General features: G+C 52.4%; 3 protein-coding genes and 1 pseudogene across 3 annotated transcripts; 2 read left to right on the top strand and 2 right to left on the bottom strand.

Moving 5' to 3' along the window:
• Positions 1-2,062: 2,062 nt before the first annotated feature.
• On the bottom strand, positions 2,063-10,792 carry LOC136374757 (zinc finger protein 436-like). The gene is made up of 2 exons (XM_066340148.1): positions 10,274-10,792; positions 2,063-3,792 (listed from the first exon to the last, which is right to left on the bottom strand). Exon 2 carries the CDS (start codon positions 3,763-3,765, stop codon positions 2,761-2,763), a length of 1,005 nt encoding a protein of 334 aa, XP_066196245.1. The 5' UTR covers positions 3,766-3,792; positions 10,274-10,792; the 3' UTR covers positions 2,063-2,760.
• Positions 10,793-25,899: 15,107 nt separating this feature from the next.
• Positions 25,900-27,707, top strand: LOC136374755 (uncharacterized). Its single transcript, XM_066340146.1, has 2 exons — positions 25,900-26,130; positions 26,426-27,707. The coding sequence occupies exons 1-2, from the start codon at positions 25,972-25,974 to the stop codon at positions 27,434-27,436; spliced, it is 1,170 nt and encodes a 389-aa protein (XP_066196243.1). The 5' UTR covers positions 25,900-25,971; the 3' UTR covers positions 27,437-27,707.
• Positions 27,708-38,983: 11,276 nt separating this feature from the next.
• On the bottom strand, positions 38,984-46,131 carry LOC136374756 (zinc finger protein 544-like). The gene is given in 4 exon segments (XM_066340147.1): positions 38,984-39,961; positions 39,964-40,039; positions 40,041-40,985; positions 45,662-46,131. Coding segments are annotated over 3 exon segments (1,080 nt in total). The 5' UTR covers positions 40,959-40,985; positions 45,662-46,131; the 3' UTR covers positions 38,984-39,875.
• Positions 46,132-52,226: 6,095 nt separating this feature from the next.
• Positions 52,227-53,664, top strand: LOC136374754 (zinc finger protein 436-like; annotated as a pseudogene).
• The last annotated feature ends 8 nt before the right edge of the window (positions 53,665-53,672 follow it).

The following is a 53,672-nucleotide window of genomic DNA, read 5'->3' as shown; positions in this document are numbered from 1 at the left end:
GGTGTCTCTGGGCTCCCAGGGAGGTAACCTCTGGCTACTGTCAAAGGTGTAGCAGAAGTCATAGGAATGCAGAGCTGGGTGTTACTTTCTCACCCCTTCACTGACCAATGCTATGCTTGCTTTTAGTTTTATGCATGAGCTTATTAGATGTGGTATATATTCTGTAAACGCTTCTAATAAACTGAGTTTTGCCAGTAAACCGTATCGGTTCGTGGCAATTCTCCCGCGACCGCGACACCTCGGAACGGATCTTTCCTTGTATTTTATTCTATTCTCTATGTTCGATTCTATTCACACCTCACACCCGCCTTGGCGCTGCCCTTCTGGCCACACCCAGCAGCACCCGTCCCGCGGTGCAGCTCTTCAGTGACACCGGGTGCTGGGGACTCCCAGGTGTAGTTTTCTTATTCTATTTTACTCCATTCTCTGTATTTTGTTCTATTCACTCCCCACCCGGGCTTTGCTATAGCTGCTTCAGATGCAGGTGGGGGAGACACCCTTGGCTCTTTGATGGCATTTTAGTCTCTTCTCTATATTTTAGTCTCTTCTTTTGTTCCCACCTCACCCATCTCACTGAGCGACTCCTTCAGGACCTGGGGTGGCACAAGCCCCTCGGGGCAGCTCCAACAGGGCCCCCTGTGCCACCGCTCCCCGAGGCCTCCCCGCTGCTCCCTGGGGATGGGACACCACAGGCAGCCCCGGCTCCTTCCTCTTCCTCTTCTTCCTCCAGACGGGATTGAGAAAAGTTTAACTGGGGCAAGAAAACTCCAATTTTGGGGAGAAAATGTAAATGAAGGGGATTTGAATGGGAGGGGGTGATTTGAATTAGGGAGAGAAAATGCAATGGGGGAGGAGCCCCCAGCCCTCGGCTGTGCCCCAAAGGTGCTGCCAGAGGTTCCCTGCTCCAACCCCCCAGGCTGCGGATGTGGAGCTGCCGCTGCTCCCTGGGAATGTCTCAGGATAGAAACTCCATCCAAGCTTTTATGTTCCCAGTCACTCCCAATAAGGTCTGAGTTCCCCAACATGGTCCCAGTTCCTCCCAGTCATGCCCTGTATGGCTCCATTCACTCTTAATCACTCCCACTAGGAGTCCAGAATGGCTCCAGTAACTTCCAGTAGGAATCCAGTCACTCTCAGTGGCCTTGGGCCCAGCCAGGACCCCCCGCTCCATTCTTGCGATTTAGGGGGGGTCGTGTGTCCCCCCAGCCCCACTGTCACTGTGTCCCAGCCTGGCTGCTCCCAGTGATCCCAGTAAAGCTTCCCAGTTCGCCTCAGTCTCGTTCACTGGGGGCAGTGGGGAGGGACTTGGGGGGACCCTGTGGGAGGATCATTATTTGGGGAGGGAAGCAGAACAGGCTCCTGGATGGATCAACAGTGGGGACCCCAGTGAGCTCCCCCCGTGTCACCCCACTCTGGGGACTCGTTGGGTGGCACCTGACCCTCAACACAGCACCCAGCGAACCCCAAAGGTGCCGGGACCCCTCTAAGCCACCGGGTCTTATCAGGAGAATTTGAGGAGGGGTCTCATGGGGGGCACCCAGGCTAGGCCAAGAGCCCAGTGCCACCCTAGGCCAACCTGCCTTAGCTCCATTCCTGGGATTAGAAATAACGAGTGGGACTCCTACCAATAAAATTTGGGGGGGTCTCAGACCCCTCCACCACTCTTTCAGCAACCAAGATCCCTCTTTTTCCCCACTCTTCCATGACTACCCCACTGCCCCACAATCCACCGCCATCCTCCATGCTTGGTTTTGGGGGTTTCACGCCCCTCCTGCTCAGCCTGGGGGGCCAACACTCCCTTTCCCTGAATTCAGCCATGTCTATGTCCCACCATGTCAATGTCCCCCCATCATCCCAACCACGTCTTAGTTTAGTGTCTTTATTTTTACCCTCTGTTGGATTGTTACCTCAAGTTTGCTTGCTTTTATTGTTTGCATTTGTTCCTATGCAGGTTAAAGTAAACTACATATATTTATAGAATTTATCTAATATTTACATATTTCTCTCTTGGAGGAGAAAGATGATTGATGGTGATGTTCACCAATGACAACGAAGAGGTGGCTACCGGTGTAGCCAATTCTCAAAGGTATATAAGATGGAGTCAGAGAAAATAAAGTAGGGAGCTTTCCTGCTTGACCTGCTGCCGCCTCCTTTGTTCTTTCGTGTCCCTAACAGCGACATCAGATATTTTAAATGGAAGAAGAGAAATGAAAAGCATATCAAGGCCAATTGAAAAGGATTTCCCTGTCCATGCCGGCTGAGCATCCACGTGCTTGGGTGGGAGGCAAGAACGTTTCTTTTAGGGGTTTCCACCCCACTATCTCCAAAATCTTGGTCTTTGCCCCAGATCATCACATGTGGCTGCAGAAGACGCCCTCGGGCAACAGCAAATCAAAATGGTGCATTCACTGAGGTTGGAAAAGATCTCCAAGACCATCCAGTATTCCTCGATGCCTTGAAGATAGGATTGAACACAGAAGAATTTTTCAGGTTGGAATTCAACAAATCTGCTGTTCCCAAGGAATTCCCAATGCCAGTCTGTGTCCCAATGGATGTTCCTACCCCGGTGTTCATCCAGGTGCCCATGTCTTCCAGGAGACAGGAAAATGTGGATCCCCCACAGCCAGGTGTCTTCCCAACACGGATCACCAGGACCACAGATCACCAGGGCTCTGCCCAACGGGGGTCACTGGGGATCATCCAATGCTGATCCCCCTATGGGGGATGGAGCTGGAGCTGTGCGTGAAGCTCTTCCTGCAGTCAGAGCACCTTATGGTGCCTCTGATGGTGTCGGGTGAAGTGAGAGCTGCTGGAGAAGCTCTTCCCACACTCAGGACACTCATAGGGCCTCTCCCCAGTGTGGATGTGCCGGTGGACAGTGAGGTGTGAGTTGCGCTTGAAGCCCTTCCCACAGTCAGGACAGCGGAAGGGCCTCTCATCCGTGTGAATCTGCTGATGGATGAGGAGATCAGACCTGGCCTGAAACCTCTTCCCACACTCGGGACACTCACAGGGTCTCTCCCTCGTGTGGATGCGCCGGTGGACAGTGAGGGTGGAGTTTTGCTTAAAGCCCTTCCCACAGTCGGGGCAGCGGAAGGGCCTCTCATCCATGTGAATCCGCAGATGTACAAGGAGATCAGAGCTGGTCTGAAACCTCTTCCCACACTCAGAACACTCGTAGGGCCTCTCCCCAGTGTGGATGCGCTGGTGTTTTCTCAGATCAGAACTCCATCCAAAGCTCCTCCCACATTCCAAGCAGGTGTAGGGCCTTTCCCCAGTGTGGATCAGGTGATGCCGGAGGAGATCGGAGCTGGCTCTGAAGCTCTTCCCACATTCCCCACACTTGTAGGGTTTTTCCCCACTGTGGGTCCTCTGATGCCGGATCAGGTGGGAGCTCTGCTTGAAGCTCATCCCACATTCCCTGCACTCATAGGGCCGTTCTCCAGTGTGGATCCTCTTGTGTTGGATCAGAGTGGAGCTTTTCTTGAAGCTCTTCCCACACTCCCCACACTCATAGGGCCATTCCCCAGTGTGTGTCACCTGGTGCTGGATCAGGTGGGAGCTCCGGCTGAAACTCTTCCCACATTCCAGGCACTTCTGGGGCTTCTCCCCTCCATGGGGCTTCTCCTCCAGCTCTGAGCTCCGGCTGGATCTCCGGCCGCCCTCCTGGCACAGGGGGGGCCTTTCCTCCTCACAGCTCCCTGGGCTGGGTTTGCAGCCCCTCCTCCTGCGGGATCTGCGGGGCTTTTCCTCCTCCTCCTCCATCTGGGCACTCCTTGGGAATGAAAAATCCTGGTTTAGGGAGAAAACAACAGGAAAGCACCTTAGGCTGGGGGTTCCTCCTTGCCCAAGTTATTCCCTAGAATTCAATGGGCACCATGAGTCTGTCAGAACCCACAAAACACCAAAATTCAGCCCAAAAATCCTCAAAACAACCACACTCAGTCAAAACCCCTTCAGTGCTGGGGTGGATGTTCAAAGCAGAGCTTCCCTCTACCCACCATGCCACCAATGCCACATGGAGTAAGTGGACTGCTCTCATCACACAGAGCGCTCCTATTCAAAAACTGAATCACCCTGGGATATTGGGGATAATTACAAACTGGCCAGAAGGTGAAGACGTTAGTCTTACTGATGAAGAGGAACTAGAGCAAGTGACACGTGCTGAAGAAGCTCCACTGCACAACCAACTGCCAGTAGAGGAAACACACTACGCTCTTTTCACTGACGGCTCCTGTCACATCGTGGGGATGAACCACAAGTGGAAAGCAGCCGTGTGGAGCCCCACACGACAGGTCACACAAGCCACTGAAGGAGAAGGTGGATCGAGTCAACTTGCTGAACTCAAAGCTGTTCAATTAGCGCTGGACATGGCTGAAAGAGAGAAGTGGCCAAAGCTCTTCCTCTACACTGATTCATGGATGGTAGCCAATGCTCTGTGGGGATGCTTGAAAAAGTGGAAAAAGGCTAACTGGCAACCTAGAGGAAAATCAATTTGGGATGCTGAAGAGTGGGAAGACATTGCCACCAGGGTAATGTCCCTTCCTGTAAAAGTCCCCCATGTAGATGCCCATATCCCCAAGAGTAGAGCTAATGAGGACCACCAAAACAATGAGGAGGGAGACCAGGCTGCAAAGAGACAGGGTCAAAGATAGACTGTGAGTGGCAACACAAGGGAGAGTTGTTCCTAGCTCAATGGGCCCATGATGCCTCAGGTCATCAGGGCAGAGATGTCACCTGTAAGTGGGCACGAGACCGAGGGGTGGATCTAACCTTGGACAGTATTTCTCAGGTTACCCAGGACTGTGAGACATGTGCTGTGATCAAGCAGGCCAAGCGGGTGGAGCCCCTGTGGTGTGGTGGGCGGTGGTCCATATATAAATATGGGGAGGCCTGGCAGATTGACTCCATTACACTGCCCCAGACACACCAAGGCAAGCGCTGTGTGCTCACAATGGCAGAAGTCATCACAGGATGGCAGGAGACCACCCTGTGCCTCAAGCTACAGCCCCTAACACCATTCCCGGCCTTGAAAAGCAAGTTCTTTGGAGGCATGGTACCCCTGAGAGGACTGAGTCACACAATGGGACTCACTTCAAGAAGAGCCAAGAATAATCAGAATTAAACCTTCAAGACACTTCCCCTCCCCCACAAGTTTCCTTTCCCTTCTCACGGACAACATCTAGAGACAAAACTTGGAACCCCTGGTAAATTTAGCACCTATAAAATAGTCTTCCATCAGTTCTTTGAGAGAGAGAAATCCTTTTTGATATGCTATGTTATGGTAACTTCCCCACAGTTCTCTTCTGGCTTATTAATTCCCACAAAGAATGGCCCCTCGGGAATCTGCATTTGTGAAGTCCCTCCCATATCACACAACCTTCCCACAGCTGCATGATGGGCCATGGATGCCTCTTTTGTCCCCTCCAGGGACAACTCAATGTCCCTGAGCTGGCACAGCAGCTCCAAGGGGAGCACCCTGCCTCTGTCACACTCAACCACCAAGCGGCCCAGCAGCCCCAGGGCCACCTCCACCTGTTGTCCCCTCCTGGTGGCTGCTCCCGCCTGGCTGGTGGCCACCATGGCCTCTTCAGTGGCCTTGGAAGAGGTGACTGTCACCACCCAGGCCTCGTGTGCAGCACTGCCAAGGCCGGGGCCACCAGGTTGTCCCCAGCTGTCCCCTGGCCAGTGGTCCTATCCCACAGGACCCCAGCCAGGCTGGTGGCAGTGGCCTCGTGCTCCTAGGTATTGCAGAGCTCAGTGGCCTCATCAACCAGCCAGAACCAGCTCTCCGTGAGCACATCGAGTCATGCCAGGCGCTGGCCACGGCTCTCACACTGGCCCAGGTGGCCCCCGGTGTGGCCCTGAGGGCGGCCAGGGCCTGGCCCAGGGAGGTGACACCGCACTGACCCGGGGAGGTGACACCGTGCTGGCCCAGGGTGTCCCGGAGGCACCAGGTGAATCTCCTCAGGTCTGCGTGCAGGGACCCTGGGTACACAAACAGCCACATGCTCCTGCATGGCACAGTCACCGTGGCCACCGTGGCCACCAGCGCCTCCAGCAGCTGCAGAGGGGACAGGGGAGGTGGCAGGGACATCGTGGCACTTGTGCCCTCCAGGAGTCCCCTTTGTCCCCTCCCTGGAGGGCGCAGCTGTCCCTCTGTCACCTCCTTGTCCCCTCTGCCACCCCCCTGGGAATGTGTTCCTTCCATAATTACCAAAAGGATTTTGAAGGTTGTAAAGCAGTGGGGAAGGATGAGCTTTTTTACCCCTCATTTTTAAGCTGCCCCTGAAATAATTCCAAAAATAGGACACATGTTGTACGTGAATGCAACACTCCAGCAGTGGATGGCATTAGATTATTTATCAGCAGAAGGAGGAGCGTGTGGGAAATTAAATGACTCAAAGTGCTGTTTGCAAATAGATGACAATGGAAAAGTGGTGAAACAAATCCCAAAAGGAATAAAAAAGCTCATGTACCGGTCCAAACATGGAAAGGATGGGAATGGGACACGTGTTCGTGCTTACCTGGTGGACTGTGGGTTAAACAAAGGCCTTTTTTCTTATGTGCTGTAGCAACTCTAATCTTTTGACCATGCATGATCCCTTGCTCAGTACAACTTATTCAACATGTGATCCCAGGGATGCAGGTAGTAGCCATGGCTACTGATCCAGAGATGGCTACAAAAGGACAGAAACTGATGTCACTGCAAAGAACTGCAAAACCAAAAAAGACCCAGGATTAGAAAATCAAGTCAAAGATAAGCTAGTAAAGACAATTAATAACAACTAAAAGAGGAGAGATTGAGAGGGATGACAGACTTGTCCTTACAAACAAGCACTGGGTCTGCTGGTAGATAAAACTAGCACTGAGAGATAAAAGAAACAACAGGAAGGATTCCACTGATTGATGAACAGAAAAGAAGATATTTGCCTTTACAAACTGTAGGTTTGCTGATAAATTAAACTGGATATTGAAAGATGAAAGAAACAAGGGGGAAAACCCATAAATTCCATAAGAATCAAAAATTAAAAACAGGGTTATACATTAAAGGGAGATCAAAGGTATTGGGCACTCCAGGAAGTCTGTAACTCTCAAGTACCTCAGCCAGTGGGGAAAGAGAGAGGGAAATGCAGACAGGAAATCAGGATAAATAGGAGGCTGCATCCAGCAAATTTGAGAGACTCCGGAGGAAATGTCCCAAGGCCTCATCCTTGATTCCAGTAAAGTGACTCTTCTGTCTCCTTTTTGGACATAAACCTCTGGCACTTGTGGATTAATTTAAGAAACATTACCCAGGACTAAAAAGGAGCTGCGACAATTCTGAGGATTAATAGGGAATTGCAGGACCTGGATTGAGGATCCTCTGTTCCAGCCAGAACATTGTACGACTTTGTAACCCCATATATCCTCAATGTTGTGGTATGGACATGAGAAAGAGAACAAAACTGGAGAAAATGGATACCAAAATGACTGATGCCCCAGCCTTGGCTCTTCCAGACTCAGAAAAGGAACTGGAATTGTCTGTGAATGTTAAAGAGGCCACGACTGAGCAGCACTGAAGGCACCGGAGCAGCAGCCAGGGCTCCACAGCGGGGGAAGCCCCTGTGCCTGCCCACAGATCCTCTGCTGGAATCGTCTGCCTGGCCACCTCCTCGGCCATCTCCACACACTGGGGGCCAAGCCTTGCTGCCACTGCTTGAGCTTCAGGCCTTTCTGTGCCTGCACTGCCACAGGGGCTGGGGAAGGCACCGGGACAATTCCACTCTGGCTCTCAGTCACACTCACACACTGGGCTCGATGGGATCACATTGATGGGAAATAGACCAAGTGTAAATTTAAAAAAATCTTATTTCTCTAGTCAGGCTTGCTTTGCCTTTGCCCTGGGGAAAGGAATTTTAAAGGTTTATTGAAGTTTAATCACTGAGGGGGTTAAACCACCAAAAGAGATGAGTTTAACATCTCAGCAGACTGGGAATAGCCCAAAAGACACCCACAAAGACAACGACCAGCAGCAAACAGCAACCAACATCTTCCCCAGACACTGCCCCTAGAAGAGTTGGAGACACCTGCTCTGGAAAAGGCTGATAAGGAAATTCAGGAGTGTGAATCTAATTAATATCAGAGGCAAAAGAATTTGGCTCCAATAGGAAACCAAATACTAAGAACCTGGAAGCAATGAACATTAAACCAATGGATTTCTATAGGTTCAGACTGTTTAAAGTTTGGGAAAATCTAGTCAAAAATGTTTCTGTGTAGATTTTGTTTGGATCAAAGTGATGGAAAAATTTTGGCACGAGTTTTTTATTGTTGCATTTTGCAAAAGAAGAAGAGCTTTAAGGGAGACCCTTTAACGCTTAAGCAATTAATAGAATATAATAAAAAACAAAACAAAAAGGAAAAAAAAAGCAGATTGTGGGGGGACAACATGTGAGTCATTCAATGGCTGCTCTGGAAGAAAAGTTTCTTTCCAGGCAGATCAGAAAGGAACTTTAGAAATGCAAATGAACACTGCTGGGGAAAAGTGTGGACAATCACCAGGCTCTTCTTGCCTGGGGCAGGAATTGGGCTGATTCCCTCTGGCCCTCAGCCCAAGCTCTGCCTGCTTGCACAGATGGAATTGGCACAGCCAAAGGCAGAGCCCACAGTGAGGATTTCTGACTCTGCAGCACAAATTGCTTCAGCTGCAAAGGGAAACAGCAAATGGAGAATGTTGTGAAAACTTCACTACAATAAGTGAGGGGGGAATCATCCCTCTCCCCACTCCAACATGTGCTGTCACTGTCTGTGTCACACAGGGAGCATTAGACCAATGGAGGGTTTGTGCTAGCACAAGTTCAGAGAAATCAGTTGGGAATTTAAGTATGTGATGATTACATTAGAGAAAAGACACCAATTGATGCAGTTTTGGCTCGAGGGAGCACCCAAAAATAGGAAAAGATGAACGGCCACCAGAACAAATCCTACACCACCAGGGACCAGCCCCTGGGAGCCCGAATCAATTCAGATCAGGAGCCAGAGAACTCATTGATCATTTCAATGGCAGAATTAGATTACAAGATGTCCTCGAAATAAAAACCAACCAGACAGATCCAGCTCCTGAGTCTGGCCCACCAATCCACTCAAATGAAGAATGCAACATTTATTTCACCATGGGATGGGATCAGATTATTGATTACCAGAAGGAGGAGGACAGGGTGGAAAACCACATGACACAAGATGATTTTGGCAGATAGATGACAACAGAAAAGTGGTGAAACAGGTAACAAAGGAGATGAGAAAGCAGCTCATGTTCCAGTCCCAACGTGGAAAGGATGGCAAAGGGACACGGTTTCGTGGTTCCCTGGCACATCAGGGGTTAAATGAATGCTCTTTCTCCTCTGTTGTGCTGCAGCAACTCTCATCTTTGGGCCGTGCAGGACACCTTGCTGAGGGCAGCTCATTCAGCAGCTGAGCAAGGGGATGCAGGTGGCAGCCAGGCCTCCTGAGCCACACACGGCTACAGAAGGACAGGGAAGGAGCTCACTGACTATGAGCCCAAAGCCAAAGGGCACCCAGCAAGGAAAAACAGAGTCAGGGAGTGAATCTGCTTGGAGATAGGGCCAGGGACTTGGGGATGAGGAAGGAACAGGAGAAACCATCAGTTCCAGAAAATGTTACGCACTGACACGGACTGCTGCTCGGCCAAGGTCCCGCGAAATTCCTGACTGTGGAGAAGAAGAACAAAGACTGAACAGAGCCATGAACATCGGATGTTATACAAAAGCGGGGTGCATATTAACGAGGACATGCCGGAGGCGGATCGGGAAGTCGCAACTTTCCAAGTCCCTTCGCCACTGGGCAAAGGGACAGGGAGATGCAGAAGGGAAAATCAGGATAAAAAGGAGCCCGCGTCCTACAACAACTGGAGAGAGCCCACGGCAAATGCCGCACGGCCTCTCCCTTTGCTCATCCATAAAGTCACTTTTACAGGACTCCTCGGTCTCCTCTGGGGACACAAACCTCTGGCGACGGGAATGTTCCCGCACAGCCCCGGGGACAGGGCGGCCACCCCCGTCCTACCCACGGGAACCGGGACGGGCCAGCGCTGCTCCGGCACCGGCTCCTGCCGAGGCAGCGGCGGGAAGGAGACCGCGGGCAGCCGCTCCCGCAGCGCCCTCAGGCCACGGGCAACACGGCGCCCACACGGCACAAGGAAGCCGCCAGAGCCCCCTGCCGCCCCCTCCGGCCGCAGCCGGCCCCGAGCCCCGGCACAAGCGAGCGCGGCTCCCACCTGCGCTGGGGCCGCCTCCGAGCTCCGCCGCCGCCTCAGCGGGCTCCGGCCGCTGCCGCCGCTCCCGGGGTCGCACACGCGCTCCCACAATGGCGCCTCCAACCAGCCACGGGCGCCCGGGGGGCGGCCCCGGGGCCGGGCTTGGCCCCGCTCCGCCCAATCAGCGCGCAGCCACCACCGGCACTGACGGCAGAATCGGCCAATGGCGGCCAGCGAGGGGCGGGCTCTGCACACGGCCCGGCCCCGCCCCGCGCTCTCAGGCCCCGCCCCCGGGCTGTGTGAGGGGAAAGCCGGAGATGAGGAACAGCCCCGGGACGGGCCCGGGCCCGAGTCGGGATTGAGCTGAAAACACAAACAAAGTTCTCCGCAGCTCCCGGCCCGCCTGGCCCAGCCCTGCGTGTTCGCCGCCACCGGCTCCGAGGAAAGCCGTCGGTGCTCCTGGCCCGAATTAGGAGCATCAGCGCGTGGCTTTGATTTCCCCCGAAAGGGAAAACCCCCAACGCCCTCGGGCTGAGCGGAGGCGGGGGGAGATTTGTGGCAGAAAACTCCCAAAGTCGTTTTCCCGCAGAGTTGGGAAGAACGAAGCAAAGCCAAGTGAGGTGGGGCCCCCCACCCATCCCGGGGGTTCGGCCCCTCCCGTTTCACTCCCGGGAACAGCGCCGGGACTGGGGGGGCCCGAGCGGGACTGGGGGGCACAGGGGGGTCCCCGGCACCGGGGGGTCCCTCGGGGCTCGGTCCTGTTCCCCCCGTTATCAGCCGGTGATGGAAATAGAGGCCCAAGAAATCCTGTTTAGTAGTTGTTTTGGATGAATTAGAAAATGTTAAACCTGTTATTTAGAAAAGATGTAAGAATATTTGTATCCTAGTTCTACCCCAACGCCTTATATTCCCGGTTTGTAAATCCCATAGTTTTGTAATTTAAATGGCATACCCCTATCCCCTAAACCCTCCATGTTCTCTTGTTAAGCCAAGCCCCTGTTGTTCCTGCCTGTCTGTCAAGGCGCTTACTTCGCCTCGTCACTCCGGCCTGTTCGTTACATTGTTTCAACCTCGCCTTCGCAACTCCCCGCCTGCCTGTCCACTCACCAACACCGCCCTGTATGGAAATCACTCAGGCTCCCAGCATGCTTCACTAAAGAGGAAGTGGGATTCGGATCGAGAAAGTCCTAGAACAACGAGCCGAAGCAACATCTGGACACCGGACCAACGCCATCCGGTAGGGAAAGTATTTGGCTAACTGTGACTAATTCTCGCTATCTTGCCGTAGTTTGAAAGATACTGGACCAGAGTGACACCCCTGGACTTTTCGAGCCAAAGGTGGACCCTTGGGAGTTTCCCGTGAGGCTGGATCCCCGCCTCTGCAGCCCGAGCGGCAGCAGGAGCGACCTCCTCCTCAGTGGTGACTCATCGGCTAGGGAGCGGCGGCGGCGCAGGCGACCCACGAGCATCCCATTTAAAAGAGCTGAATTTTAATAAAGGCGTTTAAAGGGAGTTGGTCTCCTGGCCCAATTTTTATCAGCTGGGGACTCGTCCGGGATTAGCCATGCCCAGAAGAGGACACCAGGATGGGAAGGCGCCACCCGACCTCGGACCTCCGGGACCGCTGGCCAACCGGACCCAGAAGGCGGCGCACCCTAGCAGCGTGGGACACCTCAGAGGAGCACTGGTAAAATCCTCCGGTGGCGGGAAGCGGAGGCGAACGAGTGTGGTGTGAATGAGAGGGGGGCCGGCAGCTCGGACCCCCCAAGCGAGTGTGGGCCCCTGATTGTACCGCGTTTCCGGACTCCCGCGAGGGGGCCGGCCGGGAAAAGGGGGAAGCGAGTGGCCACTGTGTGACTGAGGCGCCTCCAGGGGCATTAGGGGGGCCCCCCCTCCGAACGGGCGGAGGGAAATGGATTAGGTGGGAGTGGCCCGTCGTGTGAGAGAGTAGGCCATCCCGAGTGTGCAGGGAGGCCGAGTGTGAGTGGAAGCACACACCACGCCGCGGATAGGGGGAGAGTAAACTCGGTCCAGTACCTAGGACTGGTAGCCTCCTTTCCGGGTTGTGGGAAAGTCTGGTGCAGAAGAGTAAATCCAGCCTGGTGCATTGCGCGGAGCAAGAGATTCTAGGTTGGTAGTCTGCACATGGGAATACAGAAGAGTAAGATCCAGTGAGTACAGGGACCCCTGCATTGCACGTGGCAGGGTAGTACAACAGGCTGGTAGTCTGTATTTCCTTGAGTGGAGAGTGCAGAAGAGTAAGATCCAGTCTGGTACAGAGACTCTGGCATAGCACGTGGCTAGATAGTATTTGGACTGGTAGTCTGCACTCTAGGGGGCCTCAATAGGCGAGGGGCCTGAACATAGGGCGAGTGATTGAGTCGCCGCTGTACGCAGCAGACCTTGGCTGGGGCGGTGACCGCAAAGTAAGACGGTAACTGGCACCCTGGGCCCAGGTTGACCGGCCGCCTACAGGAGGTTTGTTTGGTAGGAGAGTAAGATCCAGTCTGGTACAGGGACCCCTGCATTGCACGGAGCAGGATAGTATTCGGGCTGGTAGCCTACCGCGTGCAGTGAGTGAGTGGGTGCTGGCTGGGGTAGTGGCTGGAACCCTAGGGGCGGGTTGCCCAGGCTACCTACGGGGCACGTGAGTGTGGGTACAGGCCGGAGTAGTGGCTGGAACCCTAGGGGCGGGTTGCCCAGGCTACTTTCGGGGTACCAGTGTGAATGATGTTAGGACTTTGAGTTGCCTGTCTTTAAGTTCGAGTAGGGGCACCGTTGATTTGGTTTAAGGAAAAGGGTCGAGTGTTTTGAATTTGGGTTGCTCTGTTTTAAGATTTTCGTTCGGGTAAGAGCACCTTATAGTTTTAATTTTGACCCAGGGAGAGTGTGAGTGCAAGAGCCAACCAATTTTTGAGAAAGAAACTAATTCTTAAGAGTAAAATCAATTTTTGAGGAAGAATCCACCAATTTTTGACCCAAGTATGGGGTCATGCATGAGCAAACAGAGACCGCGTGAGGAAGGAGAGGGAAAGATAAAGAACATCCCGTTGAACAGCCTGTTAGGACGGATGCTAGGGTTGTGGGAGGTAGATGAGAAGACAAAAGATTTAGATCAAATAAAGATGATCCATTATTGTATGAAGGTTTGGCCAACTCTAGACCTTCCTGAAAGATGGCCGTGGTGCGGCACTAGCGACCCTTGGATATACTCGCAGTTAGATCAGTATCTGAGAACCCAAGGGGACGCGGAACAACTATTATATGCCGCATGTTGGCAGAAGTCGTTAACAAAAACAGGAACAACAAAAATTTGTAAACTCCAAGGGAAAGAGCAAAATGAAAGTAAAGAGAAAGTGACACCGGAAGAGACCCACCGTAGGTGGGACCCCCTAGACCATTTACCCCCTCCCCCAGTTTATCCTGAAGCCCCCAGGCCCATTTCAACTAACCCTATGACTTCTCCAATAAATCCTTCCCCGACCACTTCTTTAATGGAACCATCAAAAGAGACTACACCCCAGAGTGAGATGACCTTCTCTGGAACTAACCCCTTTTGTTCCTCAGTGGCTACTAATACTGGCCAGGTCTCCTCCCCTCCTTCGTCCGTAGTTCCAGCTCCACCATCTAATTGGGGCCAAAATCAACCATCAACAAATGTGGAGTCCCCGCAAGTAACCGACACCCCAGAGGGACCCTACTGTGGCACCAGGTCACGAACCAAGCTCTATCCATTGAGGGAAGTCCCTATGGGAGGGGCGGCCGGAGGAATCGGGTTCGTAAATGCTCCCCTAACTGCCTCTGAAGTTAGGAGTTTTAAGAAGGAGCTGGGGAACCTGGTGGAAAACCCAGTTAAGGTGGCTAATCAATTGGATCAATTCCTGGGACCTAACATTTACACCTGGGGAGAACTAAATTCCATATTACATATCTTGTTCAACCCGGAGGAAGTCCGGTTAATCAGGACGGCAGGGATGCGAATCTGGGAAAGGGAAAATCGGATGGGCCCTCCAGGTGACCAGAAAGTGCCTATAGCGGATCCAGGGTGGGATCCCAATAGGGCAGAAGGAAGGCGAAACATGGAGGACTATAGAAGTCTAGTAGTAAGGGGCATCAAAGAATCCGTGCCCAGAAGCACCAACACTAAATTGGCTTTTGATGGTGCCCAAGAAAAAGATGAAACTCCTGCAGCCTGGTTAAACCGGCTTAGAGAAAGTTTCCAGCAATACTCAAGTGTGGACCCAGACAGCCAGGAGGGCCAGGTATTGTTAAAATTACAATTTGTCACCAAAGCCTGGCCGGACATCAGGAGAAAGATCGAAAAAATGGAAGATTGGCAGGAGAGGGGGATGAATGAGTTATTGAGAGAGGCTGTGAGAGTGTATCTCAGGAGGGAGGAAGAAAAGACAAGGTCAAAGACCAGGATTATGGTGGCGGTAGCCAGGGAGAGTGTGAAGGACCTAGTAGGTAACTCTAACCCACCGAAAAGAGGGGATGCAGTCCCTATAAAGAAGAGGGATTTGCCACCTTGGAAGACGTTTCCCCAAGCAGGGGAAACAAGAAAATGTTTTTATTGCAGGGAAATGGGACACTTAAGAAGGGACTGTAGGAAGGAGTCCCTTGATGAGGCCATTGCAAGAGAGCAGGAGGCCTTAGAGAAAATACTGAAGGGAGAAGGCCAGGACGATTAGGGGTGTCATGGGCTCTTTGCGTTGGGGGACCCAGGGAAACATCAGGAAGGGCCCATAGTAAATTTTGAAGTAGGTCCCCATCATGAGGAGTTTGAATTTTTAGTGGACACCGGTGCAGACCGGTCTTGCATAAACAAGCTCCCCATGGGATTAAATATTGGAGAGCAATGCTGTGAGGTATTGGGGGCAGAGGGGAAGCCCTTTAAAGCCCCAATAATACGAGGGGTGGAAATAAAAGGAAATTCAAAAAGATGTATTGTAGATCTTATATATCTACCGAAGGTCGATAGTAATTTGTTAGGAAGACATCTACAAGTCCAGCTGGGAGTAAGAATCCTTCCTAGGGAAGGAAAAATGGTAGTGCAAATGATGAAGTTGACAGTCCAAGATCTAGATGAAATAAGGCCAGAGGTATGGGCAGAAGAAGGAAAATATGGATACCTGGATATCCCACATATAGAAATAAAAATGCAGGAAGGAACACCTCCTATAAAGATCAAACAATACCCTATTTCTATAGAGGGTAAACAAGGGCTCGCACCTGTCATCTCTCATCTATTAGCAGAAGGGATCTTGGAGCCTTGTATGTCACCTCACAATACCCCAGTACTGGCGATAAAAAAGGAGGAAGGCAAATTTAGATTGGTACAGGACCTTAGAGAAGTAAATAAAAGAACCATTGCTAGATATCCAGTAGTCCAAAATCCGTATACTTTGCTAAATAAAATCCCTAGAGAGCATGCATGGTTCACAGTAATAGATCTGAAAAACGCTTTTTGGGCCTGTCCCCTTGCTGAGAAGAGCCGAGATTGGTTTGCTTTTGAATGGGAACATCCTGAGAATAAGAGAAAGCAACAATTGAGATGGACACGCCTTCCCCAAGGTTTCACCGAGAGTCCAAATTTATTTGGACAAGCCCTGGAAGAATTGTTAAAGCAATTCATTCCAGAAAATAAGGTACAAATCCTGCAATATGTGGATGACTTGTTAATATCTGGGGAAGGGCAGGATGGAGTAAAAAGGACTAGCATCAATCTCCTGAATTTCCTAAAAAAAAAAATCTCAAAGTCTCAAAGGGTAAGCTGCAATTTGTAGAACCTCAAGTGATCTATCTTGGACATCTTATTGGAAGAGGGTATAAGAAACTTACCCCGGACAGAATCAGTGGGATCCTTGCCATCCAAGCTCCCACCACTAAGAGGGACATAAGAAAATTATTGGGACTATTTGGATATTGCAAATTATGGATTGAAGGATATTCCCAAAGCGTAAAATTTCTATATGAGAAATTGGTACAACCCGAGCCAATAACATGGGCGACCAAAGATGAGGAACAACTAGAGAATTTGAAGACAAAATTGTCTACAGCGCCAGTCTTGAGTCTCCCAGATCTAAAAAAGGAATTTGATCTATTCGTCAATTCAGAAGAAGGAATTGCGTATGGTGTGCTGACCCAGGAATGGGGGGGACACAGAAAGCCGGTCGCATATTTATCTAAGTTACTAGATCCAGTGGCCAGGGGATGGCCGGCTTGCCTCCAAGCTGTAGCAGCTACAGCTATGTTAATCGAAGAGGCACAAAAGCTAACTTTACAGGGCAAAATCATTGCTCATACTCCCCATGATCTCAGGGCGGTTTTGAGCCAGAAAGCCCAACAATGGCTAACCGACTCGAGAATCCTGAAATATGAGATCATTCTGACCAATAGTTCCAATTTGGAACTCACCACCACAAAAAGTTTAAATCCAGCGCAATTCCTTTCCGGAGAACCAGTACCAAATTTAGAGCATGATTGTTTGGAGATTATGAATTTACACACCAAAGTCAGGGAAGATTTGGACGACAGGCCCTTACCGTATGGAAGGGTGCTGTTTGTGGATGGGTCATCCCGAATAGTTGATGGGAAGAGGATGTCAGGATATGCCATAGTTGAGAAAACAAAAATAGACAACCTGGAAGTGGTAGAAAAAGAGAAGTTACCCCCAAATTGGTCAGCTCAGTGCTGCGAAGTATACGCTCTTAAAAGGGGATTAGACCGGTTGGAGTCAGGCCAAGGTACTATCTATACCGACTCCAAATATGCTTTCGGAATAGTTCATACCTTTGGAAAGATCTGGGAAGAGAGAGGATATTTAAACTCTAAGGGAAAAGATCTAGTACATAAAGAACTAATTAAGCAGGTCCTAGAGTCCCTTCTCAAGCCCCGGGAAATTGCAATAGTGCACATAAAAGGGCATCAGAAAGGAGATACTATCGAAAAGAGAGGCAACCATTTAGTAGACCAAGCGGCAAAGGCAGCTGCACAAGAGATAAAAGACCCGATAAAGGTTTTTGCTACGAATAAGGCACCAGCCCAAGAAGGAATGAAACCCATATATTCCAGAGAGGAACTAAATAAAATAGAAAAACTTGGATTACTTCAGGGGAAACAAGGGGAGTGGCTGACTCCAGATGGAAGGAAGTTCCTGAACAAAGCTCTTGCTCGCAAGATGCTAGAGGAAATCCACCATCTAACCCATTGGGGTACCCAGGGGCTAGCCGACCACTTTTTAAAAGAACATGTATGCCTAGGGATATACAATTTGGCCAAGGCAGTGACAGAAGGGTGCTTGCTCTGTCAAAAGGTGAACCAAAAGGTGATGAGGAAAGCCTCACCTGGAGGAAGGCCTCTAGCCCTACGACCTTTCCAAAACATCCAGGTCGATTTTACTGAAATGCCATCAGCACAAGGGTACAAACATGTCCTAGTAATTGTGGATCATCTTACTCATTGGGTGGAGGCTTTCCCCACTAAGACCGAAACGGCACAAACAGTAGCAAGAATATTGTTAGAACAAATTATCCCCAGGTATGGCTTAGTAAACAACATAGACTCAGATCGAGGACCTCACTTTGTGGCCCAAGTGCTGCAAGATGTGGTCAAAGCACTAGGTATCAAGTGGCGGCTACACACACCCTGGCATCCTCAGAGTTCAGGGAGAGTCGAGAGGATGAATAAAACCCTGAAAAATGTATTAACCAAATTAATAACAGAAACAGGACTTAATTGGCTAAAGTGTTTGCCCCTGGCTCTATTAAGAATTCGGACCAGACCACGATCGGATATAGAGGCATCATCATATGAAATGATGTTTGGACTCCCCTTCTTGTTAACCCCATATAGCACGGGTGATTATCTGGAAGGAGAGGCAGCAACCAAAGAATACATAAAAACAATTGGCAAGACACTGGCACATCTGAAACGAAAAGGGTATCTTCCTCAAACCTCTCCCTTGGACACAGATATTCATCAGATAAAGCCAGGGGACTGGGTACTAGTAAAATCCTGGAACGCCACTCCACTGACCCCTAAGTTTGAGGGTCCTTTTCAGGTCCTGCTGACAACACACACGGCAGTGAGGACCCAAGAAAAAGGCTGGACACATGTGTCGCGGGTAAAGGGACCAATATCACCTCCAGAGAATCCGCCCGACCTGCACCCTAATCCTTCTTCCCAGTGGACTGTAACTCAGGATCCAGACACGCTCAAAGTGACTTTTAAGAAGAAGCCAAGGAAGGACTAAGAATTAAAAAGACTATACTGTGGTGGGGAGAAGTTCTCGGTATCGTTGGGAAGTTTTTCGGTGTTTTGATATCGTTAAAAGGGACTAGGGAAGTTAAGAAACTTCTCCAGTGCTGAGCTATTCAAAGTTGTTTCCAGTGTATAATTGAACCGTTTGTGTATTATCAGAAATTACTTAAAAAGTGTTGTGATAAGGCCAAGTTAATTGAAATTGATAAAGTTTCAAACCGCTACACAAGTTAGTAAAGAAAATCCTAACCAATCTCTCACAGGACATACCCCAGAAAGACCAACCAAAAGATAAGGAGAAGTGAGGACACATTGGGAAGCCCGACTAATCCAGCTATATGACTCCCCTCCCCCAGGAGGCAAGATCGGGTGAGATCGTGATGGTTCATACCGGACTCTTGGGAGGACTGGTAGCAATCCTAGTAATCAGCGGAATTGCTGAAGGAACATGCTCAAAGTGTTACCAACCAGTCTATGATGGGGAGAATTTACAATCTCTAATACAGGTTCACACCCATGTGAAGCACACCTGTTTTGATAAAACCCAAATATCCTCCTGTCAGGAGGATGGGAAGAAGTATTGGATTGCCAGGAGCACAGCCAATTTTCGGCAACGTCTGACAGGGGAATGCCCTATCAGAGAATGGTTTTGTTTCGAAAACCTAGATAATGCGGAGGGTGTGGCCGATTTAATAAAAGAAAAAGCCTTGAAGGTAAAGAAAAAAAATGATTTAGATGAAGTCCTTGGTAAAAACCTCTTTGTTGACCTTATGGAGAAAGTCAGTCATGAATTAAATCTAACTAACTGCTGGATTTGCGGCAGTACCCAAATGTCTGACGTATGGCCCTGGGAAGGAACGAGTTTATCCCCCTTGGATATTCTGAGGTGGAAATTGATGGAACAAGAGCCTCCCGGTAGTCAAGAGAGGAGGAAGGAACAATGGGAGTTAAAATCCAAGATAATCGGAGAAGAATGCATTAAAAGAGCAGGGAAGAGATACAAAACATTTGTTGGGGAAATGGTATGCAAAAGGTATTTGATTGTGAAAGAATTATACCAAAAATGGGTTCCCCAAGAACAAATAGGTATTGGTCCATCGGGAAGAAACCAACAGGATGCATTTACCATGAAGGCTATAATTTACATGAGTGTGCAGAGAAAGGTATAAACCCTTTTTGGGGAGTGAGGGGAATATCCAAGTATTGGGAATGCCCCTTTGACATCGGGGATGAGTCGTGGAAGGCCCCTGAACATCTTTTTTGGATATGTGAGGACATGGCATATACACATCTGCCGGGAGACTGGGCAGGAAGTTGTACCATCGGTGTAATTAAACCTGCCTTCTTTCTACTCCCTCGGGAATCAGGGAACCACCTTGGTGTACCTCTTTATGACAACCTAAAGAGGACCACCCGGAAGAGAAGAGCCATCATAGATCTAGGCAGCAACCAAAATTGGAAAGGCAAAATTTGGACCCCCGAACAAATTATAAAGACTTATGGGCCAGCGACCTGGGCGCAGGATGGATCCTGGGGATACAGAACTCCCGTCTACATGTTAAACAGGATAATTCGGCTGCAAGCCGTATTAGAAGTTATCTCAAATAAAACAGCCCTGGCACTGGACCACATAAGTGACCAATTAGCACAAACGCGGGCCGTGGTATATCAGATCAGATTGGCTGTCGATTACTTATTGGCAAATGAGGGAGGCATCTGTGGTAAATTCAATTCATCAGAGTGCTGCTTAGAAATTGATGACAAGAGCGAGGTGATTAGAAACATCTCAAAGGAGATTAGAAAAGTAGCTTATGTGGGCACCCAAGAGTGGAAACCCCTGATTTCCACCGACTGGTGGGACAACTTTTGGTCCCTAAAAGGGGCGTGGTGGAAAAAGATAGTATTTATTATTATCAGTGCACTAGCCAGCCTTCTACTAATCCCTTGTATCCTTCCCTGTCTCATTCGGACTATAACATCTACGGTCCAGGCTAGTCTCCAACTCCCTGAAATGAACAACTCTAAGCCCGCAAATATAATGAAACTCGAGTCCCAACCGGAAGAACTGAGTGAAGCCAAAAATTTATAATCAGTACCAAAAACTGAGAAAAATATACTCCCAGGAGCCAGAAACAGCCAATTAATTGATGCGGGCAAAAGCCCGATCAAAGAAATAGAGGGGGGACTGAGGGAAATAGAGGCCCAAGAAATCCTGTTTAGTAGTTGTTTTGGATGAATTAGAAAATGTTAAACCTGTTATTTAGAAAAGATGTAAGAATATTTGTATCCTAGTTCTACCCCAACACCTTATATTCCCGGTTTGTAAATCCCATAGTTTTGTAATTTAAATGGCATACCCCTATCCCCTAAACCCTCCATGTTCTCTTGTTAAGCCAAGCCCCTGTTGTTCCTGCCTGTCTGTCAAGGCGCTTACTTCGCCTCATTCCAGCCTGTTCGTTACATTGTTTCAACCTCGCCTTCGCAACTCCCCGCCTGCCTGTCCACTCACCAACACCGCCCTGTATGGAAATCACTCAGGCTCCCAGCATACTTCACTAAAGAGGAAGTGGGATTCGGATCGAGAAAGTCCTAGAACAACGAGCCGAAGCAACATCTGGACACCGGACCAACGCCATCCGGTAGGGAAAGTATTTGGCTAACTGTGACTAATTCTCGCTATCTTGCCGTAGTTTGAAAGATACTGGACCAGAGTGACACCCCTGGACTTTTCGAGCCAAAGGTGGACCCTTGGGAGTTTCCCGTGAGGCTGGATCCCCGCCTCTGCGGCCCGAGCGGCAGCAGGAGCGACCTCCTCCTCAGTGGTGACTCATCGGCTAGGGAGCGGCGGCGGCGCAGGCGACCCACGAGCATCCCATTTAAAAGAGCTGAATTTTAATAAAGGCGTTTAAAGGGAGTTGGTCTCCTGGCCCAATTTTTATCAGCCGGGATCCTCCGTTATTACTAGAGACGCTCCCCAATTTACCGGGGCCCCCAATGCACCGGGACCCGCATTCACTGCCCCCCCCTTCACCGATCCCCCCGATCCATGAGCTCCCCCCAGTGCTCCAGGTCCCCCCACTCACCGCCCATCCCATACCCATGGGACACCCCTCACCGCGCCCCCCCCACTCACCAGGACCCCCCCAATCCCTGGGACCCCACCCAGACCCCCCCGTGCGGTCATGACGGCTGCACCCCCTGAGGCCCCCCGAGGCCCCCCGCTGGGGCCGGGCTGACTCCACCCCCGGGGTCGCCGCTGCGCGGAGCCTTTCATTAACCGCCCATCCGGCTTCTGTCCCCGCCCATAGGGGGCGTGGCAGCGAGGAGTGGCCAATGGTGAGCGGCGGAGCGGGGAGGGGGCAGGGATTAGGAAGGGCGTGGGAAAAAAGGCGGGGTCGCAGGAGCGATGACCAATGAAGAGAGGAGAGGGCGTGGCCTGGCAGAGGCGGGAAGAGATCGCGGAAATGGGCGTGGCATAAATGGGGCGTGGAAACGGGCGGGGACTGAACGGAACCGAGAGAATTTACTGGTCTGAGTCAAAACCTGTACGGATATGTACGGACCAGTATAGACCGGTATGGACCAATACAGACTGGTATGGAACAGTATGGATCAGTAAGGAACAGTATGAACTAGTATAGACTAGTACACACCAGTACAGACCAGTATAAACCAGTAGAGAGCAGTTTGGATGAGTTGGGCTCTGGGCAGGCACTGGCTGGCCGTGGGGCTGATGGTGCTGTGTGCGGCCGTGCGTCAATGAAAACCAGTATGGACCAGTATGGACCAGTATAGAGTGGTATAAACCAGTTCAGACCAGTATAGACCAGTATGCATATATACAGACCAGTAGAGACTTCTACCTGCCCTGGCCAGTATAGACCAGTTTAGACCAGTAGGGACAGTGTAAACCAGTATAAACCAGTATAAGCCACTGTAGAGCAGTATGGACCAGTACGGACCAGCTGAGAGCAGTAGGGACCAGTTCAGACCAGTTCAGACCAGTATGCATTTGTACAGACCACAATGGAGTTTCCCATGCCCTGATCAGTTATAGAGCAATATAGACCAGTATAGACCAGTATGAACCAGTTCAGATCTTCTGCTGCCCTGGGATGGGGACACTGGGAGAGGACTGGGGACACTGGGCTGATGCCATGGGTGGCACTGGGGACAGTGGGGTGACCCTGGGACTCACTGTGGTGGTGGCACTGGCACAGAGACAATGGGGGTGGGGACACTGGGGTGAGACTGGGGACACCGGGCTGGTGACATTGCTATGGTGACACTGGGGAGTGACGTCACTTCTTCCTGTTTCCTCTTCCTGTTTGCTCCCGGCTGTGCCACAACCCCGCGTGTCTGAGACTGTCACCAGGTCCTGTTTGCCACCCGGAGTGTCCCCAGAGTGTCCCCAAGGCGTCCCCGCCGTGTTCCAGCGGCCATGGAGCCCCGCGAGGTGCGGCAATCCCGGCACGGGGTGGTGGAAGGGGACAGGGGGGACATGGGTGTGGTAGAGGGGACAGGGGACTGCAAAGGGGACAGGAAGAGGTGGGAGGAAGGGAGGAGGTGACAGAGGGGTGAAAGGAAGTGAGGATGGTGGCGGGGAAGCGACAGCAGGGGGGTGGCAGGGGGCGGCAGGAAGGACAGCGGGAGGTGGCAGAGGGGACAGCACGGGGTGGCAGGGGGGACAAGGGGGTGACAAAAGGACAGAGGAGACAGCTGAGCCCTCCAGGGAGGGGACAAAGGGGACCCCGGGAGGGCACAGAGTCCAATCTAGGAAGCCACAAGTGCCATGAGGACTCCGCCACCTCCTGTGTCCCCTCCCCAGGTGCTGGAGGCTCTGGTGGCCCCAGTGGCCACCCTGGGTGAGCTGGCAGCCACTGTGACCGTGCCACGCAGGCGCGTGTGGCCGCTCCTGTACCCAGAGTCCCTGCACAAAAAACTGAGGGACTTCACCTGGACCCTCCGGGACACCCTGGACCACCCCAGTGTCAATGTCCTGGACCAGCATGGTGTCACCTCCCTGGACCAGGCCGTGGCCGCTCTTGAGGCCACCTCGGGGGTCACCTGGGCTGATGTGAGAGCCACGGTCAGAGCCTGGCAGGGGTCATTGCGCCTGCTCGAGGAGAACTGGTACCTGCTGGAGTGCAAGGCCACTGAGCTCTGCAATACCTGGAAGATCTCAGCCACCAACGAGGCCACTGCCACCAGCCAGGCTGGGGAACTGCAGGATGAGACCCCTCCCAGCCAAGGGACAGCTGGGGACAACCAGGTGACCGCAGCCCCACAGCCGTCAGTGGCCCTGCCCTTGGTGGTGGCCACCAAGGCCAGGGAAGAGGCTGTGATGGCCACCAGGAGGGGACAGCGGCAGAAGGAGGCCCTGGAGCTGCTGAAGCACTTGGAGGTCACGTGTTCTAAAGCCAAGGTGCTCCCCTTGGAGCTGCTGCGTGGGCTTGGGCACATTGAGGCTGCCCTGGAGGGGAGGTGTCCCGCCATGTCCCCAAGGCCTTAGTGGCCATAGTGGCCAAGGCCAAGCTGCTGTGTGAGGCCAGCGCCCGCCTGGCCAGGCGTCACCTGTTGGTGACACTTGGGGAAATCGACTTCCTCCTCTTGAGTCCCAGTGGCAGCTCTGGTGGCCCTGGTGGCCCCCGTGGCCGTGCAGTGGCTGAGCGCTGCCAAAGAGCCATCGAAGACATCCCCAGGCTGCTGGAGGACAGTCATGACACTGTTGTGACATCATCGGGACAGTGGTGTCACTGGGGAGACTTGAGGACACTAGAGTGTCTCCAGCTCCTCGTGCCACCAAGAGCCCCTCGTGTGTCTCCGGGAGCGACCCCGCCCCCGTGCGAGGGTCCGCGGTGTCCCCAGGGTCTTTCTCTGTGTCACACGCCACCCTCGGACACCCACCAGGGACACCCCCGAGCATCGGGACCCAACTGCACCAGGACCAGCCCCTCCCTCAAGCACCGGGACCCTCACCCATCACCATCCTCATCATCCTCGTGCACTGGGACCCTCCCTGTTCACGAGCACTGGGACTGGACCCCCCCTCGTGTACCAACCCCCCCCGAGCATGAGGCCCGAACCCCCTTTTGTGCCCCCCACCCATCCCAGGGGGTCCGGCCCCTCCCCTTTCACCCCCCGGGAACAGCGCCAGGACTGGGGGGGCCCGAGCGGGACTTGGGGGGCACAGGGGGGTCCCCAGCACTGGCGGGGGTTTCTTGGGCGATGGCCCCCTCCACCCCCCCGTTATCATCAGGGACCCCCCCCAATTTACTGGGGCCCCCAACGCACCGGGACCCCCACATTCACTGCCCCCTCCCTTCACCGACGCCCCCCAAAGTGCTGGGGCCCCTCCGATCCATGAGCCCCCCCCAGTGCGCCAGGACCCCCCCCTCACCGCCCCTCCCCCTCCCATGGGACGTCCCGATCACTGACACAACCCCCTCGGAACTCCCCGAGGCCCCCCCATTAACTGAACCCCCCGGAACGCCCCCAGCCCCTCGCCCCTGCGCTCCCCCGAGCCCCCGGCCCGCGTTGGGCCCCGCCGGGGCCGGGCTGGCTCCACCCCCCGGGGCCGCGGCTGCGCGGAGCCTTTCAATAAACGCCGATCTGTCGTCTGGTCACGCCCACAGAGGGGCGGGGCCGCAGATGGAGGCCAATGGTGAGCGGCAGAGCGGAGAAGGAGCGGGGATTGGGAATGGGAGCGTGGGAAAAAAGGCGGGGCCGCAGGAGCGGCGGCCAATGGGGAGAGGAGGGGGCGTCGCCTAGGAGCGGCAGGAAAGGATCACTGGAATGGGCGGGGGGAGAAATGGGGGCGTGGAAATGGGCGGGGCCTAAAAGGAAACGAAAGGATCGAATGGCGTAAGTAAAAAGCAGTACGAATCCGTATGGACCAGTGTAAACCAGTATGGAACAGTATAGACCAGTATGGACCAGTATAAGCCAGTATAGAGTGGTATGAACCAGTATAGACTAGTATAGGCCAGCATGGACCGGTACAGACCAGTATAGACCAGTACAGAGCAGTTTGGATGAGTTGGGCTCTGGGCTGGGCAAGGGCTGGCCATGGGGCTGATGGTGCTGCCAGAGGCTGTGTGTGAATAAAAACCAGTATGGACCAGTGTGGACCAGTATAGAGTGGTGTAAACCAGTTTAGGCCAGTACAGAGCAGTATGTATATATAGAGACCAGTAGAGACTTCTACCTGCCCTGACCAGTATAGACCAGTATGAACCAGTTCAGACCAGTTCAGATCTTCTGCTGCCCCAGGATGGGCACACTGGGAGGGGACTGGGGACACTGGGCTGATGCCATGGGTGGCACTAGGCACACTGGGGTGACCCTGGGACTCACTGGACTGGTGGCACTGGCACAGTGACAATGGGGGCAGGGACACCGGGGTGAGACTGGGGACACCAGGCTGGTGACATTGCTGTGGTGACACTGTGGCAGTGATGTCACTTCTTCCTGTTTCCTCTTCCTGTTTGCTCCCGGCTGTGCCACAACCCCGTGTGTCTGCGACTGTCACCAGGTCCTGTTCGCCACTCGGAATGTCCTCAGAGTGTCCCTGGAGTGTCCCCAGACTGTGTCCAGCAGACATGGACCCACGCAAGGTGCCACAATCCTGGCCCAGGAGGGCGGGAGGGGACAAGGGGGGAGACGGGGGGGGTGGCAGGAGGGGACAGGATGGCATGGGAGGAAGGGTGGAGGTGACAGGAGGTGAAGGGCACTGAGACTGGCAGGAGGGGACAACAGGGGGTGGCAGGCAAGAGTGGATGAGGGGGTGACAAAGGGACAGAGAGGACAGCTGAGGTCTCCAGGGAGGAAACAAAGGGGACCCTGGGAGGGCACAGGAGCCACCCCAGGAGGTCACCCAAGAAAGCCACGAGGTCCCTGTCCCCTCCCCAGGATCTGGAGGCGCTGGTGGCCATGGTGGCCATCCTGGGTGAGCTGGCGGCCACTGTGACCGCGCCACACAAGGATGTGTGGCCGCTCCTGTACCCAAAGTCCCTGCACAGAGACCTGTCAAGATTGATCTGGTTCCTGCAGAACACCCTGGACAACGACGCTGTCATCTCCGTGCGCCAGGGCCTGGCCATCCTCAGGGCCACCCCGAGGCCCACCAAGGCCGATGTGAGAACCGCAGAGAGAGTCTGGCGGGAGTCGGTGAACACCTTCGAGCCCAACTGGGACAAGGTGTATGTGGTCGCCATGAAGATCTTCAGCACCTTGGAGGACGAGGACACTGCCGAGGCCACCAATGAGGCCATCAACAAGGCCACCAATGAGGACCCTGCCGAGGCCACTGCCACCAGCCTGGCCAGAGACCTGTGGGACAAGATCCCCCCTGGCCAAGGGACAGCTGGGGACAGCCTGGTGGCCACAGCCCCACAGCCATCAGTGGCCCTGCCCTCGGCAATGGTCCCCCACGATGCCCCTGTGGCGGCGGCTACTGAGGGCAGGGAAGAGCCTGTCGTGGCCACCAGGCAGGTGGAGGTGGCCACCAGTAGGGGACAGCAGGTGAAGGAGGCCCGGGAGCTGCTGGGGCGCTTCACAGATCTGTGTGTTGGAGGCACCGAGTTCCCCTGGGACCTGGATTCCTGGCTCGATGGCCTCGAGGGCAGCGAGGAGTGGACAGAGGAGAAGTCCCCTGATGACCCCGAGGCTGTGCTGGCCCAGGCCAAGCGGCTGTGTGGGGCGGAATGGATGTGGGAGGCCAGTGCCCGCCTGACCAAGGATCACCTGCTGGTGATAATTGAGGAAATCCACAAGGTCCTCTGGAGTCCCTGTGGTAACTCTGGTGGCCCTGGTGGCCCCTTTGGCCGTGCAGTGGCTGAGCAGTGCCAAAAAGCCATGGAGGACATCCCGAGGCTGCTGGGGGTCAGTGAGGTCACCAATGTGACATCACAGGGGCAGTGACGTCATTGGGAACATCGCTGGTATCAGTTGTCCCTTGCCCCTCACCACATGGGATTTGACACAAATTTGGGGAATTTTCCAGGAATTTTCATTGAGACTGTCCCAAATCCTGATGGGAATTCCTGGGGTGACATCACTGGGGACACTTGGGGACACTGAGGGACACAGAGGCATGGGGTGAATGAGCCCCCTCAGTGTCTGTAGGAGAAGCCCCAGACCTGGGTTATAAATGACAATATCAAAGAAAATACAATATTGGCTTTTACATTCATGTATCAGCTTTTGTTTGTTGTTATCAATCACAACAATTTTGATAGGGTACAATTTATAATTCCTTTCAGCTGCCTTTTGGTATAACATAATCTATCAGTTTATGTGTGCACTGTACAGCTGACCATAAATGGCAGCATAATAAATCAATTTTGTATCCTAGGCCTTAGGGAAATATTAAAATAGAGACAATGCTGAAATGCTTTTATAATATTATAACTATTATAACTTATATTAAAACTAACTTTTACATTATAACCAACTCAGAGAATGGTGTTGCCTTATTTTGAAAGACAGATGTGTGCCAGGGAAAGCCTGAGCCTCCCTTGGAATGGGGAATTCAAATCCCCTCTGTAGGGACATCCATGAACGGCAGGGACAAGGAACTCTGCAGCCCTGAGATATTCTAGACACACGCGGTTTTATTGTAAGGGCCGTGGGTAAAGAGGGCTTTGCCTTCAGCCACCGGCCTCGGCTGGAGAGAAGCCCCAAAGAGAGAGGGAGAGGGGGAATGAGGTGAGGGAGGTAAAAAGGCTAAGTGGGCTAAGAGAGGTAAGAAGAGTGCCGGGGTCAGGGCAGGAGGAGAGAGGGAGGTAGAAGAAGCAGAGGGAGAGAGCGGGCAAGAGGGAAGTGGAAAAGAGGCAAGAGGAAAAGAGAGCAAGGACCTTGTTACAATACATTATATCTCCTTTTGTGTTGAATATTCTAATTTACAGTGAGCAACCGGCGCAAGATACAAAACCGACAAACTTTGCATGCAACCTATGAGAATTACTAAATTACCATATCATCCTACATTCTAAACTCTAAAGACTACTCTTCTTATCTACTTTTTCCTTGATGCCTTAGCAGGATGGAGAGGGGCTGCATTCTTGGGTCCTTTTTCCTTCTGTCCTTCAACCTATCTCCAGCTAATCACCGTCTTCCCGCCTGCCATGCCTCCATCTCAAAGCTGGCCTTCATTTCTATTTCACTCACAGGTTTTACATCTCCAGTATTTCTTACCAGACAATCATATCCATAAGCCCTTCCTGTCCCATCTTTCCCAACACCTGACCCAGTATCCCTGTCCCAGCATCCCCAGTTGTGTCCCAGTGCCATCAGTCCCATCCCAGTGTCACCAGCCCAGTGTCCCCAGTTCTGTCCCACCGTCACCACCCAAGTGCCACCAGTCCAGTGTCAGCAACCCAGTTTCAGCCCAGTGTCCTCAGCCCTGTCCCAGTGCCACCAGCCCAGTGCTCCCTGTGCCAGCCCAGTGCCACCGCCCCATTGTCCCCATACCAGTGTCCCCACCCCATTGTCTTGAGGCTTCATAACCTGGAGCTGTAACTGGATAATTGACCCCAATATGGAAACAGACCAACGGTTACAAAAGTGTGAAACTCGTGACTGGGATCCACCCTGGGTCAATCCTAGATCCATCCTGGGACCATTTTGGGTCTGTTTTGGTGCATCCTGGGCCCATTTTAGGTCTATCATGCATCCATTTTCAGTCCATTTTGGGTCCATCCTCGGTCCATTCTAGGTCAGTCCTGAGACCTTGTTGTGTCCATTCTGGGTCCATCCTGGGTCCACTCTGGGTCCATTTTGGTCCATCTTGAGATCATTTGGGGTTCATTCTGGGTCCATCCAGGGTCCATTTTGGGAAAATCCTGAGCCCATTTTAGGTCCATCCTGAGTCCATTTTGGGTCCATCCTGAGTCTATCTTGGGTCCATTCTGGGTCCACTTTGTCTCCATGCTGGGTCCATTTTGGGTGCATTTGGGTCTATCCTGGGTGCATTTCCATTCCATTTTGGGTTCCTTTTTGGTCCATCTTGGGACCATTTTGGGTCCATTCTGGGTCCATCTTGACACAATTTTCGTCCATCCAAGGTCCATTTTGGATCCATTTGAGAATAATTTTTGCTTCAGTTTGGGTCCATCCTGTGTCCAATTTGTGTCCATTTTGGGTCCATCCTGGGTGCTTTTTGGGGACATTTTGGTCCCATTTGAATCTCTTTTGGGTCCCATGGCGTCTATCCTGGATCTGTTTTGGGTTCACCCTGAGTCCATTTTGAGTCCACTCTGGGTCCATTTTGGGTCCATCTTTGTCCTATTTCTGTCCATCTTGGGACAATTTTGGGTCCGTTCTGGCTCCATCCTGGGTCCGTTTTTGGTTCGTCCTGGGTCCATTGTGGGTCCATCCTGGGTCCATTTTGGGTCCATTTGGGGTCCATATGTGGTCCAACTTTGGGCCCATCCTGAGTCCATTTTTGGTTTGTCCTGGGTTCATCCTTGGTGCATTTGGATCCATTTTGGTTCCAATTTGGGTCCATCCATTATGGGTCCATCTTGGGTCCACTGTGCGTCCATCTTGGGACTATTTTGGGTAAATCCCAAATCCATTTCAGGTCCATCCTGGGTCCATTTTGAGTCCATTTTGCATTCAATTTAGTTCAATTTTCAGTGATTTTGATCCAGTTTTGGTCCATCCTGGGTTCACTTTGGGTCCAACCTAGGTTCACTTTGGGTCCATCCTGGGTCCATCTTGGGTCCATCCTGTGTCCATTTTGGTCCACTGTTGGTCTATCTTGGGTCCACTGTGGGTCCATTTTGGGTAAATCCTGTGTCCATTTTTGGTCCATCGTGTGTCCATTGTTGGTCAATTTTGGGCCCATCCTGAGTCCATTTTGGGTCCAATTTAGGTCCATCTTTGGTCCCTCTTGGATGTCTCCTAGGTTTGTCTTGGATCCTTTTTTGGTCCATCCTGAGTCCATCTTGGTCAAGGATGGGTCCATTTTAGTCTAATTTAGGTTCATCTTGGGTCCATTGTGGGTCCATTTTGGATCCATTTCGATTCCAATTTGGGTCCATCCTGTGTCCATTGTGGGTCCATCTTTGGTCCATTTTGGGTCCATCCTGGGTCCATTTTGGGTCCATCCTGGGTCCATTTTGGGTAAATCCTAAATCCATTTTAGGCCCATCATGGGTCCACTGTGGGGGTATGGGATTCATCCTGGGTTCAATTTAGGTCCATCTTGGGTCCATCCTGGGTCCAATTTTGGTCTATCCTTGTTCTATTTTGAATCTACTTTACGTCCATATTGAATCATCCTGGGAGCATCCTAGGTCCATCCTGAGACCATTTTGTGTCCATCCTGGGTCTGTCTTGGGTCAGTCATGGGTCCATACTGGTCCAGATAAGGTTCATCTTGGGTCCATCCAGGTCCATTTTCATCCATCCGAGGTCCATTTTGGATCCATTTTGAGTCCATTCTTGGTTCATTTTGGATCCATCTTGTGTTTGTTTTGTGTTCAATTTGCATCCATTTTGGGCCCATCTTGGATCCATTTTGGGTCCATTCTTGGTTCATTTTGAGTCCATCCTGGGTCTATCTTGAGATAATTTTGGGTCTGTCTTGGGACAATCATGGGTCCATTTTGGGGCAATCATTGGTCCATTTTGGGTCCATCCAGGGTCCATTTTGGATCCATGTTGTGTCCATTTTTGGATCATTTTGGGTCCATCTTGAGTCCACTTTGGGTTTATCCTGGGTCCATCCTTGATCCATTTTGGATCCATTTTGTTTCCGATTTGGGTTCATCCTGGGTCTGTTGTGGGTCCAATTTGTGTCCAATTTGCGTCCATTTTGGGTCCATCTTGGATCCATTTTGGATCCATTTTTGGTTCATTTCGGGTCTATTCTTGGCTCGTTTTGAGTCCTTTTTGGTACATCTTGGGATAATTTTGTGTCTGTCCTGGGTCCATCCTGGGTCCATCCCAGGACAATTTTGGGTCCATCCTGTGTCCATTTTTGGTCCATCTGGGATCCATTTTTATCCATTTTGGGCCAATTTTTGGATCATTTTGGGTCCATCCTGAGTCCGTTTGGGGTTTATCCTGGGTCCATCCTTGATCCATTTGGGATCAATTTTGTTTCCGATTTGGGTTCATCCTGGGTCCATTGTGGGTCCATCTTGGGGCCACTGTGGGTCTGTCTTGGGTCCATTTTCAGAAAATGCTGAGTCCATTTTGGGTTTCTCCTGGGGCCTATTTGGGTCCAATTTATGTCCATCCTGGGTGCATTTTGGGCCCATCTAGGGTGCACCAGGATCCATGCTGAGTCCATATTGTGTCCATCCTGGGTCCACTTTGGGTCCATTTTGGATCCATTTCAGTTCATTCTGTGGGTCCATTTGGGTTCACTTTGGGCCCCTCCTGGATCCATCTTGGGTCTATTCTGAGTCTATCTTGGGTCGATTCGGGGTCCAATTTTGGTCCATCTTGGGACAATTTTGGGTCCATCCTGGTTACATCTTGGGTCCATCCTGGGCCCATTTCAGGACCATCATGGGTCCATTTTGGGTCCATTCTGGGTTGATCTTGGGTCCATCTTGCATTCAGTTTGGTCCAATTTTCAATGCTTTTGATCCAATTTTGGTGCATCTTCAGTCCTTCCTGGGTCCATCCAGGATCCATCCTGAGTTCACTTCAGGTCCCTCCTGGGTCCACTTTGAGTCCATTTTACATCCATTGAGGTTCATTTTGGATATAGATATAGGAATATATGTGTATGTATCTGTAAATACATACACATATGTACATATGTATAAATAATATGTGATTTATAAATAATATGTATATATAAATGTAAGTGTCTATATAAATGTATCTATAAGTCTATGTATAGGTGGATAGATATGATGGGTTTATCCATTAAAACCCTACAAAATCAGAAGACAAAAAAAAAAGGGAAAGCCACTCCTGTCATCCTCTGCTGCTTCCAGCAGAGCTGGGCCATGGGCTGTGGGGCTGTGTGGGGCATGTGCCAGGCTCTCTGTCTCGGCCTGCTCTGGCCTCCTGCATGCTTCCTTCCTGCTTCTGCGGTTCTTTTGGCCATACCAATGGTTCCTGGACCATCAGCACGGCCTTCTTAACCCCCTCAGTCCGGAGGAAGTCACTGTAGTCCAGGAATACCAGAGCGTCAGCTGTTTGGCTGTGCCCGGTCTGTCCTGGGCTCTCTGTCCCTCCTGCTGAGGCTGGCATGTCCTGGGCTGTGTCCAGGAGAACCAGGCCATCGGCTCTGGGGCTGGGCGGGACATGGGCAGGGCTCTGCCTCTGCTGCTCGGGCTTTTGCCTCCATCTCTTCATCTCCACTTGGTTTCTGCTCGCAGGGTTCTTCTGGCTCCTCAGAGGGTCTCTGGCCCATGAGCTCGGCCTCCTGAACCCCCTCAGGGTGCCCGTGCTCAGCTGCATTGGAGAAGACCGGCTCCTCAGCTGAGGGACTGAGGGTCTCACGTGCACGACTCTCTGCCCCTGCTGAAGTGGGTGTCACTGCTGGGGACACATCCCCACTGTGCTCCACGTCCTGCTGTTCCACAAGGTGCTGGCTGCATCCCTGGATTGAAACACAGGACTAGGAATTAGGGAGATTGATTAGAAATAGGCATTAAAGTGATGGATATTGCCTAATAACAGCTGCATTTTTCAGTATTCGTTGCTTGTGAAGGAAAAGACAGGACATGTGTACAAAAACAGCATGGAGGCATGCAAGGATTGGTGATAAGGAGGAGGATGTTCACTAAAATGGGACACAAGTGTGCAAAACTCCCAAGGATACTGAGATAACGAGGCTCCTTGGGCCCCTGGAACTAGATGAGACTGGCCTGATGGCTTGGACTGTGACCAAAGGATCAGGAGGCATGCCCAGGAGGGCAGGGTGAGAAGCTCAGCTCTGAGGAAGAGTGTCCAGTACAGGGGGACAGTCACTGCCCTGCTCCTGCTGCCCCACTCTTGCTGACACAGGCCAGGATGCCCTTGGCCTTCTTGGCCACCTGGGCACACGCTGCCTCATGTTCAGCTGCTCTTGCCCGGCACCCCTGGCTCCTTTTGTCCCAGGCAGCTCCCCAGGCACAGAGGTGCACATCTGACTTCAAATACAGCATCCAGAATTTCAAGATGTCCTTCCTGTTCTTGGCAACACAAGTCAGGAGTCAAGGACTTGCAGCTTCACCCCCACTCAAGGCTCCAAAGCAGTTTTCCAAGCTGCAGACTTCACCACAAAATGGATCAACAGAAACCTGCTGCTCCTGTGTTATGACTCAGAAGAAAGGTTCAGAGCTACACAGTTGGTTTCTTTGGCCACACGGGACAAGAACGGCCCCCCACAGCTTCATGGACAACACAATCATCTCCTGGCACCTTCTCAAAAGCCAAAAGACAACTGGGCCAAAAGACTCTGTAGAAGTGAAGGATTCCTCGAGACAACTGCAGAACAGTTCCACAAGCCAAACACGGGTTTCCCAAAAGGGGAAACAAACAAACCGAACCTGGGGAGCTCCAGAAGGACCCCGTGTGCCCTTAGCCACAGCACTGCAGAAGCCAAGAGATAGAGCTGCACTGAGCCCAGCAGCCAGATGCTCACGTGGAGGCAGCAGCTCTTTGGTGCCTCACCATTGCAGATCCAAGCCCATTTTCCAGCTGTCACTGGCTGGGGGGAATGGCTGGGTCCTGCAGGACTCCAGCACTCAGCACCCTCAGCCAGCAGCAGCCAGTGCTGACTGCTCAGAAACTTGAGCTCTGCCTTGCACTAAAGACAGCAGCCTCCAAAAGTGGCACTCACTGACTTGGGATATTCAAGCTGAACTGTGACCACAGCTGTAGTCATGTAGTCCTTTTGCTTCTCTTTGGCCTCTTCTCCAGGAGCAGAGGGAGCCAGGGGAGAGAGTGCTGTTGGTTCTGTGCTCTGTGGAAAGAGAGAAGCATGAGGGACAGCCCTCGAGCTATCATTTATAGCCTTCTTTCCTTTCAGATCTACAACCAGCTCTACTAAGGAGAAACCATCAGCTTTGACAGCAATGGGATTCTGAGTCACTCCAACTAAATTCAAATGGGCTGATCCAACAGAACTGCAGGTGGCTCTGAATTCAGTATTCCTCCGTGGCTGCAATCAGCAAGCCATGTTCTCTCTGCACAACTGAGCTTTTAGTTCTTGAAAGCTCCCAAATGGACAAGTAGGAAATAGCCAGCAGTGCCTTTGCTATTTGTGCTGCAGAAAGGAAATGGATTTTTATTTCAGCCTCTCCATCTTCTCCTCTACACTCTTCTGCCCCTGGCCAAGCTCACAGCTTGCTCCACAATTCCTAAACACCGGGAACATCAAAGGATCATTTCCCACTCACCTCAGGATCAGCACCTCTGAATACACGTGTCAGGTGACCTGTAGTGGGCAGGGAAAATGATTGAGATTCTTTGAGAGAACTGCCTGGGCTGGTGAATCCCTGAGAACAAGTCCACACAAACAGGGAGTACTTTCCATTTCACAACATCCCTCCAGGAGACACAGTTCTTTCACACAGCCAGCAAGACAAGAGGACAGTATTTTTGTCTGTGCCTACACTTTGGCTTGTTTTGCCAGTCAATGAATACAAACTTGATCAAGAGAACGCAAATTGTTCCTGAACACTCAGTGCTCCTGTTCCTCCAAATACATCAAGCAGCATTTTTAACCCTCTCCTTCAGGTACTTTTTTTTTCTTTTTTTTTTTAAATCAGTTGCATGCACTAATTGTCATTAATTTCCTGAAAACAGTTGCCCAGAAAAGCTTCCCCAAAATCCCTGTGAGCTGTGGCAGTTCTGTTGTGAAACAGCAGAGCAGCAGCTGCTGGGTTCAGGAGCTCACTGCTTTGGAGTTTGCACTTCATTGCAAAGGGAATCACTGTTTTAGCACTCAGTCAAAGGTCAGGTTAGACAGTCCAATCATTTCATGACAAAATTTAGAAAAAAAGAAGCTTTCTCTGAATTCTGGGAACAACCTTTTAGAAGGCTGCCTGAGATCAAGTTGTCCTGCTTGACCCTGCAAACGGAGGCAATGCCAGACTCTGCTGCCACAGACTCTCCCGTGGAGGGAACAGAATCCCTTCAGGTTCCCTTGCAAATGCTGCCCCTGTGGCTACAGATACCCCCTTTTGAGCTGAACATGTTGACAGGAGCTTTACCAAACCACTGGCATCCCAATTGTCTTTCTGTTTCAAAATCCACACAGTCACTAAGAAAAAACAGGAAGACACACAAAAGCCCAATGAGGTGATGCCCAGAGGAAACCTCTACTGACCTGCCAGGTGAGTCAAGTAACAGGTGGAATAAGCCACACCATAAACAGTGCAAACTGCAGCAGCGAGTTGCTCCATCGTCGTGGCACTGCTGTGCAGGTTTGCAGCCTGTGCTGTAACACAGAACAAACAAGGCTCCTGTCAGTGTGCAGCTGCCACTGACCAAGGCCTCGAGCAGGAGGATGCTCCTGCTCTGAGCAAGCCCAAGAGCTGCTCGGACACTGAGGCCTTCCGTGCCCCAAGGCAGCCCTGTGATGTCACCACAGGGACACGGCAACCATGCCCTGACGTCACAAAGCAAAGGCTCTGCCTTGGTCTGTGAATTGATGCAAAGCAACCCAACCTTCCCCACGGCAAACACAAAATAGCCTGGGAAGTTCTCCCGTGTCACAGAGAAGCACAAAGCCCCTGGTGGGCCCAACTCTGTTTTTCAAGGGATCCCAGAGTAACTGCAAGATTGCCCAGAGCACCTACAGCCTGTACCCCAGCTGAGCACTCAGATGGGACCAGAGCCAAGGAAACCAGACCAAGAAAATGGCCCAAAGCACTGCACAGAACCAGGAGAGAAAGCACTGTTAGCAGAACAGCTGAAAGAATCCCTAACAAATCTCCCCACATATCTGCACATTGATTGGACTCGCCCAGGGCTCCTGTGTATGGACATCTCTGCCTTGACTCCCCTCTGGAAGCAGTTGAACTGGCAGGATCTGCCCAGCAGCAGCAGCTGCTCCAAGCTGGGAACGCGCCTGACAGTGCTGATTTCCAGAGGATCCAGTGTGCCAGGGGAAGCCAAGGCAGGAGCAGGTTGGAAGGTGCTGGCACTGCTGCTGCTCTGTGCCAGAGAGCCCTGGCTGGGCACAAGGCACCCACTGCACTGCGGGCTCTTTGTCCTGCCACAGCTGGGCACAGCTGGCGACAAATCGTGACGACCTGTGGGAAAACCAAGGGGGCTGCACTGCTCTGCACACACTCAGGCCACCTGCAGCACAGAGCTTTGCTCCCAAAAATGTAAACCAGAGGGAAACAGCTGGAAAAGGTTTCATTTTGACCTTTCTTACCTGCTCAACAGAAATGGCCAAAATGAGAGTTATCAAGCAGGGCTCGATCCCCACTGCCAGCTCAGGGTTGGAGAGGAGGCATGACTTTATTTCAGTGCTGGGTGCATGGAGAATCACATCCCTAACATGTGCATACCCAGCAATCTCACCTACTAGTTTGTATCCATGCAACTAAGACAAATTCAATACTTTGCTGAAACTCACAGGCTAAACATTCCCCCAGGTGATTTGACATATTTAAATTCTCAGAATTTACTGACATGAGAGAAGAAGTGTCCTGAAGGTCCCTGGTGGTTATTCTCACAGGTTCAGGATGAGACCCGTGGAAAAAAACCATGAGACACCACTGGGGTTGCAAAGCAAATTTATTCTCTTAGTTGCAGTAGCCAATAATACATCCCAAGCCCTGGATTCCTGAGAGTCTGCTGAGCAGGAGAAGGAGATGAAGCTGGTGCTCGGTGGGAGGGGCAGGTGGGCAATGCTCTTTCAGGACACGGCCTGGATCAAAAGGGTGTGTGCATCCCATCCCTGTCACCCCTCCAGCCCAGCACTAGGCCTTCAATCTCCTGCTCAGGAGTGGAATTTTCCCAGTTACAGCATCAGCTCACACGTGGTGGGTGTGTGAGGTGAGGCCACGATGGCTCAGGACACCGACTCCATGCCAGCAATGGCTCCATTGTGCATTGCTCCCCTTTCAAAGGTTGACTGCCCACTGACTGACTCGTACACTGCTCCTCTTCCAAGGGTCAAGTTCCCATCCCTTAAACAATACGGTTTTCTTCATTGTCTTGTCAACCTGCCCAAACATGGATCAAATGTGGCAGGGCCTTGGACAGGGCTCTGGTCCTCCACACAGTCCTTCGGGGAACATCCCATTCCTCAAATTCTCCTTTGGTGGTCAAGAGCCTCCTAAAACCCCTTTCTTCCCTTGAATGTATTCCAGCTAGCTTCTTAACAGAACTGAGACATTAATTTTAAAGAATTAAAGAGTTTAGTTAAACTAGATATTGCTGAGGTAAACTTGCCTTTGTTAACAGAAGCCTTTAAGGAACTGATAAATCAGGAGGCCCGTCAACTTAATCAATAGACTCCAAGAACACAATGTGATCATAAATCAGATAGTCTTGAGAAAACAGGATCCAGGTGTCACCAACACTAAAAGGTTAAAAACTCTAAGCGAGGAAGACCCATCTTACTTCATCATTTTGACACCCCACCCCATAAGAAGAAACACCGACCCATTTCAAAGAACAAACTACGCGTGCTTAATTGCTTTTTGGCTAATTACCGTATGAAGCAGGGAATGGAATGGACTAGAGTTATGAGTATGCATTCGTGTTTTGGGTATTCAATACTCTTGTACATAAAAAGACCCTGTGATCATCTGTAAATTGCGGTGTGTATTTGGGAGCCATCCCGCACGCTGCCCGGCGTCGTGATAAACACACACTTTGGAACTTCAAACTGTTAGAGAGTCTTTGTCCGTCATAGTTGGATATCGGTATTAGATCAATATCCATATTTTTAATTAAATCATCAGCACTTAAAGCTAAAGGAATTCCCAAGATTTAGTCCTATTTGTGACACTTGAATATTTTCCCAGTACCATTCCTTCCTTTGCTTGGAATCAGACACAAGTGTTTTGTCCATATGTCCTGCAGTGCTCTTGCTGAATGAAGCTACATCGGGCCTTTCTTTCAGAAATGAATCAAGAAAACACAGATTGCCTCCCCAAACCCTTCTGCACCCTTCCAAACCAGTGCACTACTCAAGCACAACCCTGAGGCACAGCCCGGATCGCCCCTGTCCCAGCAGCTCAGAGCTGCACTTGCCGGAGCTGCTGGGCCTGGGGTCCCCAAAGCCCTCAGCAAACCCCAGGTACATCCCAGGAACCCTCCACTCCTTCAAACCCAGCATCCCCCACAGCCCCTGCAAGTTCCCCCCATTGCACCGGCCATGGCCATGTCTCCACATGTCACTGGCCATGTCCCACCCTGTCCTCACCCCTGCCTGTCACCCCACCCTGTTTCCATCCCTGTCATTGTCCCCCACGTCTCCACCTGTGTCCATGTCACTCTGTGTCACCATGAATGGCCAGGGCCATGTCCCTGTGTCTCCTATCACTCTCCATGTCTATGTCCCACCATGTCAATGTCCCCCCATCATCCCAACCACGTCTTAGTTGAATGTCTTTATTTTTACCCTCTGTTGGATTGTTACCTCAAGTTTGCTTGCTTTTATTGTTTGCATTTGTTCCTATGCAGCTTAAAGTAAACTACATACATTTATAGAATTTATCTAATTATTTACATATTTCTCTCTTGGAGGAGAAAGCTGATTGATGGTGATGTTCACCAGTGACGTTGAAGAGGTGGCTACCTGTGTAGCCAATCTCTGGTCTGCTTCTCAAAGGTATATAGGATGGAGTCAGAGAAAATAAAGTAGGCAGTTTTCCTGCTTGACCTGCTGCTGCCTGCTTTGTTCTTTCATGTCCCTAACAGCAACATCGGATAATTAAAATGGATGAAGAGAAATGAAAAGCAAATCAAGGCCAAAAGCAAAGGATTTCCCTGTCCATAACGACTGACGATCCACATGTTTGGGTAGGAGAGAAGAACCATTTTGGAGGGGTTTCCAACCCACTGTCTCCAAAATCTTGGTCTTTGCCCCAGATCATTCCCATGTGACTGCAGAAGATGCCCTCGGGCAACAGCAAATCAAAATTGTGGAATCCCTGAGGTTGGAAAAGGTCTACAAGACCATCCAGTATTCATTGATGCTACCAGAAGACAGGAGTGAACACAAAAGAATTTCTGGGATAGGAAGTCAACAAATCCGCTCTCTCCAAGGAATTCTCAGTGTTCGTCTGTGTCCCGATGGATGTTCCTGCCCCTGCGTTCATCAAGATGCCCATGGGGAGACAGGAACATGTGGATTCCCCACAGCCAGGGGTCCCCCAAACACGAATCCCCAGGACCACGGATCACCAGGGCTCTGCCCAACGGTGGTCACTGGGGATCATCCAACGCCGATCCTCCCATGGGGGATGGAGCTGGAACAGCGCATGAAGCTCTTCCTGCATTTGGGGCACTCGCAGGGATTCCCTTATGGTGCCTCTGTTGGTGCTGGGTCAAGGCTGAGCTCCTGGAGAAACTCTTCCCACACTCAGGACACTCATAGGGGCCTCTCCTTGGTGTGGATGCGCCGGTGCTTGAGGAGGTGTGAGTTGCGCTTGAAGCCCTTCCCACAGTCGGGGCAGCGGAAGGGCCTCGCATTCGTGTGAATCCGCTGATGGATGAGGAGTTTGGAGCTGGTCTGAAACCTCTTCCCACACTCAGAACACTCGTAGGGCCTCTCCCCAGTGTGGATGCACTCGTGTTTTCTCAGATCAGAACTCCATCCAAAGCTCTTCCCACATACCAAGCAGGTGTAGGGCCTTTCCCCAGTGTGGATCATCCAGTGCTGGATCAGGGCTGAGCTTGCTCTGAAGCTCTTCCCACATTCCCCACACTCGTAGGGTTTTTCCCCAGTGTGGATCCTCTGGTGCAGGACCAGGCCGTATCTCCGGCTGAAACTCATCCCACATTCCCCACACTTGTAGGGTTTTTCCCCAGTGTGCGTCACCTGGTGCTGGATCAGGATGGAGCTGTCCCTGAAGCTCTTCCCACACTCCCCACACTCATAGGGCCGTTCCCCAGTGTGGATTCTCCGGTGTTTCCTTAGGCTGGAGCTCTGCCTGAAGCTCATCCCACAATCCCCACACTCATAGGGTCGTTCCCCAGTGTGGATTCTCCTGTGGTTCCTCAGGTCGGACCTTTGCCTGAAGCTCTTCCCACAGTCCCCACACTCATAGGGCCGTTCCTCAGTGTGTGTCACCTGGTGCCGGATCAAGGTGTAGTTATGGCTGAAACCCTTCCCACATTCCAGGCACTTGTGGGGCTTCTCCCCTCCATGAGGCTTCTCCTCCAGCTCTGAGCTCCGGCTGGATCTCCGGCCGCCCTCCTGGCACAGGGGGGGCCTTTCCTCCTCACAGCTCCCTGGGCTGGGTTTGCAGCCCCTCCTCCTGCGGGATCTGCGGGGCTTTTCCTCCTCCTCCTCCATCTGGGCACTCCTTGGGAATGAAAAATCCTGGTTTGGGGAGAAAACAAGAGGAGAGCACCTTAGGCTGGGGGTTCCTCCTTGGCCAAGTCATTCTCTAGAAGTCAATGGGCACCATGTGTCTGTGAAAACCTCTGAAACACCAAGATTCAGCCTAAAATTCCTCCAGATATAAAGACAGATCAAAAGCTCTCCATACATGCAGAGTAAGGCAAAGCCTTTTCTAATATATAAAAATTCATCCCCGTATAAAACCTCTCCCCTCCCACCTCCCCAAATTCCCCTCGCGGGGGGCGCTGGGGCCGAGGGGGGCACAGGTGGGGAACGCTGAGAGCTGCGGGTCTGCCTGGCAACTGGTGAGTCATCAGTGCCGCCCTCCCTGATTGGCTGAGCGCTGCCAGAGGGGTGGGGCTGCAGCAAGGGGCGACACCCTGCTCCAGGGCGATGTCCCGCAAACGGGGGACCCCCATGAAAGGAAGAAGAGGAAAATGTCTCTACAAACAGATGCTGACAATCTGCTTGGAGATAGGGCCAAGCACTTGAACATGAGGAAGGGGCAGAAGAAGCCATCAGTTCCACAAAATGTAATTAACTGACCACACAGACTGCTGCTCAGCCAAGGTCCTGCGAAATTCATCAGCTTCGACAAGAAGAAAGACTTAACAGAGCTCTGAATATCATTACCTATACAGAAGTGGGGTGCAGATTACGGGGGCATGTGGTAAGTGAATTGGAAAATCTGTACCTCTCCAGTACTTCAGCCAATGAGGAAAGGGAGAGGGAGATGCAGCTGGGAAAATCAGGATGAAAAGGAGGCTGCATACTCCAACAATTCAATAGACCCCATGGGAGCTGCGGGGCCGGGCCGGGGCTGTGGGGCAGCCGGGGCTCAGCGCCGGGCGCTGCCTGACCCCAGCACCCCCCGGGCAGGGCCGGCACTGGCCCCCGGCCCCCAGGAGGCTGCGGGACGCCCCGGCCGCTGCCCGGCCCCGTGGAGCTGCCGGCCCTGCCCGCCGGGGGAGCCGCCTTGGGACACTGCGGCACCACAGGCCCCGGCTCTGGGATACGGGCTCTGCAGGGCACGGGGAGAACAAGGGACAGCAGCCAGGAACGGCTGCCAAATGGGCATTACACATGGAGGGAGCGAGATCATCTTGTAAGGATTTGGTTTGGGTGGCTGGAGAAAGGAATGATTTGCAGAAAGCTCAGCAGCTGTCAGAGGATGAGCACCCACAGGCACTCAGGGGGGCTGCACCAGGGCCACAAGGAGCCCCTGCAGCACTTGGTCACAAAGGCACAGCAGGGGAAGGCAAGAAGGGAGGAGGAAAAGGCTAAGCTGAAGGCAAAGGCCATGGCAGAGTTTCCACAGCCCCTGAGGGATGAAGCCCAGGGCCCAAGGAGAGAAACAACTTGTGCCAGAACACACAGGAGTGTAACTTGTTAGGAAGGACCAATGAACAGAATACACAGGAATTTAGCTGCTAGGCAAAGGCCATAGAGAGAAGATTTATATCGTCAAAACTCAGGAAAGAGGGACTTAGCTATTGTGAAGACCCAATAAAGCAGAACCAGTTGATTAAGAAACCAGCAAGAACCAGGCTCCTGGTTTTGGCCTGAGAAAACTGACCTGGGAATTAGCCAAACCTTCACTGCATCTGCTCAGAGATGGAGGTCCAATAGCCAACACCGAGGAAGACTTCTTACTTCATCAGGAGACCCCTGACCACAACCACCAGAAGGCGTAGCACCATGAAAGACTGATTGTAATATACAGTCCAAGAAGGTGGAGAATGGGCAGAGAATGGGTGGGCAGGGAGCTAGAGTTCTGTGGGATCTCAGTGTATTCAAACCTGGAACCTGTCTCGACTAAGCACACACAATTGGTGGAAATATCCCCTCTGTGTCCCTGGAGCTGGAATAAAACAAACCTGCTGTACAATTCCCAATTGTGCAGTCCTTATTCCACACTGCACCACGACTGAGCAGCACTGAAGGCAGCGGAGCAGCAGCCAGGGCTCCACAGCGGGGGAAGCCCCTGTGCCTGCCCACAGATCCTCTGCTGGAATCGTCTGCCTGGCCACCTCCTCGGCCATCTCCACACACTGGGGGCCAAGCCTTGCTGCCACTGCTTGAGCTTCAGGCCTTTCTGTGCCTGCACTGCCACAGGGGCTGGGGAAGGCACCGGGACAATTCCACTCTGGCTCTCAGTCACACTCACACACTGGGCTCGATGGGATCACATTGATGGGAAATAGACCAAGTGTAAATTTTAAAAAATCTTATTTCTCTAGTCAGGCTTGCTTTGCCTTTGCCCTGGGGAAAGGAATTTTAAAGGTTTATTGAAGTTTAATCACTGAGGGTGTTAAACCACCAACAGAGATGAGTCTAACATCTCAGCAGACTGGGAATAGCCCAAAAGACACCCACAAAGACGACAACCAGCAGCAAACAGCAACCAACATCTTCCCCAGACACTGCCCCTAGAAGAGTTGGAGACACCTGCTCTGGAAAAGGCTGATAAGGAAATCCAGGAGTGTGAATCTAATTAACATCACAGGCAAAAGAATTCGGCTCCAATAGGAAACCAAATACTAAGAACCTGGAAGCAATGAACATTAAACCAATGGATTTCCATGGGTTCAGACTGTTTAAAGTTTGGGAAAATCTAGTCAAAAATGTTTCTGTGTATATTTTGTTTGGCTCTTAGTGACGGAAAAATTTTGGTACAAGGTTTTTAATGTTGCATTTTGCAAAACAAGAAGAGCTTTAAGGGAGCGCCTATAATGCATAAGCTATTAATACAATATTGTAAAATAAAAAAAAATAAAAAGGGAAAAAAAAAGCAGTATGTGGGGGGACCACATGTGAGTCATTCAATGTCTGCTCTGGAAGAGAAACTAGGCTCAGGCAGCCAGGAGAGGAGCTTTAGAAATGCAAATGAACACTGCTGGGGAAAAGTGTGGACAATCACCAGGCTCTTCTTGCCTGGGGGAGGAATTGGGCTGATTCCCTCTGGCCCTCAGCCCAAGCTCTGCCTGCTTGCACAGATGGAATTGGCACAGCCAAAGGCAGAGCCCACAGTGAGGATTTCTGACTCTGCAACACAAATTGCTTCAGCTGCAAAGGGAAACAGCAAATGGAGAATGTTGTGAAACCTTCACTACAATAAGTGAGGGGGGAATCATCCCTCTCCCCACTCCAACATGTGCTGTCACTGTCTGTGTCACACAGGGAGCATTAGACCAATGGAGGGTTTGTGCTAGCACAAGTTCAGAGAAATCAGTTGGGAATTTAAGTATGTGATGATTACATTAGAGAAAAGACACCAATTGATGCAGTTTTGGCTCGAGGGAGCACCCAAAAATAGGAAAAGATGAACGGCCACCAGAACAAATCCTACAACACCAGGGACCAGCCCCTGGGAGCCCGAATCAATTCAGATCAGGAGCCAGAGAACTCATTGATCATTTCAATGGCAGAATTAGATTACAAGATGTCCACGAAATAAAAACCAACCAGACAGATCCAGCTCCTGAGTCTGGCCCACCAATCCACTCAAATGAAGAATGCAACATTTATTTCACCATGGGATGGGATCAGATTATTGATTACCAGAAGGAGGAGGACAGGGTGGAAAACCACATGACACAAGATGATTTTGGCAGATAGATGACAACAGAAAAGTGGTGAAACAGGTAACAAAGGAGATGAGAAAGCAGCTCATGTTCCAGTCCCAACGTGGAAAGGATGGCAAAGGGACACGGTTTCGTGGTTCCCTGGCACACCAGTGGTTAAACGAATGCTCTTTCTCCTCTGTTGTGCTGCAGCAACTCTCATCTTTGGGCCATGCAGGACACCTTGCTGAGGGCAGCTCATTCAGCAGCTGAGCAAGGGGATGCAGGTGGCAGCCAGGCCTCCTGAGCCACACACGGCTACAGAAGGACAGGGAAGGAGCTCACTGACAATGAGCCCAAAGCCAAAGGGCACCCAGCAAGGAAAAACAGAGTCAGGGAGTGAATCTGCTTGGAGATAGGGCCAGGGACTTGGGGATGAGGAAGGAACGGGAGAAACCATCACTTCCAGAAAATGTTACGCACTGACACGGACTGCTGCTCGGCCAAGGTCCCGCGAAATTCCTGACCGTGGAGAAGAAGAACAAAGACTGAACAGAGCCATGAACATCGGATGTTACACAAAAGCGGGGTGCATATTAACGAGGACATGCCGGAGGCGGATCGGGAAGTCGCAACTTTCCAAGTCCCTTCGCCACTGGGCAAAGGGACAGGGAGATGCAGAAGGGAAAATCAGGATAAAAAGGAGCCCGCGTCCTACAACAACTGGAGAGAGCCCACGGCAAATGCCGCACGGCCTCTCCCTTTGCTCATCCATAAAGTCACTTTTACAGGACTCCTCGGTCTCCTCTGGGGACACAAACCTCTGGCGACGGGAATGTTCCCGCACAGCCCCGGGGACAGGGCGGCCACCTCCGTCCTACCCACGGGAACCGGGACGGGCCAGCGCTGCTCCGGCACCGGCTCCTGCCGAGGCAGCGGCGGGAAGGAGACCGCGGGCAGCCGCTCCCGCAGCGCCCTCAGGCCACGGGCAACACGGCGCCCACACGGCACAAGGAAGCCGCCAGAGCCCCCTGCCGCCCCCTCCGGCCGCAGCCGGCCCCGAGCCCCGGCACAAGCGAGCGCGGCTCCCACCTGCGCTGGGGCCGCCTCCGAGCTCCGCCGCCGCCTCAGCGGGCTCCGGCCGCTGCCGCCGCTCCCGGGGTCGCACACGCGCTCCCACAATGGCGCCTCCAACCAGCCACGGGCGCCCGGGGGGCGGCCCCGGGGCCGGGCTTGGCCCCGCTCCGCCCAATCAGCGCGCAGCCACCACCGGCACTGACGGCAGAATCGGCCAATGGCGGCCAGCGAGGGGCGGGCTCTGCACACGGCCCGGCCCCGCCCCGCGCTCTCAGGCCCCGCCCCCGGGCTGTGTGAGGGGAAAGCCGGAGATGAGGAACAGCCCCGGGACGGGCCCGGGCCCGAGTCGGGATTGAGCTGAAAACACAAACAAAGTTCTCCGCAGCTCCCGGCCCGCCTGGCCCAGCCCTGCGTGTTCGCCGCCACCGGCTCCGAGGAAAGCCGTCGGTTCTCCTGGCCCGAATTAGGAGCATCAGCGCGTGGCTTTGATTTCCCCCGAAAGGGAAAACCCCCAACGCCCTCGGGCTGAGCGGAGGCGGGGGGAGATTTGTGGCAGAAAACTCCCAAAGTCGTTTTCCCGCAGAGTTGGGAAGAACGAAGCAAAGCCAAGTGAGGTGGGGCCCCCCACCCATCCCGGGGGTTCGGCCCCTCCCGTTTCACCCCCGGGAACAGCGCCGGGACTGGGGGGGCCCGAGCGGGACTGGGGGGCACAGGGGGGTCCCCGGCACCGGGGGGTCCCTCGGGGCTCGCTCCTGTTCCCCCCCGTTATCGGCCGGGACCCCGTTATCCCCAATTTCCCGGGGTCCCCCCATGCACCTGGACCCCCCATTCACTGTCCCCCTCCCCTTCTTGGACACCCCCAAAGCGCTGCACTGGGCCCCAGGTGTCCGGAAAATCCACAAACACCAGAGGGTTATGTCCAGAAAGGCGACACAGGAGTCCCTTTCAACCTTATTAGAATAAAGGGATGGAGTCCACCGGGGCACACGCCCACAGGGTTTTCTCTCTTGAGGTTTCCAAAGACGCTCCCTCCTTTTATCCCAAATTCCCTGCCGCATGTTGCCCCTTCCTTTCCCCAGTGGCTGAGGTTCCAGGAAGGTTCAGCCTTCCCCAACTGCCTTCCACATATTCCCCGCCTTGAACCTCCTGGTTTAGCCCCAAGTTCCCAAGTTCAGGCTCCTGCAGACCCTTGTCTATCTCAGGAGCCAAACTGTCTGAGCTCTGCAACAAACCTCCTGCCCAAAGTCAGTAGAGACAGTAGGAGCCATTTCAGAGCTGTTAACAGCCAGACCTTCACCCATCGAATTGTTTGGAAAGCCACTAGCACACAGCTTTCCTTTCAGCAGAAATATCCAGGGGCACCAGGCCCTGATGCTTTCTGCTGTCTGGCACACAGCAAGCACTGTGCAGTGCAGCTCTGAGCTGCTGGGACAGGGGCGATCCGGGCTGTGCCTCAGGGTTGTGCTTGAGTAGTGCACTGGTTTGGAAGGGTGCAGAAGGGTTTGGGGAGGCAATCTGTGTTTGCTTGATTCATTTCTGAAAGAAAGGCCCGATGGAGCTTCATTCAGCAAGAGCACTGCAGGACATATGGACAAAACACTTGTGTTTGATTCCAAGCAAAGGAAGGAAAGGCACTGGGAAAATGTTCAAGTGTCACAAATAGGACTAAATCTTGGGAATTCCTTTAGCTTTAACAGACAGTGCTGAGCCCTGTATTCTCCCATTGCAGGAATTCATGTGTGCAAGTGTCTATCTTAGCCTTGAGAATAAAGAGAGTGGTTCTGATTTATTAAAAATATGGATATTGATCTAATACCGATATCCAACTATGAGGGACAGAGACTCTCTAACAGTTTGAAGTTACAAAGTGTGTGTTTATCACGACGCGGGATAGCTCCCGAATACACACCGCAATTTACAGATGATCACAGGGTCTTTCTATGTACAAGAGTGTTGAATACCCAAAACACAAATGCATAGTCATAACTCTGGTCCATCCCATTCCCCACTTCGTATGGTAATTAGCCAAAAAGCAATTAAGCATGCGTAGTTTGTTCTTTGAAATGCGGCGCTGGTCCTTCTTATGGGGTGGGGTCTCAAAATGATGAAGTAAGATGGGTCTTCCTTCTTTGCCTTTTTAACCTTTTAGTGTTGGTGACACCTGGATCCTGTTTTCTCAAGACTATCTGATTTATGATCACATTGTGTTCTTGGAGTCTATTGATTAAGTTGACAGGTCTCCTGATTTATCAGCTCCTTAAATCCGGCTTACATTAAAAAAAGGGACGTTTACCTCAACAATGTCTAGTTAGCAAAGGGAAGTCTACGTCAGCAATATCTAGTTTAACTAAAGTCCTTAATTCTTCAAAATGAATATCTCACAGCTGCTCCCACCCACTAGGGGCAGGGGGAACCCGGCTGGGGAACAGGAGAAGGAAACTGGGAAAAGTGGGGGCTGCAGTTCCAAACGGGGACTTGGTGGCCCCCACCCCCGGGTGGGAAATTCCATCCCTTCGGGCTCTTCCCAGAGACCCAGAGATGTTGGAAGAGATGGATGAGAAATCCCAAGAGTAGGATTTTGGGGATAAGATCCGTGGGGATGGCAATGTGCCGCTCCCTTCCCAGGGCAGGGTCACACCTCAGCCAGGTTTGCAGAGCACACCTTGCCCTGAGCCCAAGCCCTGTCCCACCTGCACGATCTGCTTCCCATCGGCCTCCTTCTCCTGCGGCCCCAAGCCCAGCTTGGTGCTAAACAAAGGCCCTGGGGCGGGGTGCTGATGCTTGGCCCGGGCTCTCTCTCTGTTGCCGGCCTCCGCAGAGTCCCGGACTGACCGGGCACCGACCGCCCGGTTCCACAGCGTCCAGAGCCCTCGCTCAGCAGAGGGTCAGTGTGCATTGCCGGCCCCTGGCCGGGGCCTCCGGACATTTCCCACCTGCGGCACAACCTGCAGCTCCCACCGCAGCTCCCTCAAGCCCGGGACTGCGGGTTCCCCAGTGAGACAGAATATTCCCTTCATGCAATCTTTGTTATCTCTGCTTAGATGTGCAAAACTAGCTGCTGGTGAGACAAATCTATCTCAGACTGAAGGGTTCCCACCCAAAATGCTACATTCAGTTCTGACACACTATTAAGAAATCCAAGAGCAAACAGAAAACTGATTATAGAATCTTGCAAAATCACATCCAAGAACATTTTGTTACAAAATCACAAATATTAACAGAAGCTGAGAAAGTCAATAAAGTTAGAAAACAAGCTTCGAACACCAGGACTACAAGAGCTCAGACAATACATTTGATTGGAATGAGCCCTCTGACATGGGCAATGCCACCAAATTTCCCAAACCAGGGAAATAGGGTGCCCTGGCAGCTTCACACACAGCAATGAGACAAGCAGGGCAAGTGCAGAGCAAGCAGCTGCCAAAATTACAACTTTTACTTGCAATTAAGATCTTTGGTTTCAAGTTCTACTATAGCCACTATTACTACAGAGTCAAAAAGATCAAAAATAGTAATAATGACTGTAACATTAATACCAACAAAAGCAACAATAGCAATAATAATAATAATAATAATAATAATAATAATAATAATAATAACAACAATAAACCTCATACTTATACTAGGTTTGCACGGCCAGGCTTTGGTAAGGGAGGGGCTCTAGGAGAGTTTGTGAAGAACTGCTGTCCGTGAGATGAACTCATGTTGGAGAAGTTCATGGAGAAGTGTCTCTGGGAGGGACCCCCGGCACAGCAGGGGAATGACTCCTCTCGCTGAGCTGCAGGAAAAAACATGTGATGAACAAATTAGAACCCCCATTCCCTGTCTCCCTGCATCCACTGGGGGAGGAGGTAGAGCTGGGAAGGAGGGAGGGATGGGCAGAAGGTGTTTTTAAAGCTTTATTTTACTTCTCGCTATCCTGCTTTGATTTTGATAGCAATAAAATCAATTAATGGCTTTCATTTTGAATGTGTTTTGCCCACGATAGTATTTGCTGAGTGATCTCTCCAGTTTTTATCTCAACCCATGAAGCCTTCGTTCTATTTTCTCTCTCCTGTCCATCTCTGGAGGGGAGTGAAAGAGCAGTTTTGGTGGGTGCCTGGCACCCAGCCAGGGTTAACTGACTACACTTCTTTCCTTTTCCTCTTTCCAGAGGTGACAGTGAAGAGGTTGAGTGGGACTTTGATGGAGAGAGTGAAGGTGGCAGGGAGTAGCTGGGACAGGAGGCACAGGGATGTGGGGCAGGCATCAGAAGGGCACAGGCAGCTGACAGGGGGCAAGGCCTGTCCCCCTGGGCCAGCAGCAGCCCCGTGCCCTGCCCAAGGTACTCCCACCAGAGGCTGGGCCCCAGAGGCAGACCCCAGTACCAAAGGCAGCATTTCTGCCCCAACCCCTGTCCAGCTCAGCCTCCCCTGTGTGCACAGTGACCACTGGCACAGGCTGCACTGGACAGCGGGACCTGCTGGGGACATTGAGAGATGTCCCCACTGTCACCCTGCCCTGGGGATTTCACAGGCACCGTACAAATCACGGCTCCGCTCCTCGTGATGTCACAGGCACCAGAGCAGATCACAGCCCTGCTCCTTGTGATGCCACAAGATCTACGAGTGTCATGAGTCTGGGAAGAGGTTTCAGAGCAGCTCCTATCCCCTCCTACATCAGAGCATTCACACTGCAGAGAGGCCATACGAGTGTCCTGAGTGTGCAAGAGCTTCAGGCACAGCTCAGCCTTGATCCAGCACCAGTGGAGTTAGAAGCCCTGAGAGCGGGAGGAGCTTCGTGAGCTGCTCCAGCTCCATTCCCCACCGGAGGATCCACGTTGGATGATCCTCAGTGACCCACATTAGGCAGAGCTCCAGAGATGCGTGGTGCCAGTGATCTGTGTGGGGAAGACACCTGGCTGGGGGCTCCACCTCTTCCTGGCTCCCAGTGGCCTTGATTTTCTTTTCATTTCTTTTTGTTCTTTCCAAACACCAAAAACTGGGGTAAAAATAAAGATCTTGAAGTAAGGCATGGATGGAGGCATGGGGGGAACTTGCAGGGGCTGTGGAGGATGCTGGGCTTGAGGGAGTTGAGGGCCCCTGGGAGGCACTTGGGGGCTGCTCAGGGCTTTGGGGACCCCAGGCTGAGTGGCTCTAGCTGCACTCTGCAGGATCTGGAGATCCTGGCGGAGGTTCTGGGGCAGCTGATAAAGGACCCACTACCCTGGACCTATCCGCATGTCCCCCTGCCCCGACTCCTGGTATTCCCTGTCCCAGATGCCCCTCTCCTCGCTGCCACTCCCGTGCACATCGCCCGTTCCGGTGTCATCTCACTCCCGGTCCCGTCCTGGTCCAATTCCAGTCCGGATCCCATTCCCGGTCTCATTCTCTGTCCCTGTCACGTATTCCGTCTGGTTGCCGTTCCCACACGCTCAGTCCTGTATTCCCTTTCCTGGTTCCGTTCTCGTATTCCCGTTTGCATATTTCCATTGTCTATATTCCCTCTTTAATTCCCACATTCCCATTCCAGGTCCCGTTCCCATATTCCAGTTATCGTATTTCCAGTCCCGTTCCCTTATTCCCGTTCCCGATCCCAGTCCTACCTTCCTGTTTCTCATCCCATATTCTCCGTCCGGTTCCTCTTTCCGGATTCCCAGAGCCGTTGTTCCCAACCTCGGTCCCGTTCCGGGCCCAGTCCCGTATTTCCAGTCCCATTCCCGATCCCTGTCCCCTCTCAGCGGATGTCACTGCCATGGCCTTGGCTCCCCCCGCTCTCAGGTGGGCGGGGAAACACCGCGCTGCTCCCGCCCACCAATCACAGCGCGCGATCCCCCTGTTATTTGCATAGCTCCGCCCCCTCCCCTGCCACGCCCACCGCCGCTGTAGCCGCGGCCGGGCGCTGTTTCCTCCCAGTTCCTTCCCAGTACTCCCAGTAACAGCGATACTGCGAGGGAAAGCGCTCCCAGTTCCTTCCCGGGGCTCTCAGGATCGCTCCCGGTGCTCCCAATACCGCTCCGGGCTACTTTTGCCGCGCGGGGCGGGGCCGCTTTGGGGATACCCCCAGAGCACAGCGCGGCTGCTTTTGGGGGTCGGCACCGCCCGGGCCGGGCGAGGGGCGGAGGAGGAGGAGAGAGAAGGAGGAAAAGAAAAAAAGGATAAGGAAAAGTAAGAGCCAGAGTGAGAGGAAGAGCAGAAATAGGAGGAGGACGAAGATCAGGAAAGGAAGGGAGGAGAAGGAGGAAGAGGAGGAGGGGAGGAAGAGTAGCAGCAGAAAACCCCGCGGTTGCCCCTCCTGCCCGCTCAGGCCGCGGCTCCCCCGGCCCCGGCAGCATTACCTTCAGCCCGTAGGTGAGCGGGGACGGGCAGCTCGGCCGGGGTTCATCGGGGGGGGCCTCCGGGGGCATTTTTCTGCGGAGTCCCACGGAGCGATCGCCCGGTGTCGGCGGAAAGGGGGTGATATCGGTGTTGGGGATCCCCTAGAGAGAGCCGGGGTGGGATCCAGGAGGCCCGGAGTGGGGAGACCTGAGAGGGCCGACCCCGAAGCTGAGGTAGACGGAAGGGGCGGGAGGAGATGAGCGTGGTCCGGGCCCCACGGCGCTGAAATGGGCGGTGACTTTTCGAGCTCGACTTGAGCAGCGGGACCATCAAACCCAACGCGCTCAGCCCTTGTTTTTCTCTCCCAAAACAGGATTTCCGAATTGCAAACCTTGGCAGTATAGAGGAGGAGGAGGCTGCGAGGAAGATGTCCCGCGACCCCCAGGCAGGTGAGGAAGAAGTAACTGTCCCTTTCCCCCTCCCTCCTGCTCCATCTCCCAGCCCAGCATCATCCCCGGCTGCAGGACAACCTCCTTGCCAGGAATGGACTGGGGGGATCTCCTTCCCCTTCTCTCTGGCACAGAGGCAAATCCCGTCCTCTCCTTGTCCTTCCTCCCCCAGGCTGCAGACAGACACCAGGAAGGACAGAAATCTGTGGCAGAACGTTGTGGAAGAACTCGTTTTGAGTGCCTCCACGGCACAGGACTCCAACGGGGAGGAAAAGCCCCAGAGATCCCACACATGAGGAGGGGCTGTAAACGCAAACCATAGAGATCCGAGGACAGACCCATCCTGGGCCATGAAGGTGACTGGAGATGCAGCCAGAGCTCAGAGCTGGGTGTCTGTGAGCAGCTTCACAATGGAGAGAAGCCTCACAAGTGCTCAAAGTGTGCGAAGGGCTTCAGTAAGAGATCCTACCTGACCCACCACTGGAATATCCACACTGGGGAAAGACCCTATGAGTGTGAGCAGTGTGGGAAAAGCTTTAGAGACAGCTTTGGCCTGATTGTCCACCACAGGATCCACACAGGGGAAAGGCCCTACGGATGTGCGGCGTGTGGGAAGAGCTTCAGTGAGAGCTCCACTCTGATCCGGCACCAGAGGAGCCACAAGGGAGAACGACCCCATGAGTGTGAGGAGTGTGGGAAGACTTTCAGCCAGAGCTCCCACCTGATCAACCACCAGAGGGTCCACACAGGGGAAAGGCCCTACGTGTGTGGGGAATGTGGGGAGAGGTTTAGAGGGAGCTCCAACCTCATCCAGCACCAGAAGACCCACACTGGAGAATGGCCCCATGAGTGTGGAGAAAGCTTCTGCATGAGTTCCCAACTGGTTGTCCATCGGAGGAGCCATACAGGGAAAAGGCATTATGAGTGTGGGGAGTGTGGGCAGAGCTTCATCCACAGCAGCCTAATCTGGCACAAGAGGAGCCACACGGGGCAGAGGCCCTACAACTGTGGAAAATGCAGAAAGAGGTCTCTGACCACCTGCCATCTCCTCAGGCATCAGCGGACGCACACAGAGGAGAGGCCCTACGAGTGTCCTGAGTGTGGGAAGAGGTTTCAGACCAGCTGCAATCTCCTCTTACATCAGCAGATTCACACGGATGAGAGGCTCTTCTGCTGCTCCAACTGCGGGAAGGGCTTCAAGTATAACTCACACCTCATCAGGCACTGGCACATCCACACTGAGGAGGGGCTCTATGAGTGACCTGAGTGTGGGAAGAGCTTCTC

Source organism: Sylvia atricapilla, unplaced genomic scaffold, assembly GCF_009819655.1.
Source record: "Sylvia atricapilla isolate bSylAtr1 unplaced genomic scaffold, bSylAtr1.pri scaffold_122_arrow_ctg1, whole genome shotgun sequence".
Taxonomy (NCBI): Eukaryota; Metazoa; Chordata; class Aves; order Passeriformes; family Sylviidae; genus Sylvia; species Sylvia atricapilla.
This window is presented reverse-complemented; position numbering and strand designations above follow the sequence as displayed.

What these genes read in the sequence shown, in the direction of transcription:
- LOC136374757 (XM_066340148.1), bottom strand. Translation starts at nt 3,765, where the DNA reads ATGGAGGAGGAGGAGGAAAAGCCCCGCAGATCCCGCAGGAGGAGGGGC.
- LOC136374755 (XM_066340146.1), top strand. Translation starts at nt 25,972, where the DNA reads ATGTCACTTCTTCCTGTTTCCTCTTCCTGTTTGCTCCCGGCTGTGCCA. An exon ending in CAGACATGGACCCACGCAAG is followed by an intron (nt 26,131 to 26,425) that starts GTGCCACAATCC and finishes TCCCCTCCCCAG; the next exon opens with GATCTGGAGGCGCTGGTGGC.